The sequence below is a fragment of the Cydia fagiglandana genome, chromosome 7 (assembly GCF_963556715.1).
Source record: "Cydia fagiglandana chromosome 7, ilCydFagi1.1, whole genome shotgun sequence".
In the NCBI taxonomy this organism is placed as follows: domain Eukaryota; kingdom Metazoa; phylum Arthropoda; class Insecta; order Lepidoptera; family Tortricidae; genus Cydia; species Cydia fagiglandana.
The window spans coordinates 16,815,851-16,887,939 of record NC_085938.1 but is presented as its reverse complement, the minus strand read 5'-3'; the positions used below and the strand labels follow the sequence as shown (position 1 = coordinate 16,887,939).

At 36.1% G+C, this 72,089-nt stretch overlaps 5 protein-coding genes across 5 annotated transcripts in view; all 5 read right to left on the bottom strand.

The window, feature by feature from the left end:
• The window catches only part of LOC134666056 (endocuticle structural glycoprotein ABD-4-like), an 18,831-nt gene extending 11,905 nt beyond the window's left edge, over nucleotides 1-6,926 (bottom strand). Inside the window, exon 1 of the mRNA XM_063523168.1 lies at nucleotides 6,882-6,926. Within this exon, the coding sequence (XP_063379238.1) occupies nucleotides 6,882-6,884 (3 nt within the window). The 5' untranslated portion in view covers nucleotides 6,885-6,926. The remainder of the gene's footprint in view (nucleotides 1-6,881) is intronic.
• Nucleotides 6,927-16,791: 9,865 nt separating this feature from the next.
• LOC134666342 (endocuticle structural glycoprotein SgAbd-8-like) lies at nucleotides 16,792-27,350 on the bottom strand. The gene is made up of 4 exons (XM_063523490.1): nucleotides 27,233-27,350; nucleotides 22,481-22,758; nucleotides 20,523-20,775; nucleotides 16,792-17,240 (listed from the first exon to the last, which is right to left on the bottom strand). The coding sequence occupies exons 1-4, from the start codon at nucleotides 27,242-27,244 to the stop codon at nucleotides 17,142-17,144; spliced, it is 642 nt and encodes a 213-aa protein (XP_063379560.1). The 5' UTR covers nucleotides 27,245-27,350; the 3' UTR covers nucleotides 16,792-17,141.
• A 6,246-nt stretch (nucleotides 27,351-33,596) lies between these two features.
• Nucleotides 33,597-36,562, bottom strand: LOC134666341 (nematocyst expressed protein 3-like). The gene is made up of 3 exons (XM_063523489.1): nucleotides 36,221-36,562; nucleotides 35,098-35,280; nucleotides 33,597-34,165 (listed from the first exon to the last, which is right to left on the bottom strand). The coding sequence occupies exons 1-3, from the start codon at nucleotides 36,376-36,378 to the stop codon at nucleotides 33,610-33,612; spliced, it is 897 nt and encodes a 298-aa protein (XP_063379559.1). The 5' UTR covers nucleotides 36,379-36,562; the 3' UTR covers nucleotides 33,597-33,609.
• Nucleotides 36,563-47,432: 10,870 nt separating this feature from the next.
• On the bottom strand, nucleotides 47,433-59,941 carry LOC134666059 (endocuticle structural glycoprotein ABD-4-like). The gene is made up of 4 exons (XM_063523172.1): nucleotides 59,780-59,941; nucleotides 54,380-54,507; nucleotides 49,486-49,660; nucleotides 47,433-47,940 (listed from the first exon to the last, which is right to left on the bottom strand). Exons 1-4 carry the CDS (start codon nucleotides 59,780-59,782, stop codon nucleotides 47,842-47,844), a joined length of 405 nt encoding a protein of 134 aa, XP_063379242.1. The 5' UTR covers nucleotides 59,783-59,941; the 3' UTR covers nucleotides 47,433-47,841.
• Nucleotides 59,942-67,604: 7,663 nt separating this feature from the next.
• On the bottom strand, nucleotides 67,605-69,219 carry LOC134666051 (uncharacterized). Its single transcript, XM_063523164.1, has one exon. It carries the CDS (start codon nucleotides 69,094-69,096, stop codon nucleotides 67,630-67,632), a length of 1,467 nt encoding a protein of 488 aa, XP_063379234.1. The 5' UTR covers nucleotides 69,097-69,219; the 3' UTR covers nucleotides 67,605-67,629.
• Nucleotides 69,220-72,089: the final 2,870 nt, after the last annotated feature.

Below are 72,089 nucleotides of genomic sequence, written 5' to 3'. Positions count from 1 at the left end.
TTTCAGATCTAAACTAAGCCCAATAATTAAGAAATGCGGTTTTACAACAATGTTGAATGGCATGAAATAATTATAAGTCAACTTTCCCGTGCCTACCTGTTATTATAATTGTTATTTCTATTAAAAGGTACATGGATACATTATTATGAAATCAAAAAATGTCGTTCAACATCGTGAAAATATAAATTGTTTTGCTTTATTTAATTTATATTGCTATATTTTTTTACAAAGATAAAATAAAGCCGTATGTTTATAAGATCATTACATAAATTAAAACCACTAACGTGAGGTTCTTGGTTATGATATTTTTATGTCTTAAGTAATCCGTGTTTAATATTGCTTACTAGTAAAATGCTTTTTGGACCCACGTAGTAGGTACCATGTAAATACATACTTTGTAAACATACTTAGATAGGACCTAAGTCGGTAGCTAAGCTATCGAGTATTGAGTTACAAATAGAGACGAAGTTAATACTGTATTTGCTTAGTAAAGATAAATGCCAAGATAAGATGCCTGATAGCTATTTGCGAGCAAAAACCTGTTTGCACGTAGGTGTTGCATTTGCGCAAGGATTTTGTATAGGCCATAATATATAGGCAGACCCTCAGCAACGGAACTATAAATTTTGACGTATGAATCCACATCAGCAAGCCTATTATGGATCGCTTTATCCACATTTATCCACGTGATAAAACAACTGTCACTTTTTAACTCTGCGGGATAGAAAGAGACGGACACCGTTTTATCACGCTGTCACGTAGACAAATACGACCATCATATCCGTACAGAAATAGATAACATGTATAATCATTATCAAAAAGAGGTAATGGGTAATGTGTATAATTCAAGAGTCCAAAAGAGAAAAAAAAGTTTAAAAACTCCATTAACCTACAAGTTTATTAAAAAGAAACTTTGTTGTCACATGATGAAGCGCTACCTATTGGTGTATTATAGGTTATACCTCTGTGTTAAATTACCATTAAAGTTACTATTTTCAGTTTCGATGTTACTTTTAAACGATTTATTATTACTCGTATTCTCATATAAGTATGTGCTGCGTTTATTTGATTAGCCATACATGTACCAATTCAAAAAGGTATTATATAATGTTTCTTATAACTAGTTATAACTATTGAAATTGAGTCATCATTCCTAACGCAGACATCATGAATAGTGCCATAATAAGCACATTTGCTCCGTCACATCTCTTGTACAATGCGGTGACGAAATCCTCCATGCTAGCGATTTCCGTGCCATGCACCAGGAAATGCACAAAATGCACATGCCGGAAGATGAACTTTACCGTTTGCGTTCACGAACAATGCTAGCCAATTTAGAGGAGTGTCGAAACCGCGGTTTACTCGGAAACTTACGGAGAATATTTAGGAAATAACAAGTATGTACAGTCAGCAGCAATAGTTGCTTAGCGGGAGAGGTGTTCAAAATGATCTTGACGCGACTTTATTGTTAAGAGAAGCGCGTTAAGGTAATTTTTTAGGGAAAACTCGATGTGGATGCGAATTTCAGTGCTTATTTACTACGCCAACTCTTTTATTTGTGTGTGTGTGTAGTCATAATGTGTGTGTTGGTTGTAAATAATATTCAATTTAATATTATGGCTATCAGGCATCTTATCTTGGCATTTATCTTTACACTAAGCAATACAATACTAACTTCGTCTCTATTATGTCAATGAAAGAAAATATACTTTAAAACAGTTGTTATGTTTTATATGTTAATTAAAACAATTACTGATATTAAACAATTTAATACATAATCTATTAATCTATTTTTAAAAATATTCGGGCTAGTAATGTTCTTCCACTCACCAGGAAGTTTGTTGTACAGTTGTACACCCTGGTAGTGTGCGCAATGACTCACTACTTTTAAATTCGGCTGCAACTTACAATGTAGGTATTTCCTTCTGGTTTTCTCCCGCATTTGTCTTTCTTCAGAGGTTTCGTATTCTCCTAGGTTTTTAACCAGGTCAGTAAGGAGCAATAGAATGTACAAAAACGGAACGGTTAGTATTCCCATCTTTTTGAAATGTTCCTTGCATGACTCAGGTTGTGAAATTCGCACTATGGTCCTTATCGCTCGCTTCTGAATTACAAAGGCTTTATGCCTATTATAGTCATAGCTATTTCCCCAAAATTTAACACTATAGCGAAGCTTTGACTCAACCAGTGCTTGATAAACCATTTTTAGATGCTTACGATCAACTACGTCCCGTAAGCTACGCAGAACATAGCAAGCCGAGCTGATGGAAGCCTCTATACTTGCAAGTTCATTCTTCCAGGTAAGTAGATCGTCAATATGGATACCAAGAAACTTAACATTGGTAACATTTTCTATATTTTTACCACAAAATGTCAGATCCAGCATGTCATTTTGCCTAACAGTAGACCTAAGGAGTATTGCACTGGTCTTACCTGGATTCACCTTCAATTTGTTGCAACTGAACCAGTTATGAAATAATTCTAGCGCTCGATTTGCCTTATTATTTAGATCTTCCAGCGAAGTAGAGTTTACAATGGCATTAGTGTCGTCCGCAAAAACTACTAAGTTGATATCCGGTATTTCTTTCGTGATAAATTGTATAAGGTCATTTGTATAGATAACGAATATAACTGGTATTAGTAGTAGTAGTATTAGTAATCACTTTATTGTACACAACATAGGTTATTAGGTATTGGTTGTAAAAATATCATACTTTTCACGTTACCATTGAGGTTACTAACCCTGTGACCGGTCAGGGTTAAGGCAAATGGAGATATTCAGAAAGCCACCGGAGTAGCGTTAGTGTAAGGATGACATGGACACAGTAACCGTCCATCTTTGATAAAATGAGTGACGGATTGAATGTTCTAATCGCGACAGTTATGCCACAACGACAGAAATGTAATCCATCAAGAACATATTGATACATCGCCCGCCCGCATCAACACTAGCTGCGTCGGCGAATTCATAGGGCATATGAAGTTTTTGACATTTTATTTTGAAGCATAATTATATGACAAATTTTGGCAATTTTTTATTAACCGCGAAATGCTCAAGTAATCTAGGCCAGAAAAATTAGAAGCAATGCTGCAGGATTTTGACGTAAAAATTTTAATACAGACCCATCTTATTTTAAATCATCACATAATATAGCGTATTTGTAATTTTTGCGAAATACGAAGTGCAACAAAAGTCGGAAACTTATTTGCAAGCTAAATTTATGGCGTTGTCAATTCTGTCATGTAACATGTTTTACGACAGCGTCTCGGTGAGCCGAAGGGTCACGTAAACGCGTCATATCTCTCATGGAACGTGACAGGAGAGAATGTCGGAATGGCACGGAATGAAGAGGTATAGGACAGGCGAGGATTGACAAGGATCTTTCTTATTTTGCATCCGTTTATGTTTAGCAAATGTTTATACAACCACATGTGTTCAGGATTTTTATGCAGATACAATCTTTTTTCAAAAAAATTTGAGAAAGTATGTACTTATATTGATACATACCTATTAGTAGTTGTCTGTAAACAGCCAGTATTTTAAACCCTTAAGAGGATAATAGACGACTACGCGCGACCGCTTCTTAATACCCACGTACTTCCCATTTTCCTCTCTGGATATGTCATAGAAAATATTTTTACTTGCATAAAGGATGACTTACGCTAGACCGGACCGCCGTGCCCGGGCCGAGGCATCCGATATGTCATTTTCTATGACGGCTGATCGGTGATCACGTGGTACTTTCCATAGAAAACGAAGCGCCGGAAAGCTCGGCCCCGGCCTAATTTAGCGTGAGTCATCCTTAATTCGAGGTAGGCATATTAACCGCAGCTATGGAAAGGCCGTTTATTTTTGGGATATCGATTTTTTAAATATTAAGTAGGTACATGGAGTTAATGGCTTTTACAAATTCGTATGGAATATGAATTTTGCTTTTAAATTCAAATCCAATTAAATATTATAATCCGAAAATCGAAAAGAGTCAAGTGAGAGGTGAAGGCGGTGGTAGTAGGAGATACCCCATATAGCCGACCTTCACCAATTTGTCTGACGGATGAAACTATGAAAATATGAAAGAAAATATGTTCCAGAACATAAATAAATAGGGTTGCCTAAAGAAAAATGGTCAAGCCTATTTCTAATAAATTATTGAAAAAAAATTTTTTTCGGCAAATTTCACCGATTTGTCTGACGAACGAAATAAGGTTCAATGGAAAGTATACAACTTGTACAATATAAATCAACTAGGTTGCCTATCTTTTTCCGGTCACTATTATGTGGTTGCCGTGTTTAAAGAGGTGAATTTATATCGATAATTGCACTCATCTGTCTGACGCTTGAATTATACATCAAAATGATGGTAATTTTATTGCAAAATACAATGGTATAGGGTTGCCTGCGAAAATCCGGTCACAAATAAGGGTTGCCAGGCTTTTGATTAAAATTTGAAGGGAAGACTTTTAGCGATAACTCATAAACGGCTTAACTGATCAAGTTTGTTTTAATTTTATTTGATTTAGTTTTATAAGCACTATTTTCATGATTTTTTTCATATTTTTTGGACAGATGGTTCAAAAGTTAGAAGGAAAAACCTTCTTTTTTTTTCTAAACGATTATTTCCGAAATGATTCACTTTATCAAGAAATGTTGTTTAAAGACCCCTATGTATTTAGAAAGGCCTATCCAACGACATCCCACACTATAAGGTTGAATCGATAAAAAAATTGTCACTCGCATTTTGTTTCTTTCAAAGCGATTATTTCCGAAAATATCCACTTTATCAAAAAATGTTCTTTTAGAACCCCTATTCATTTTGAAAGACCTTTCTAACAACATCCCACATCATAGGGTTGCCACGAAAAAAAAAATCCTCACGTACATTTTGTTTCGTTCGAGGCGATTATTTCCTAAAATATTCACTTTATCAAAAAATGTTTTCCAAACATCGTATTTATTTGAAAAGACCTATCTAACGACATATCACACTATAGGGTTGACGCGAAAAAAAGGTCATTTACATTTTTTTCTTTTTTTTTTCGTTTAGGGTTCTTCAACAATTTTTTTTTTGACAAAGCGAATATTTTAGGAAATAATAGCATCGAAAGAAACAAAATGTACGTGAGAATTTTGTTTTCGAGGCAACCCAAAGATGTGGGATGTTGTTGGAAAGGTCTTTCAAAATGAATAGAAGAACATTTTTTGATAAAGTGAATATTTTTGGAAATAATCGCTTTGAAAGAAACAAATTGTGTGTGACAATTTTTTTACCGTTTCAACCTTATAGTGTGGGGTACCGTTGGATAGGCCTTTCAAAATAAATAGGGGTCTCTAAACATCATTTCTTGATAAAGTGAATCATTTCGGAAATAATCGTTCAGAAAGAAAAAAAAAAGGTTTTTCCTTCTAACTTTTGTACCATCTGTCCAAAAAATATGAAAAAATCGTAAAAATAGTGCTTATAAAACTAAATCAAATAAAATTAAAACAAACTTGATCAGTTAAGCCGTTTATGAGTTATCGCTAAAAGTCTTCCCTTCTTATTTTAATTAAACGCCTTACGCAACCCTTATTTGTGACCAGATTTTCGCAGGCAACCCTATACCATTGTATTTGCAATAAAATTACCATCATTTTGATGTATAATTCAAGCGTCAGACAGATGAGTGCAATTATCGATATAAAATCACCTCTTTAAACACGGCAACCACATAATAGTGACTAGAAAAAGATAGGCAACCTAGTTGATTTATATTGTACAAGTTGTATACTTTCCATTGAAACTTATTTCGTTCGTCAGACAAATCGGTGAAATTTGGCGAAACAAATTTTTGACCATATTTCTTTAGGCAACCCTATTTATTTATGTTCTGGAACATATTTTATTTCATATTTTCATAGTTTCATCCGTCAGACAGATTGGTGAAGGTCGTCCATACAAACGGGATCATGGGATCTTAGACCATGGTGTGGGGTCTGAGGTTGGGGGTAGGGGGTTGACGACAATGACGAGTCGAGGTTTGAGGGGTCGGCGACTGAGGAGTTGGAGGGTTGGGAGCTGAGGAATCGGGGATATGAGGGGTTGGGGGTTTAAGTTATTAGGGGTTGATTTAATAGAGGGGTTCAAGGGTTAGCGAAGGGGCACAGGCTAGTGGTTTAGAGGTCGGACGTGCAGGGTTTGAGTAGAGGCTGGGGGTTGAGAAGTCTGCAACTAAGATTGGTTTTTTTAATGTACTTATTCAAGGGATCTTCTCTGATGTTGTATTTCGGCGTTTTATAACGTACCTAGTCTTGTTTCACCGAAAAAATATTGACAAGGTACTTAAAAGATCTTCATGATCAGTCAACATTTTTAGACTCAAAAGTTGCATTTTTTATTTTAAGCAATAACAATGTCTAATGAGGTAGTAAATGGACTCGGAAGAAGTAAAGTGGCTTAATTTAATTAAATAAATCTAAAATGATCTCCCCTGTGTATCCCTCATCATTGCGAACTTTAGAAAGTTTCATATTCCACATAAAAGGTTTATTCTGCTTTTTTTTCGAAAGACGCTATAGTGAAATTAATAGACATGCGTGTAAATACTCTAGTAAATTACTTTTTCATGCATATTAATAGGTAACTATATCTACATCTGTGGCAGCCATACCATTATTTTTTTTTCCTACAGCTGCAAAGTATTTGAAACCCCTAAAGTTAGTCAACTATGATAAATGTTCGTGAAGCAGACATTGGCCAAATGATATATACTATCTAACCAACTTCAGCATAAAATTGGCGAGAGAAATACATTACACTCAACTTATCTACTTTTTCTTTCCATTTTTCCACCCAAACTTCAACAGATGTCAACTAACGTATGTCTAAAATAACGTCACTCACCATTGTAATGCAAGTCTGGATGCACTCACGGGCAGCACGAATATGTGGTGGGTGACACCGCATAGGGTTTATATACCGGCTCCTTTACCTATGAACTTCGAGCGACCCGCGCTGCATCCCGGTGACTTATGCCGCACATTTTAATGCACCGTGCACTGAACAATCGTCGCCGCGTTTGAGCACGCTTGTCCTTATAAATAGAAATTAGTAGTGCGTATACTTTCGAACAGAAATGCATGTATTGTATGTATGCATAATAAAATTATCAATTTTCCATCAAGGCAGGAGATTGGAGATAGGTCTTTTATTTAAAATATAACCATTTGACTGCATGAATTTGCACACACAGATTGATGGTGAACCATATAAAGGCCTTAGGTTGGTATTGAACTGATATGAACAGCGATAAGAATAACAACATATATGATCACAAAATACCTACCCTTGATTAATTTAAAGGCTAAGTATTTATTAAGTAGTAAATAAAATAAATGTAAGCCGTGCTTTTTATTTTAGAGTCGGACCAAAAAAAGTCTGCAGCGGATTTGATAGCCCACGCATTGCATGTGTCATTTATACGTCATAATTTCATAGAAGTGTGACATTTAAAATAACACTTTCATTGCGTGGGCTATTAAATCTGCTGCAGACTATTCTTGGTCTGACTTTACCGGAGTAATAAATCTATTCTACCTAACCTTTTTTCCAGAAGGATAAAACGCCGGTTCTATTACAAGAAGAACGAGCAATGTCACATGTCATACCTGTCAGTTCCGCAAAAGCCATGTGTGAAAAATTTCGTAATAATAAGTAACATTATTACTTACATCGCGCTTATGTATTTGTGTATGTTAAGAATATAATCAGCAAACTTTCAGCAAATAGGCTATAAAGACTATTGGTTAAACTAACAGTGTAGGTACTTATTACCAAAAGCTTGACCATTGGAGAAGAAAAACCGCTATATAACTTCAATCAAGGCAAGAGAGGCAAGATGTTACCTCTACCAGATTCCAAGCCTTTGTTCCTGGATATACTCGTATGTACAGGTAAGTAAGTTTCTTAATGTAAATCGTCACGTGTCCGTCTTACGTCTTACGAATCTTACGGTCACGTGACCTGTCGCGAGTTTAACATTTATTCCCCATCACAAAAAGTGCACAGCGCCGCTAAAGAAGTTTTCACTTCAAAAACATTCTGTCACAAACCATCGGATGTCGTGAGTGTTGTGTGCAGCCAAAGTGAAAATCCTTAGCTGGGTCCACTTGTATCATTTTGCCGTATCGGATCTTCGTTGCGTAGCGTAAACGCATATCATGATATTCATGATCGTTAAAGTGACATTCCATTTCCAACTGCAGCTGCAATACTGTTCATTTTCTATGGAAATTGACAATGACAGCGACGCGTTTCCATAGTAAAAAAACAGTATTGCAGCTGCAGTTGGAAATGGAATGTCACTTAGTGTAGCGACGTGAGAGATTCCGTTATAAGAGTCTCGTTTCGGAATAATACGTCACTTTTTTGTGTTTTTCCTTTCGCAATTACCCGATTACACCCTATATCATTTTTAGAGCTTAAAATGAGCAAACTGGGAATACTGGTACTTAAATAGAATAATCCTTTGCAATTAGTATATTTTTAATTCAATAGGTACTCATGAATATGAAATGCTCAATTCAATACTCATAAACACTACACATTTACTATGTAGTACAGGATTCCTTATAATTTAACTATCCAAGAACACCATTTGTGGGCAGAAACGCGACGTTTCTTTTAAATTATCAGCGTTGGAAATCTCCAAAATTATCTGTCTGTCCGTTTTGATTTTTGCGTTTATTGTTGTCGATTTTGTATGCTACGCAGACGCCTACTGTACAATCGTTTACGGAGCATTTATTTGCCCATTTATAGCGCTCTTTGAACCTAGTTCTTATAAAAGCAAGAATATTAAAAAAAAGGAAAACGTACATACACAGATACTGGTAATATTGAATTCATATAAAAAATTACCCATCTAGGGCCAAAATCCAGAAAGGAAAATATCGAGAACGTTTGTATGGAAAAATTACCTACCTATATAAATTACTACCTCTAATGTATCATCTTAAGTCCGAAATTGTTCGACATGCTTCGTTCCATAAAGAGGGGCTTCATTCAACAGATATTTCTCATTTTGTATTGTTTCAGCTCAGTGTCTGGATATGTTCCACCCCGTATAATGATTATAAGTAGGTAATCATAAATGCTAAATTAATGTGCAAATGCAGTGAGTGTGCACCGATGACGTGCAAATTTAATTTAATATATATGCTATAGTAAATCATGCTTAATTTACTGTTGCATCAACCGGTCCACACTAGGGCAGAGTTGCACAAAACAGTCGGAGACTCTACGGTGTTATTTAGAAAGCTTACTCATCAAAACAGTACAGTCAGACCATTATATGCGTCTGATCTCTGGCTGTTTGCTGTCTTACATCCACGGGTCAAATTATAATAGACACGGGCACACAGCCTAGTATATAATATTGTGTGAATGTATAGGCAGTCAGGGGTTAGGTTGTGAAACACATTAGCGGCCAACGATGACCCCCGCGAATCCTGTTCAGCATGACATTTGATGCAACTAATGCAATGTCCTCGCCAATATTTTGATAAGAAAATTTATTTTAATGTAATGACTGAACATTTAGGTGCATGAATGCACTTATTGGTGATTTAATTGTAAATAGTTGTTTACTTTATTCGTTTGAATGAACTAAGTAGTTAGTTAGTTGCCTAATCCTTATTGGTCTATGTATCAATAGTGCGACATAAAAGGTTTTGCATATTTTTTTAAGTCGCAGTTTTCTTAATATGCTCAAATGTCATATGGCTAAAAAAATAATGGCCTCCAGGAACTATTTTTTTTATAAATCTTCTATAGGTAGGTACTTCTTACTTAGGATACACGGTTGAGCTAAAATTTAGCATACTTACGTGTTTTTCGTGACAATGCAATCTTATGCCGATCAAGTTGACCTGAAGATGGAGACGGAGGTAAGTCTGTAGAAATTGTACAGTCATATCAAGCATAAACTACGTACCTAGTTATAATAGGTATATAGAATTATATACTAGATAAGAGTAGAGTGCAATGCAAGGCACAGTGCCTGGGCCTTAAAAGCGTGTTTCTATGATTAAATTTTTAGGGTTTCGTACCCAAAGGATAAAAACGGGACCCTATTACTAAGACCCTATTATACATAGAGGTACAATAATATAGAGAAGACACGGGGGAGTGGCCAAATGACCGAACGAGATACACTTATAGAACTTTCAGTAGGAGTAGCAGAGAAAGCGGTACTATTGCTTGTCCTTGTCACAGTCTCACTTTTTGTTTGTTCCCCACCTTTTTGTTAGTATGGGCTATGGTGGGCGACAAATAACCCGACCGAATTACGTAGATTGTTTTTGGTATATTGTCAGGAATGTTAAAACGTGTTTTTAATATTGTCGCATTGCGTATGTTTTGTCCCTCACGGAGGCACGCGCACACCACTTCTATAGGATGCTACTTCTATGCTATTATATATGTTGCCGCTATAACAACAAATACTAAAAAGTACAGAACCCTCGGTGGGCGAGTCCGACTCGCACTTGTCCGGTTTTGTGAAATAAAAGCACAAATGATTGTTGATGATATAAACCATTTAAAACAGGTTAACAGGTCAAAGAGACGTAATGGAAGGGAATTAATGTACGTTCGCCAACGAATATATCTGAGCGCCCAATGTGCTTAGTACAATCTGAACACACTTCTATTGTCGACGTGTTACACTTTTTGAACACACTTTTGTTCAGAGATTTTTAAGTACTTTCCTCCACCGCTTTAATATATTACCTATATCAGTGGCGAATATGGCCTTAATCTTTCATGCCATTTTTAGTTTACCTACTCGTACTTTTAAACGCAAACTGTAAAAATATACTTATGTTTGTTTAATACGAAGGCCCAGCCTCCAAGTGTGCCTATAAATTGTATATAATTATACAACTAAATATGTGTATGCAAATTCAAATTATTGTCGTATTTGTCGTTAAGGCGCTCTTATACTGGAGTTTTACGTTTTCAAGGGGGTGAAGCAGACGCAGCGATAGAATAGGCAGGGGGGCACCCCGCGCGCCCCGCCCGCGCCGCACGATTCCCGCGCAACACATCGACTTCCTTATTCTGTCGCCATCCGTATTCTGGTTTGTTAGTTCCGAATTTTTTTCCGGAAATTTATATTGAATAAGGTTTATATATTGACGAAATAAATAAAATTGAAATTGATTATAGGCTAATTCGTATTTTGATTAGTACCTATTTAATAAAATTTACAATGGTGGATAGTATAGATAATTATATGTAGGTACACAATACTAGAGTATTATACATAGTAAAATAAATAATCAATCATTTCTAATCACAGTTATTTCCATGCTGTTTTATCATTCATGTAGTCTTGTGTGATATACTCGTAATAAGCTTTAGAAATCGATACTTTTGGGTTTAATTGGCGTAAAGGACATTTTGGCGAAAATGGGTTATATATACAGTTTTATTCAGAATTCCAAGCGCTTTCGTTCTGTGCTGTGTAGTTAAAATTTTAATATCTCTTTAAATGCTGCCAATTTTTTATTATGATTTTGGAAAAACACCTTAGCTCAGGGGGCGTAAATGACCAGTTACAAATTACATAGTATAGTAAAAGTGATTGTTATAAATTGTTTTGATGTACATAAATTAAGGATTGCAGAACCGGTACGGTTTAAAAGAACCGGAATTTTCGGTACCAGGCAAAAATGGAATCGGGATTTCTCGGTATTTTCGGTACTTTCAGGACTGCCTTCAAAAATCAGTTTTTACCTCAATTTTCGGTAAAACCTAAAACGATCATGAATGTTTCTCTAAACATTAGTAGGTACAGTATATATAATAAGTACCATAGTGAAGGTACAGACACTTCTTTTTACGATATGTGTCTTGAAGCCACACAATCATGCCCTCTGCTTACCATATACTACTAAATAATATAATTTGGTTTAATCCTAAATTACATCTGATATTTCACTATGTTTATTGAAAAACATCGGCAAAAACTGAAGTGTGGCTCAGGTAATATCATCATTTAATTTAAATGTGTAAGCCGTTTCGTGAAATTATATTAATTATTTTCGCATGCGTTCTGTGGCAGGGATATTTTACCTACTAATAATAGAACTATCAATACAAAGAATCAAGAAGTTGTTGCGGCCATAATTAAGAATTTACCAAGGGGAGAGCATGTTACTGTAATATGATAATTCTTTCTAAAATGTCTTTATTAATGAGAGTTTCTTATGCCGTATTCGAACTAAAATGCATATTTTACTAATTACACAATTCTCTCTAGTTTTTGTTCGTATTTAATATAGGTTCAAATAACTAATTATTCGTGTAAAATTATTAATCGTAGAATCACTTATGTCCGTATACTTTCAAAATACACAATACTTAGTTATTGACTATTTTAGTTGACTATTATTGACTATTTAGCATTGATTCTGTTGAAGTAATATAAACAAATAAAAAAAAATGTTTTTTTATATGATGCACCATGTTCATGTATTAGCTTGTCAAAATTCGAAATAACACAGTTTTTACTTAGGGTTCGAATCTCATTTATTATACACGGTGTAACATGAGGAAACCGAATAATTTTAACAGCGTATTTCTGATCATATTTAGAGACAAAAATGTCCTATAAACTTTTTTGAAATTCGCCTAGTTTCAGAGTTAATACCAATTTTAAAAAAAAAACAAGTTTTTAGTGTTTCATAGTGCAAAACGCCTTTTTGATGACGATGCTACTATGGGATTTATTCTAAATATCCTTATTGATAGATGTAAAAAAGTGACAAGTAACACTTTGCAAAAACTAAGTTTTACAAAAAAAAAATCCGGTTTTTTTTTTTAAATTTTTTGAATATTATATATATATTATAATTAAAATCAATTTTTACTTTTTTTTCGTAAAACTTAGTTTGACATCTATCAATAAGGAAATTTAAACTACGTCCCATAGTAGCAACATCGCCATCAAAAAAGGCATTTTGCACTATGTAACAATAAAAGCCTGTTTTTTTTAACTTTTTTTATCTTATTTGCTGTTCTTTTATTTCATCAGCATCATCATCATCTCAGCCATAGGACATCCACTGCTGAACATAGGCCTCCCCCTTGGACCTCCATTCGTACCGGTTGGAAGCGGGCGCATCCAGCGTCTTCCGGCGGCCTTAACAAGGTCGTCCGTCCATCTTGTGGGTGGACGTCCTACGCTGCGCTTGCTAGTCCGTGGTCTCTACTCAAGCACTTTTCCACCCCATCGGCCATCTTCTCTGCGCGCAATGTGGCCTGCCCATTGCCACTTCAGCTTGCTAATCCGGTAGCCTATGTCAGTGACTTTAGTTCGTCTACGGATCTCCTCTTTTCTGATTCGATCACGTAGAGAAACTCCGAGCATAGCCCTTTCCATAGCTCGTTGAGCGACTTTGAATTTTGAGATGAGGCCGAGAGTGAAAGACCACGTTTCGGAGCCGTAAGTCATCACTGCTGGTAACACACATTGATTAAAGACTTTCGTCTTGAGGCACTGAGATATGTCGGACGAATTTATTTCAGACAATGATTTTTTCATATTTTGTATTAACTCTGAAACTAGCCGAATTTCAAAAGTTTATAGGACAAGCTCTGAATAATAATAATAATTTGTCTGTAAATATGATCAGGAATACGCTGTTAAAATTATTCGGTTTCCTCGTGTTACACCGTGTATACTAAATGAGTTTCAAATCCTAAGTAAAAACTAAGTTATTATGAAAATGGTACATTATATAAAAAAAATGAATGTAACGTTACCTTGATTTTATTAAGAATTTATTAAGGATTATTTCTTTTATTGACACTTTTCTCCTAAAATGTATAGGTACTTTGTACACAAGAAGGTAAATGTAAACAGTATGATTTTTTTTCTCAAAACAAATGTGTTGTTTTTGCTCTTCTAAAAATCGCGTTTTGTCCGTTAAACCCTTTAAGCCTACGGTAGTCGATGTGTACCGTAGTTAGGAACGAATACACCCTGAATTTAGAATAAAAAAGTCTGAGTATGTCACTTACGACCCCCTACTAAACAAGACTCACTAAATTATCAAAAATGTCATGGTCGTAAAGGACATGCATAGTGTTTTTGACCAATTTTAAAGGACAGTAACTTCTTTCGTATTGAATTTATAGATATGATCGCTAATTTAAGTTAAAGAGACTAACATTTTGAATACTTTTCCAATACACATCAAAAATATAGCTCGATGAATAAAAAAAATATATCAACATTAAACAAAACATCGTAGTTATTCGCGTCTCCTAAAAAATAGCATTTTGTCCTTTACGCCAATCGAACCCAAAGGTATATTGTCTTGTCTTGACCAGGCGCGTGCAACATTACACTGGACTGCCGAGATAAAAGAGTGTTCAACAACTACTTTGCGTACGATTTCCTATTCCTAAATGATCGATTTAAAAGTAATGTTAAAAATAGGCTCATATTAATTGTTATATTGTATAGTGGACATCATATTGTCTATCATTCGGACATTAGGTATTTTATTGAACTTGTCGAGTTTGTCAGTATGAATGTACTCGTAGCTATCTATAGTCGCACCAATAAAAGTCTGCAGCGGATTTGATAGCCCACGCAGTGTAAGTGTTATGTATACGTATACTTATGAAATTATATGTATACGTATATCTATGAAATTAAGACGTCTTAATTTCATAGAAGTTTGACGTATAAATAGCACTTGCACTGCGTTGGCTATCAAAATGGCTGCAGACTTTTCTTAGTTTAACTCTAGTAATTATTCGGTCGTGTCAATGTTACAATAGTATCTGAACGGTTGCTCCTTCTGTCTTATGACATAATGCTATGGCAGTTATGAAAATATACTGATCGAGTTGTTTTCACATCGCCATCGGTTAGCTAACGAGTTTTGCTCACTGCAAAAGCTGCAAAACTCAGTCTATTCGAAAGAGCAGAAATATGCGGACCCCACTGGAGTTTAGAATCTAGAGTTATACCATGAAAAACTGTAGGTACTATCAACCAATCGTAATATGGAGTGCCTCAAAAATTGGCAAGCGTCCGACCTCCAACGCGTCCCGCTCGGGACTGAGCGGCGGGCTGGTAGCGGGGGCGCGAGTAAATGGTGCCGTGAATTCGTAAATTTTGAGTTTAAAGATATATGTGTTATGAAATTAACTAGATTAAACCCGACGGACACTACATCATTACAGACGTTTATTTTGATGTAATTTTCAATACATCAAGTAGTATAATATTGACGTGAAATGAGTTTTAAGGTAGAGAATAAGGGTATGTTTGGATTTTTTTTCTATCGAGCGAAGTTTGTCCAATTATGTAACGAGTACCCGACGTACTTACATAAAGGTCTCAACAACAACATATATTTTTTTCACGTGTTTAATCTTTGCCGTTTCTTAATAAAATGGCATGAAAATTACGTTTCTAAGAGCTTACCTCGCCTTAATAACCACTATTTATATGTAATATTGTTTATATTGCGTTGCCTTGCTAGTTTTAACGATTATGTGTGAAGCTTTATTGTATTTAATAGGCACCTTTAGTACATGAATTTTAATAACCATACAGCTTTTGCTTTATTTGTGTACACCCAGAAAACAATTAGGACTTTTTATGAAAAAGGTCCCTGAAAAATATAGGTACTTATTTTAAACTGTACAATCAGCACCAAATAGAATGTGATGGTTAAATTGGAAATATAATATGTACCATCAGCCGCAAAATTAATTCAAAATTTCTCCATGCAATTTCGCAGCTCACTTGTACATCGTAAAGTCGTAACAAACTTTTATTGCCATGGGCCCGATTCGGATTTTGAAATAGACATCTATTAGATATCTTTTAGACATCACCAAGATACGATAACGATATGTTAAAGATCTAACCTGTCGAATTGAACGATTTCCACAGGATATGACTTAGAGATCCAATTCACATCTAATAGATATCTTACTGTATCTAACGTAAAAGTGACATTGGTTGCCCGAATTGCGCTGCAAAAGAGAACTAGTTGATATCTGAACTATGACGTATCTAGAATGGATCTAGTACGTGACGTCTCTTGTGAATATCTTGAAGTTTGAATACGGCAGTATGTTTCTGTATGTAAGTAAATAAGGTTATGTCCCCATATATATGGCCACCTCGGCCGTCATTATCTATGGGATGCTGACTGTGCATTACTTTTCTCACAAAGACGTACATACATATAAGACTTATGTACTCCAATGAGTACACTTACGTCTTTCCGTATCAATATGCACATACTTTTTGTAGAATATGATACTATGTATTTCCGAATCAAAAACAAACAAAATTGTTATAACATTTTTATTAAAATATAAAAATAAGAAACGTATTTACAAAAGTAAGAATAATTATAAAATGTTCATCTCATGTTATCACAATGTCATACAGGATATGTATTGACTCGACTGACTACGGAGACACAGAGGTATAACGACATTACAGGGTTTGTGGTAAATATTTATATTTTAAAATCGAATTACCTATTCGAATATTATTTGAATAATTACAAACCCTTGACACTTGCGACATTAGTGTTTTAAATACTTTCATTCTCAGATTAAGAATACGTGTCATTACAGAATTTGACTGTTTTATAGGCCGTAAGTAAAATCATATCAGAAAATCTTTAGCAAGTAGTCTTAAACAATTGCCATAACGACAATTTAACCGATTAACTACTGGTTACATATTTATTAGCCAAATTGTTGTATTGACAAAATATGTAAATTAACGTTCGTACCAACAATACAGGTAAATTAAAGCTTAAACCAAAATTTTATTTGATTAACTTGCTTTTATATGCACTAATATAGTGAACATATTACTTCATTATGGCATGGTCGGATTTGGACTGATTGGAATGGCAGTGGCTTATCAATCAGTCAAAAATTAGACCACTGTTGGATATTTACGACATCATTTTTATCCTACCGTAAAGATCGGTAACTATTTTATTAAAAATAATGAGTATCTATGGTTTTAAGTTGCGTAGTGTCTGACGTCATAGCCCCTCACTTCACAGGTACGGAGTACGGTTAGCCCTTAAGTCCTTACACTAGAGTTTACTGCTGGTAGTATTGGCCCTTATAGTCAAGGGCTGCCCTATCTTGCTGTTGTCTGGCGGCCTCGGGGTTGTTCTTGGCTTCTAACGCGTCACGCTCCTGGAAAACAATGTAAATGCCTAATTAATAAATATTTTCACGGAGTTAGGATGGAGAATGTTTTCTAACGACTTTGAAATGTGATTTTTAATCTGAGAATTTACTTAACCAAAACATGAATTTATTAAGAGCGAAATTACTGTCTATGCGCTCTACAGAGCTTTCGAGCTTATAATCTAGAGGGAGCTTTTTCCAAACCAAAAGCTGAAAAATCATCAAACCAATGTCACTATTGATATAAAAACTAAACAGTCAATTGTTCACTCGTTGAACGCTAAAATTTTGGCGTTAGGGATATAGACACCTTGTTTTAAGTACGGTTTTCTCACAATGTTTTCCTTTGAAACTTACGTATACATACTTATTACGGCCCCGACACTATCATGGATACTGACATTACTTTGACGGAATGACGTTTTTAGTGATAGTGTAGGGAGTGTCATGAAGGAATGACGGCAAGTAATGAAGTTTATTTTAATAATTTCCGTCAGAATTGGAGTTATGTCAAAGTAATGATACTAGAAATGACATTATACTGACAGTGAATTGGTTAGAATGATGGAATCAGAAATGACAGAAAGAATGATGGACGATAATGAAGTTATTAAACATTTTTAATATTTTTGGAGAAATGTCAAAATAATGACATTATACTGATAGTGAGTGGAGCGCATCACTCTAATCCCTCATTCCGTCATTTAAAGTACTTTAGAAGAAGGTTTTATCCTAACAAGAGTCATTACTGGCATTTAAATCAATAAGTGAAGTATACCTACTCTATTATCATTGCTCTAAAGTTTATTTTCACTTGACTCTTAAGAAAAAAGGAAAACATGCAGAATACGATGCACAAGGAAAATCTCTGTCCCTTTCTAAAAGTTTCCATACATGAAATATAAAACCTTTTATTTTATGTTGTTTACAACAATTTAATTATATTTTTACCGGGAAATGCGAAAATCTAAATTTAGTTATCTGCCTCTTTATCGTTCGAATATGCAAAAGTGAGGATGATGATGATGAAAAGTGATAGAGAGGTTAGATAACGAAATTTCGTGTTTCGCGGTAGACCCCCAGATTGTGATGGATTGTGGTAGTGGCGCCCCCTACGCAGAGTTTCGAGTAATATTCCCTATTCAGAGAAATAGAATAATATTACGCAATACTCTGCGTAGGGGGCGCCTCTAGCACATACTGAGGGCTTACCGCGTAATTTCGTTTTCTGCCTCTTTATCACTCTTGCGTATTCGAGCGTTAGAGACTGATAACGAAATTTCGATTTTCGCATTTCGAAGTAGACCCTCTGAATTTGCTAGTGGACTCTACGCCGACTTTTGCGTAATATTCCCTTTTGCGTTTTATTTCCTGCATGGAGTTCAATATATTTTTTAAAATATGGTCAACATCCCTATTTTGTATATTCTGTATATGGCCTTATATAATAACATGTTGTAAGTATGCATCTATCCTATAAGTAAACTCTCTGGTTTATGGCATTATGTATTTATAAACGCGTTACTGGCCTGAATTAGCTATGAATAGTTTTGATCTTCTCGTTTTGGTCTTTATCTCTCATTTTGACTTATGTATTTGTAAGAAGGATAAAACATATTAACTAAATCAGGCCTGTAAAGCTTAAAAAGTTTTATGACTAATTGAGAATGAATAGTTAGTGTTTATGGTTGAATGTTCCATATAAGACTATCCCGTTCAAACTTGCTTTATGACGGACTCTTTTTTTATACCTCCTTACTTCGAACCTCCACAGATATTGTTTTTACTAAACGTCAAGTCAACCGCAGAAACCCCGACTAGTTTTAATCAGCAAAATCCTAACCACTTTTTTAATAATTAATATAATTATGTACAAGTATTAGTATTTCGGATACCCCAAAAACCTGTGTCTTAAAGTGGGCTACAATGGTTTGTACAAAATAAAACGAAAGAACATGTACATTAAATTACAATGAAACAACACAATAAAGTGAATATAAACCAATCCAGTACTTATAATGCACGGAAATATCAACGCTACGACTACACATATTTCGTCGGCTAGAAGACTGGCGTCAACTAACAAACAAGTTGTTGTGTTGCTGTTTGCGAGCGAGAAAATTCGAATATTGGCGAGAACTTTTAAATTTTAGCAGTGTTTTAAGCTGTTATTTTATATTTTAGCGCTTTGATTCACTTTACCGGATCCGGTGAATTTTGCCGGATCCGGTATCTTGAAAAATGTGCCGGATCCGGCCGGATTACCGGATCCGCCGGACCGGATTGCAATCCCTACATATCATAGGTACCTTTTTTCTTAACCAAATACGTATACATTCTTACATAACAGAAGAATCCAGTAGGTATAGTCAGCGTCGTATAGTAGGTGACATCCAAAGTATTCAAATAGTTCGGTACACCATATAATAGGTATGTATGGCGTACCGAACTATTTGAATAGGTACTTTGGATGCTACCTACTATATGATGCTGATTGTACTTTAACAATAGTTTGACTCCCGGTTCGTGGTAAGAATAAAAAAAAATATTTGGATACATTTTTTAACTACCAATCTTTCACACAGTCATGGCGCACACACGCACGAAAAGGTTGAATTAAATAAATATTCTTTTTAATTAACTATTTCTTTTTCTGCATTTTTCTGGCTCATCGGGCATAGAGTTGCCACAGTACATAGTATAATTACGACAGGTTAGAAATATTTGAATCGATGATTGAATAATGTCTTGGTTTTGTGTTCTTCAAAACGTACACTACAACATAACTAAGAACGGTTAGGAAAATAATAACTTAAAATTCCCCGTGAAAGGTAATGATGAAAATACTGATAGAAATACTGATAAGTGTGTGGGGAGATTTAGGAATGTCATGACCTGAATGGACCAAACGCTGGAGCGTCATGAAATTTCATGTCATTGCTAATGATAGTGTCGGGGCCGTATATAAGAATATAGGTATGTGAGTACATATTAAGAAACCAAATGGTGCGAATAAGAGTTCGGTCCCACTGTATTAAAGTCACATACTTTACAACTTAGCTAATTCGCTGCCAAATCATGAAAAAACCAGATCCTAAGTCAGATTTTCAAAGAAAACTCAAATCGGGAAATTGGCAGACCCCGCCGGCGATGGCGGGATGAACTAGACTCCTTTTTGAAGAGTAGCCAGACACAGGATCGGAAAGAGATCTGTGGAGTCATTTGGGGGGGGGGGGCTTTGCCCAGCAGTGGGACATAATAATAATAAGTCAGAGTTTCAATACTAACCGCATTAGCCTTAATTCCGGCGTAGATGAGGTCCAATCCCTTCTGGATCTCAGGGGACACCGGGGGCGGGGTGGGGATGTGGTCTCCCTTGACCCTGAAGCCGAACTCGTCAGCGGTGTACTCGACCGTGATGACCTCCCCATTGGGGGCGGTGTAGCTGTAGGACCCGTGCTGGACCAGCGCGTTCTGGTCCTCTCCGACGGACTTCAGGAAACCGGATTCTTCGGCTTGGATGTGGTTGCCGGTTTCGTACCTGGAATTGAGATACTGAAACGTTAGTAGTGTCTGGAATAATCCTGGGTCGCTTTATTGTTTGGATTAAAAGTGCTGATTCTTAGTGGAAAAAACTCAAAAAAGTAAGTTCGACATCATCGCGAATTTATTTATCGCGGTCGCGAAGATCCTTAGTTCAAACAGCTTTGATAAAATACATAAATTTTTGTAGCTATTGTACTCGTAAAAGGCTGATAAAGGCAATCGTATGGATAATTTTAACTAGTTTATGCCCGCAAATTCTTCTACGTGAAATGATTTCCGTTATATAAAACTAGATATCCTTTGTTCTCCCTGGGACTCATACTATCTCAATTCCAAGTTTAATATTTTATTCAACGGTTAGAAGTGAAGAGGTAACAGATAGGCACACGGATAGAGTTGTTATTTTCGTATTTATAATATCAATACGTATAAGATATATTAAACGTATTAAAAACGGGTCACTCACGTATTTTAAGTCGAAAAACACTCGACCCGTCGTGAGTGACCAGTTTTTAATACATTAAATAAAGTTAACGATTGAATCAACAAGCTGCCTGAGTATGAACTACAAAGATTGTTGTATAACAGTAATGACCTTTGTTACCCCAAATTTCACTCGTAACATCTCTAAATTGACTTTACCCTTGGGACAGAGTAAATATTTGTAAAAGTGATTATGTATTTTTCTACAAAGAGCGTGAGTAAACGTCTATGAATTTACATTATAAAAAGTGTTTGCATAGCATATTTACAGTCTTCACTTTAGAGTGGTATGCTTACATGTGAACCAAAAATCTTTTAACAGTAACTTTTGTTACAGATTATTTATCTAAATTCTAATGCAAATTATTCAAATAAATTATATGTTAAATATTCACAGAAAACGTAAATATTTCGTTGGATTTACATTTTCTACTAAATTCTTGAATATTTGAATAAAAAACTTACATTTTTAATAAAAGCGCGTGGTATGAACCTATCTAGACCGCCATCGCCATTTAGCCTAAATTATAAAATTTCATGGCGAAGCATTCGAGATAAAAGCAACTGTCAAATTAAAAAAAATTAGCTTCGATCAAGCATTTCATCTTAGTTGGTATCCTTTTACATCTTCTGGTATTGTTGTAATATGTTGAGGCATAACAGTCATTCTAATTTCTCGAATTTGATTTCATTAATTATAAAAAAGATGTATTTTACGGTATTTAGCAGACATCTAACAGCCGATCTTTAGGCAAAAACGAATATTTTATATTTATATTAAAACAAATACAGACACTACCTACTGACACATTTCTGCCGCAAGGCAATGTTAGAAATTAACTACGGTGTTAATTTAAATTCACCATCCGAGCGTTATAACCCTGCTTGAGTCTAATAAACCCCCTTATTCATAAACGCGTTACAACCTCAATTAGCTAGTAATCGTTTGTCTTTATCTGTCATTTTGACTTATATATTTGTAAGAAAGGGATAAAACATAATTTAACTAAACCAGCCGGCGTATTATGGATGGCTTTATCCATCTTTATACATGTGATAAAATAACTGTCACTTTTTAACACCGTGGGATAGAAAGTGACGGACACCGTTTTATCACGCTGTCACGTAGACAAAAACGACCATCATATCCGTACAGGCCCGTAAAGTTTTATGAGTACCTACGGGGCTAACTCAACAAAATGCATAAGGTTACTTACGCAGTCTTGTAGCTTCCATCGGTGCCTTGCTCCTTATCAAAACGAATGATGGGAATGAAGGTGGTAGTTTCCAGCTGCACTTTAGGTCTGAAGTCGTCGATCTGCTTGGCCTGTCTGAACTCCTGCGGCTGCTGCTGCTGCCTGTAGTCTTGGGGGTAGTTGTTGTAGTTCTGTTCGGCAGCTTGCTGGTCGTCGAATGACTGCGCCTGCTCCGGCTTCGACGGTGCTCTTCTCTGAGGAAGAGCTACCGCCAGGGACGCCACAGCACAGAAAGTTACCTGGAAATAACAAATGCAGAAATTAGTAAATAGTTTTTTTTTTTCAAAGCAATATATGCGCTCTCCGTACGGAGAGCGTACTCGGGCCGTCCGGATGGTCGACGACCGGTTGGGCGTCCTAGGTATCGCTGATGCGATGAGGTCGTGAAAGATCTGAACGAGCTCGGTGCCGTCGATTGGACAGAAACGGTGCTAGACAGAGAAGCATGGCGTTCCTTAGTGTCAGAGGCCAAGACCCACTTCGGGTCGCTGCGCCACGGCAGTAAGTAAGTAAGTAAAGCAATATATATTTCTTTGCATAAGGGATCCTCTTTCCCTAAGCTTAAGAGAGGGGACATTAATTTTTAAAGTTAAATTATTTGAAGCCAAGGAAATGGCTCTTAGTTAAAAGGTTTAAATGAGATGCGATCGTGTAAAATTAAACTGAAGTCGAGAATAAAACTAAACTTTTCATTCCTACAGATGGCGGGCGGACCCATTATTTTGCAAAACTTACGTTAATGTACCAAACAGGCGCCAGTTGCATAAAATGTTTATATGATTGATTTAAATGTTACCATTTCATTATTTTATTTTCAAATTCTTTATTTTATAAACGAATAAAAAACCGATAACTCCTTCTAACGATAATCGGTGCAATTATGATCGTACCCACTGGTATAATGATCGATATCGATTGCGCGTTGGATTATTTGATAAATGTAAGTATTACACACGAAGGAATTACGTAGAGAGAGTAATCGGGCGGAATAATAAATCGTGGAAATGAATGCATTATATCACCACGTTATTCCGTCATACATTCATAACATAAGAGACGTAATGTGATTTTAGATAAAATTATAATAGCCCATTATGAATAACTAAATAATGAATTAATAAAGGCTATTCATAGTTATAACAATCTATTTAAATTACCTTGTTTTACCTGTTACAAAAGATTTATGAATGTCAAATCAATTCGACCTTCGAACGTATATGGCGACGAAATACAGAACAATGTATAGTTTTATGCATCTGATACGTTGGCGAAGATGCGATGATGTCAGACAAAAGAGCTTAATCATATTCGTTATGTCGTAAGATGAGATGGAACGGATACAATAGGCTTGTGAAACCTCATTCGGCACGCCGTTGGGGCGAAAGCGGACTCAACTTGTTACCACTTTCAGGACTAGCAATACTATTGTTTTCATTGAGATCTACTTAACTTTTGGTTATGGTTTGTTAGCATCATTAACTCATGTTGGTCAATCGCTGTTACGTCATACGAGTAGTTTCGTTGTTTGTTTTGCGTGTGTTGTAAAACTATGTCACCTCAAAAATGTGTGTAAGGTATTAATTAATACGTATGGCTTTAAAATAAATGCCTCGCGCAATAAATTCTATAGTATTATGTTGAAAGTAAAATACAGAGATCTCTAAGTGTAACACCTATGATAATAAGAAACTAAATGAATATTACTTTGAAACTACCAAGTAAACAAATAAGGCTTCATGTATTTGATTCACGATTATTAGTATACTGTAATGCGAATAAATGCTGAATGAGAAACGGTACTTGTATTATGCACCGTAATGTCTACAAACCAATCAAAACCGATTTAAGAGCCGTAACGGTCCTCTGAGACTTAAGCTCTTTGCTAGTACTCAAGTTTTAGTAGTGTTATGTAAGGATCGTGCTTCTAAGTGCACTAAACAGTTCAACTTACAGCGCTAGCTTCAAATCAAACAATTACCTTACAAACCCTGCCAATCGTCTGTCAGTTACGTTACTCTTGTCCATTGCGTTACGCCTTTTCAACATCTTTATATGTATAAATAAACATTAAATGCAATTGTAAGTACTTAATGCAATATACCGGGTGTGGCCTGTAACATGAGCAAATAATGAAAACATAGATTGGACTCCTCAAACGGTGACACACTTTTGTTCAAAAACTTTAAAAAATTATGAAGTATTTAGACTCCCAATTTTTCTTACAAAATAAATATTATTTTCAATGGACGCCATCGCCACGCCATAACATTTTGATTGACGTTGCTTTTCACGCCTTAAACTTAACAAAATTCGCAATACATTGCGTCTTGGAATAAACTTTAAAGTGTATTAAAAATCAAACCACAACTTAGTTATTTTTAAAAGTCGCTGAACAATTGTTGGTCAGTATGAGGAGTACAGCCTACAGTTACATTTTTTGCTCATATTACAGGCCACACCCGCTTACATTACACGCTTTGATTTAAGTTTAATTGATTGTTAAATATCCATTAGATTATGTGCTTCAGTGATTATTTCCAGTCGGCAGGCGTGCTCGCGTAATTGCTTTATTTAACATACTCAATGCTTTAATTCATTTCATTGTTTGTTTATTGCAACTGAATGTTAATCAGTCCGCGATATTGACGATTAGATATTACATGGCCCATTTGATCAAATCAAAATAAGGATGTATAAGTCAAGGTTAAAGATCAAATTGATATTTATTAAGATGCTATTTTGACTGTGTAGCTTCGAGTATTTTTTTTTGTAATTTACCACATAATTTTATAAATTGGATTTCTAATGGTCACTTTGGCATTGATTTAATACGCAAATTTCATTATTAAATTAAGAAACAGTCAATTAGTCGTAATACTCGTAATCTGACCTTACACCTATGCGTCCAAATCATGAGCCACAAGGTTATGTAACCAATGAACTAGAACAAAATGAGGTTGCCCGAATGTGAAAAACATATGCCATTGTCTATCATATTACAAAGAGCTTTTTTGACAATAAGACACTTTCATTGCCAATTTTATTTAATAAGTTAAATGGGTTAATTATAAAATGATTGTTACGAATTAAAATTAAAATGTCGGATTTATAATATGGCCGAAAAATATGTTGATATTTTTTTACTGCGGAATATTGCTTAGTAATTTTAACAAACGTTTGCCTCTTTGTAAAAACTAAATGATCTAAAAGTACTTAATAAGTTTTGTTTCAGTCTAGTACTTAATTGTAGTTTTTTTTTTTTGAAAGAAAAGCATTACCTACCTATTTAACATAATTTGTCAACGTTTCTGGGCTGCCATGTATTAAGTATCAAAAATGTCAGATACGTAATAAATAATGTAAGTACACAGAAACTATACTGGCATAAAACAACAATCCCGGTTAACTCTTCCAATATCTCTTATGAAAACCAATGATATTCCATATTACATAATACAAAAAAATCTAGACATTTCAATTGAAAATGTGTCAAAAATATAGCAACTTTGATTTTATTTACTAACTCTCGAATTGAATCACAACTTCATAAGTGGTTCTAGCTAATCCATAAGCTCCAGTCAAAAACTGTCACAAGGTTTACGGCGATACTTTACAATATAATTATACGTACAAACATTAATCTATGCAAATAACTTATTTGCAAGTGCAACACTAATGTTCTGAGTGACATTGAACCCACGTGGTTATCACACATGGACAGATTATGCCGACATCGGCAATTGTTGCGTTATCAAACTCCTTGGGGTTATACCCAAACAAGATTTTAAGAATAAGCCCGCTTGCTTTTTTACACATTCGTCCTAGATTTATAGGGATATTGATAATGTAAATAAACAACGATGGCGTTGTGAACTATATTTTTAGGAAGATCATATTTTGAATTGTTTTGTTAAGCTCTTTTGTGGTTATAAAGTATAACTTTTTAACAATCCAATGCAACATAGGTAGAGATAAGCAGAGATGTTAATAAGTACCTAAATAAATATTTACATAACATATATGATACCTATACGTATAAAAAACTTGAAATGTTACTTTGCTTTTGATACGTATTACCCCATTTCATAATTTCTCATTACTCCAGCTTTGTGGCGAAGTGGTGAATCAGTGAATGGTAAATAATACGCTTTATCCAAAGCCAAAAGGCCAAAATAGCTTATTAAGTTTACTGTCTAAACAAACATTTGATACCCCATTTAATTCTGATAATTATCTTACGCTAACGATCTTTTGAGCACTTTAAATCCCAATAAGCGATGAAATGTTTACTGCACGAAATTATAACGCAATCCACAAGTTTCTTCCAGCGTCGCATGTTCCATGAAGACTCGTATTAACATTCGGCGTTATTCCACCGAGGGTACGAATCTGCCTGCTTAAAGTGAATGTCAAAGTTCGTGGCACGCCCACCGACCCTATTCGATCTCTTGCAATACTTGATCAAAGAAAATCCTTACGTTTGCTGCGCAACATCCTCTTTCGTCCTTCATCAAATTATGCTACTTTCTTCACATTAATCAATGTTTATTAACAAGATCAGGATATTAAATTTACTTACATAAGCAATATTATGATTTACATGTTTTAAAGAAATCACTTTTTGAGACTAATGGATTTATCGTGTCAAAAGGTAACTAGGATACCTAACTGGGGATTCGGAAGGACGATTTCTTAATCTAGCTTTCTACTTACCAGAAGCTTCATTGTTTTTGCGAGTGATGCGGCCGCCAGACACGTGGTTCGTGAACTATGCCAGAGTGGTGGTCCACCGCTCACTTTTATACCTCACCCCTGCCACGCGCTCTGCTTCGAGCCATCTCACTTTCATGCCACTGCAGTATTGCAGCCACCGACGCTGCTATCAATTTTTGATTTCAATGTCAGTAGGTACCGCAAATGCCCTTTTTGTAGGGTTGGAAACCATTAGATCATTTCTGTATAAGAGAAGTTCTAGTCTATGAAAACTAGGTACGTTTCTCGCAAAGAAATCCTGCACGTATGTATTATTAAGAGACTCGCATGAAGAAAATTTATAGTGGTTTTTTTTATTTAATGAATGTTTTCATATATCGATATGTATTAGCAGACTAATATTTTTTTAATGTTCTTAAGTTGGTGAAATTGTACCTATTTAGTGATTTCATTAACTCTACTTTAAAAGTAGTAAGGCAGGTAATAGATGTTTCGAAACTAATAAGTAAATAATAAGCGCGGAGAAATGTATATTTGCTATTTATACATTTGTATTATTAATATTTTGCGTAAAAACTTTTTCTAAGTCGTACGAGTATCTTACCATGGGATTTTGCAAATACCAATAAATTGTACCTAGCAATTATTTTTTTCATCACTACACAATTGAAATTTAGTTTTTAGGTCATCATCATCATCATCATCATCTCAGCCATAAGACGTCCACTTCTGAACATAGGCCTCCCCCTTGGACCTCCATACGTGCCGGTTGGAAGCGACCCGCATCCAGCGTCTTCCGGCGACCTTAACAAGATCGTCTGTCCATCTTGTGGGTGGACGTCCTACGCTGCGCTTGCTAGTCCGTGGTCTCCACTCGAGCACTTTTCGACCCCATCGGCCATCTTCTCTGCGTGCAATGTGGCCTGCCCATTGCCACTTCAGCTTGCTAATCCGGTGGGCTATGTCGGTGACTTTAGTTCGTCTACGGATCTCCTCATTTCTGATTCGATCACGTAGAGAAACTCCGAGCATAGCCCTCTCCATAGCTCGTTGAGCGACTTTGAGTTTTGAGATGAGGCCGATAGTGAAAGACCACGTTTCGGAGCCGTAAGTCATCACTGGTAACACACATTGATTAAAGACGATTGATTAAGCTGTTTTCAAGGGTCATCACGAACCGTCTCGAACACAGACTTGATGACTTCCAGCCTCCCGAACAAGCCGGTTTCCGAAAAGGCTATAGTACCATAGACCACATCCATACGCTGCGGCAAGTTATACAGAAGACCGAAGAGTATAACTTGCCATTATGCTTAGCGTTTGTGGACTATGAGAAAGCCTTCGATTCGGTGGAAACATGGGCGGTGCTTGAGTCTCTTCAGCGATGCCATATTGACTATCGGTACATCGAAGTGTTGAAGTGTTTGTATAGTAACGCCACCATGTCGGTCCGAGTACAGGAGCAGAGCACGAGGGCGATTCCATTGCGAAGAGGCGTAAGGCAGGGAGACGTTATCTCTCCGAAACTGTTTACTGCCGTAATGGAAGACGCCTTCAAGCTCCTGGAATGGGAAGGACGTGGCATCAACATCAACGGCGAATACATCACTCACCTTCGGTTTGCCGACGATATCGTAGTCATGGCAAAGTCGATGGAGGAACTCAGCATGATGCTCGATGACCTCAACCGAGTTTCACAACGGGTGGGCTTGAAAATGAACATGGACAAGACGAAACTTATGTCAAATGCCAATGTTGTGCCCATCCCAGTCTCTGTTGGGAACTCGGTACTCGAAGTTGTTGACTCGTACATCTACCTAGGACAAGTAGTCCAATTAGGTAGGTCCAACTTCGAGAAAGAGGTCAACCGCCGAATCCAACTCGGTTGGGCAGCGTTCGGGAAACTACGTAATGTCTTTTCGTCCGACATACCTCAGTGCCTCAAGACGAAAGTTTTTAGGTACACCAGAAATTTTATTTCAAGAGTTAGCTTGCTTAATTTGGCTTTGTGTCGTAGGGTAAGAAATATTTACTTGCTTACATTTCATAGGTAAATTAGTTTCTTAAAGAGTAGTATTCTTGTTATCATCCATTCAAACGTACTTTTTACTATGTTGCGTACATACGTTATAATATGGTTTGTCTATAACTGTTACACCTTTATTCGCTACATTACCCATTTTTTATCTCCGATGTTATCAAACTATCGGTCAGCTGGTCATCGTCTGCATACGGTCTGGTTATGTAAAGAGTAGGCGTTGTTTCGCCCATCGGTGTGGCAACAAAAACCCAACGTTTATCAACATTACATAATAAGTTCCAAAGGGTGCTTGTAGTCACACCTCAAACGTACACTAATCGTCTTTAAATTGTCAGCTATAAGCATAAAGCCGGGTGAATTGAGAGCATCTTTTTGCGGTCCTATAAAAGGCAGTTCAAGTTTACACAGGAAAACTCGTCTGCTTAATAACTTAAAGTAGCTCAAGTGATTCATAAACCTCGTTTAGTTGATCACCATGCCAACAACATTGAATTCTGTAACTCACGTAGTATCTTGTTCGTCACGTGTCATTTATTAAAATGAGCCTGATTCTTGAAATTATTTTGCAAGATTTTTGAAATGTGTTGTATTACGCGCAATAACTACAACGTTTGAGAGCAAAGAAATATAATTTAAAACCAATTTGAATATGGTTATCTCTGAATCTGTATTGACAGATATCTTTTCGATGCGTAGACTAATGCTGATGACACCCTTTCCCTTATACCCCTGGAGTACCCGATCTAGATTATTGACCTTTTGTCCGATTGGGTTAAATCCATTATTTGTTTAACTTCTGTTTTGTTTCTTAATGTTTCCACTTGTTCATAATCTCTGTTTATATTTTTGTAAGTGGGTCAAATAGTGTTACACCAAATCTGACCTCCTTACGATAACATACGGCATCACTGTCAAACGTTTCTTTATTTGGAACAATACCTTCATTTTCTGATTGGAACAGGCTGAACAAATTGACGAGCCGGTTATTTCTACCACATTTGACTGAGTTGGACCACTGTAAGGGGATCTTTGACTGAGCATAGTTGTCACAGATTTTGAAGCTCCCGTTTCACTGGTTTGTCTGGGTTACTGCTAGTCCGCGGTCATGAGAACACACGGCCTGCATCGGAGATGGCCGGTTACGTAACGAGGTTACTGACACCACGCGTGCCGTAGGGAGATTCAGATGCCCACGCGCTAGCGTTTCAATTTAATTTGTCTTAAATTGGGCTTCACTCATAGTGCAATGTTTTGAGGCCAATATTGAGTAGATATTTTGACATTTGTGCAGAAATAGACAAAATTTAACAGAGGTTTTCTAAGTTTTATGAACAAGTGATGATATTTTGTATGTGCAGGATTTGAGCTTTTTTTTTAATTTTATAACGATTTATTTATCTTGATATAATAGATATGTATTTATTCGTAACATATAACAAATGTTTCTTTACTATCAACAACAGCATTTTTATTTATGTTTATTCAAGTTAGTATTTACTTAATATATGTACCTACACCCATTCTGTATATGTATATATATATACATATATAGAGGTATAGTCAGATTAGTCAGTATATAAATCAGTCAGTAGTATTTCATTAAATATGGGAAGCATTCTCGAATACATAACTTAACATATTATATATGTTTACATTAACTTTCAGTGTCACCTATAACTGACCTATACGATGTAATGATTAATTTGTATTCTGTGACCGAATAATTTGCTCTTTAAAACAATTATTGGTAGCTTTCATGGCATGTTATATAAAAAATGGTATGCAAATTGACCACAGATTATATTGATTAGGATTAGGTTAGGACCTTTTGATATCGTGTTTTTAATTACTCTTGTTAGTTTAGTTAGTTAGGCTAAAATTAAATCTTTAACTGTAGAACCTCAAAACTGATTAACTTTAATAGCATTTTGTCTTATGTGTTCCAAATCACAATATACTATGTATGAATATTTAAATAACAGGATCTTCAGAAACCATCAAACGTAACCTTTAACATTTACTTGTAGATAATTTAATTGTTTTTGCTGTAGGAGCTTATGAGCTTATCGACACATTAAATAAACTATTTTCAACGGGTTCTGAATTAAAATTCTTGTTAAAAGTACAATTATAGTAGACAGTAGTAATTTTGTTACTTTATACCAGGATGCTGAATCTAAATGACCTTCGGCATATTTAAAAGATGTAACGCCTTATTAATGTTCCGTACAAAACTTTGTTCACGGAACACTTATGGGATCACTTCGGTCTTGTTTTAATTTTAACCTTAACGACATACAGCAAACAACTTCATACTTACCTGTCTTGTACTAGCCAAAAAGCAGAAAGCGGATAGCAAATATAACAATGAGAACTTAGATAGGTACCTATGTTTTGTGTGACTATTTTCCGCAATTAAAGTCAACGTTTAAATTATTGCTATGAAGAAAATGATTAAACTATGCATTGATGAATTGGATCCGGCTGATTTTTAATAACTCAGTATAATAAATTATATATAATATATCTCAATATTATTGCCCCAATACAATATTAAATTGCAATATTATTAAGCGCCCGGCGCTTATATAAGGATTTGGCCTCGCGTTTGGTTGACGCCTCGGGTGACCAAAGGGCTGGCCAGTATTTTGCCCAGAGAATTAGCATCGCTATTCAACGGGGAAATGCGGCCAGCTTGTTGGGTACACTGCCTGCTGGCGGTGAGTTGGAGGGTGTATTTTATTTGTAGGTTTTTTGTTTTTTTTTTTTCTTATTAATGTGTATTTTTAGAGTAAGTGAGTTGACGAAGCCTGTTGCGGATTTTATCGCTGTAGTTTTTTGTGACGATGCCTGTAGCTGATTGTAAATTTGTGTTTACCTGAAGAAGCCTGCGTTGCAGATATAAAAGTTTGGTCTCTGAATAAAGATATTATTGTCGACATTTATCGCAAGAAATGCCGATTGGCCATTGGTCTATCTATACAGTCATCGCAGTCGATGTAGGCTGTAGACTACCTCCTCAAAATACCTTCTTTAGTCAGTGCAAATATCATCTGCAAAGATGCTGTGGCTCATGATGATGTTACTATATGAAGTGTCTTTGTAATTATAGTAAAAATTATACTTAATATAAATAAAGGTAAGGTGGGGTAAGACTATCACCGGGAAAAGACTATCACTTGTATGGAATCCTCATATGTACTACTGTTTGTCTTGCCCCGAGTAAAATTATCCCACCTTACCTTATATGTAAATAAATCTAAATTATACTAGGTACTTAAACGAGAATGCGGCAAGGGATCGCTCGTGTCATTGGTTTGAAACGAAAGTGAGAGGAGGATCATTTAAACTGTCGGCTGTACATAGACGTGAATTGCACTTGACATTTGTATCGACGTAAATTTGAAGTCACGTTACACGAGGGAATGCTCCCATAAAACTAACCTTTGACGTCTTCTGCTTCACCACGTAAAACAGTCGTAACAGCCACTTGAAAACACATTCAATTTTTAACCTTATTCTAGCGCAAAAGTATCAAAAATCAAGCTGGCTCCCATACGGTTAGTATGGCTGTTAAAAAAGCGTGTTAGGGCAGTTTTACCTTCAGTATGAAAATGAAATACAATAGTTATGAGTCCTTTTTATTTCAAAGAAACTATCTATGTATAACATATTGAATATAAAATAACTTATTAAAATAAACTACAAAGAAATTAAAATTAATACTAAAATAAAAGAAACTATAGTTATGTAAGTTCCGGTAAGTTGTTACAATTGATTTATTTACTCTGTGGTCCAGGTATTTTCGGTAGAAAAAAAATACCTAAAGTGCTAAAGTTACGACGAAGTTAATATGTAAAATTCAACAAGGTTTATATTTAAAATAAAAAAACGAACTACAATAGAACTATTTATTTACAAATTAAATATAAATAATTTTACCTTAAATATAAATAATGGTTTGTTTTATAGAAAGTTACCAATAAGAAAGCTTGTTTACTTGCTTAAACATAAGTAACTAACAAAAACAAATGTTTTACTGGGTATATATACCCAGTAAAACATTTCTTGGTAATCCTTTGAAACATTTTAGACATCATAAGATCGTCTTACAATATTCTACTAGTACAACTAAATGATGGCAGCGTTTCCTATGTCATGATGACAGATGGTAGTAGGTTTAACATTTTTACAGTTCAAAAAAATTATCATATGTTATTCAACCCGTCCATTTATACACTTACACTAGCATTTTTTTAAATCCACACCTAAAATATACATGTCGACATTCATTAGAAGCGTGCCATTCGGTATAATAAAATATGTTTGGATAGGCTTAGGCAGCAGTGGTAGAGGCAGCTTCAGTGGTAGACGCATCAGCGCTAGTAGAAGAGGGCTCTTCTGAAGTAGCTGGGGTGGTAGCATCAGCAGACTTAGTTGTCGGTTCAGCAGGCGTGCTTGCTTCACTAGCATCTGTGGCTTTGCTACTAGCACTGGTAGTGCTTGCTTCACTAGCATCTGTGGCTTCGCTACTAGTACTGGTAGTGCTTGCTTCAGTTGTGCTAGGCGAGGCTTCGCTGGCATTTTCAGCAGATGCTTCACTCTCTGTTGTCTTGGCAGTTTCAGTGGTTGAAGCTTCAACTGGAGCAGACGCAGCTGCTTCTGGTTTCTCGCTCTTTTGTTCAGGAGCGGATGCGGCAGCAGCTTTAGGTGCAGGGGCTGCAGCAGCCTTAGGTGCGGGTGCCGCTGCAGGCTTAGGCGCGGAAGCGGAGTTTGCACTGTCAGCCGCATTTAATTTTTCAGCTGAAGAACCGGCTGCTGCGGCCGCGGCTACAATTGATGGGGCAATGTGATCGCCAATTGGCCTGAAGCCATTTTCATCGGCAATGTACCTGTTTTACAAGAAAAAAATATTATATTGACGTCTCATATCTCATTCCCCCTTGATTACTATCAAGAATACGTCATAATATTAATATTTGATTAAAATAGCTTCCTATTAAGGCGGCCCGTGTTCAATTTTGACTCTTCGATTTGATAGATTGAGAGTTTCAAATTACATAATTTAAATTGTTGTTTTTTTACACACTTTTTTGCACAAAATTAAAAACTTAGTACACTAACTTAGTGATTCAACTTAACAAGAATTTTAGCACCTAGGTAGCACGACTAGCATCTTAAATACACTAAATAGCACTCTTTTCTATTCCAAGCCATTACCATCTAGAGTCCGTTCAAACTAACGTGTAAGCGCTACCATAAACTTGAAATGTATACATTTGACATTTATAGTCATAGTTTCATAGAAATTCCGTTCTGTTTGCGCAGACTTAGCTTCGTCGGAATCTAGTTGAGTATTTCAGTCTAAGCTTTCATGGTTATGATGACCGATTGGTCATCATAACCATTAAAGCTTAGACTGAAATACTGCAAATGTCTTACCTGACACTGATGACGGTGCCATCAGGCGCGGTGTAGGAGTAGGATCCCTGCTGCACGTGTACCTCATTGCTCTTCTCACTCTCTCCACCCTCATTGCTGTCTCCCGCCGCTGACCGCCCTTGTACTTAGCTTCGTCGGGATCTAGTTGAGTATTTTAGTCTAAACTTCACTGGCTATTGTAAATGTCTTACCTGACACTGATGACGGTGCCATCAGGGGCGGTGTAGGAGTAGGATCCCTGCTGCACGTGCACCTGGTTGCTATCCTCGCTCTCTCCACCCTCATTTCTGTCTCCCGCCGCTGACCGCCCCTCTACTTAGCTTCGTCGGAATCTCATTGAGTATTTTAGTCTAAACTTTAATGGTTATTGTAAATGTCTTACCTGACACTAATGACAGTGCCATCAGGCGCGGTGTAGGAGTAGGATCCCTGCTGCACATGCACCTCGTTGCTCTCCTCGCTCTCTCCACCCTCATTGCTATCTCCCGCCGACCGCCCCTGCGCTTTCGGGAGAACTTTGTCGTACGAAGTTTCTTCACGCTTGATCCCGTTGCCAGTTTCGTAACTGTAGAAAAATAGTTTTTTATTATTGTCATTTGGGCAATTTTGTATACCTAGTTCAATCCAGTATTAGGTTTACAGACTGATACATGTAACATGACTCCACACAATCTCCTCTGCTAATCGGTTAAGAATATTAAAGAACTTCGATTTTTGTAACGCTAAATATAATTTAAATAGTCTAAAATATATCTCGCATTTAAACTTAACTAACTACTAAGTAATGTACAAGGATAAGTTTAATTAAACAAAAACAAGAAAAAATACATACGAGTGTATGAAGAGGGTTGGTTAATCGTGGAGTTCAGATTCTGGGCTAGGGCTGCGGTAAGGCCCCCCCGTCTTCAAAGCCTAGGATTCTTTTTGTAGATTTAAAATATTTAAATCCATTCTTTTAAATCTAACCACTAATTAATAACCAACCCTACATCGATTTAATAAAAACAATTACCACAGAAAAATGTAGAAGCAAGAATGTATTACTGGCATTTAGAAAACCCATTTGAATTAATGACTAACAATTTGTATGATGAGACAAACACCTACTAAGGTATTGTTTCAATTTAGATGAGGCAATGCACAACAAATTTCGCATACGGTATTATTATTCACAGGTAGATTTTATAGATACATTATCGAATATATTATTTATAGTAAGTATGTCAAAGCCACAATGCTTGACTTGCTTGGTAGATAACTACTACTTAATGTTTTAAAGTCACACAAAAGTGACGTTTTATACGTCACTTTTGTGTGATTATTATTTTTTCTTTAAAAGGAAGTTTATGGAATATATATAGGAAGTTATTTATTTGTTGTTTAAATCAGACTTTATTTAATAACATTTTTTATAACATAATAAAAACACTAAAAACTTATAAATAATAAAATTAAATCCAGGCTTATATCATTTTAAATCACTGAAGAATGTAATGATTACTTACCTGAATTTGTACGTTCCATTATTTTCTAACTCTTCCGACTGTGAAACAATAGGAATAACTGTAGGCTGCTGCTTCTCTAGCGGCACGACATCGGTCGCCGCAGGCGCAGCCCTGACGCTGCCCACCGCCAAACACACAAAAACCAATTTACAATACATTTTTACCTCACTCACTAACTCACTGATGAATGATACTCCAGACTCCTTCGCCACCTATATGTAAGGCTCATCTATTTGCACTACCCTCCCCCCGCCTTCCGGTGGTTCCTAAACGTACGCTAAATACTTCAGCCTTAGCACTTGACTGATGTGTTCTTCGAAAAATTGCACAATCGTCGAGGTGTCAACAAAGGTGACGATCCTGCGTGATTAACAAGGTTTATTGGCTCGCTGAAAACATACCGTTATTAGAAATTCCTAGAAATAATGAGATACTAAGGTAATCATGGATTCTTTAATTACGACTCAAAACACAACTGTTTTAAAATTGTAAGCACCGTATGTGTGTACTTTAAAAAACAAACTGTTTAACCCTTTTAGGCCTCAATGGAGAACATAATTACAACGTCATTTTAATTGCTTCTGTGGCCATTATTTATCCCACACACATGCTTGATTTTGCAGCGTACTATCATACATGCCCACGTAATGCTGATTGTTTGAACACAGCCAAGAATGGCATATAGTGACTTTCCATACCGAAGGGTTTTTATGCTTCAAGTGCAATAAGGACTTTTTCATCTGAAATTCTAACAGATTCTGTTAGGAAAGGTCCGTATTGCAGTTGAAGCTCAAGGATTCTTCTCTATAATGGAAAGACACGTATACGGACTACAGTTACTAACCTATCAAATTAATTGTTGTAGTAAACACAACAGACGAACAAAAAGAAGAAAAGCAGCATAAATCTTTACACGTATTATTTTAAATATTTTAAGAACCCTAGGCTCCGCCTCAGATTTGTCATACTTCCGACACTAATACACAATGCAAAACGCTTTTGTCCTGCACAAAATCTGTAACTATACATACTTTATTACTGCATTTAAACTTGAGTCGATAGAACAGCTATGTCACTAAGTGGGCCACACGCAACGTTCATAATAATTAGCATGTATTGTGCGGCGTGACTTGTTTGGATGTCAAAAAATACTTATTTTTAAGTATATTTGAGTGGAAATATTCTTAATATAGGTAAGCTTTTAACTTTATAAACAGTTGTTAGGGCTCGCCTCATCTCTTGAGGCCTAAAAGGCTAAAAGCCTTTTCTATTTAATTAGTATAATAGGCTTTTAGCCTTTTAGGCGTCAAGAGATGAGGCGAGCCCTAAAAAAAGAGCTAACAGCGCTCGAGTCTTTTGGATCACTAGTTATACCTCTAGCTAAAGGATTGATTATGTATTCTCAATAAATAAAATAAAATGTATTCTATGTCACCCATCAGTTCAATAGTACATGATCCAATATATTATTAATATTTTTTGTTCAAATCAGTGTCTCGCTAACCCATTTTTTGTTATTCCTCCGAATTTTTGTTACCTATGACTTATGACTCATTTTCATTCCAATTTTGTCAGTCAAGAAATCAAGGCAAGATATAAATGTCTTAAGGAAAATGAGTGAGCGCAGCGAATTTGCCGCATAATGTGATTAACACTCTATGCCCAGGATCCTTTTTTATGAATGCTTTTAATACAAACGCAAGCCTTCTTTAACTTCATATATAATATCTTCATAAATAAAATCAATACTTATTCTCTGGTTAATAATATAGTCATATTTCTTGACTCAATCAACAATGACAGTTAATTGAATAATAAATCTTTATTCTTGTAATAAAATGATTCTATTGAATGTCCGCTTCCGCGTTTAAAATCTATGCAAATACTGATGTCATTCCGAATATATATACCACAAAGAAATATCTTCTATATTTAAATATAAAATTAACCCGACTCTGGTTGGACTAGTGCGTAGGCAAAAATCGCCGAAACATTCCAGCTTAGCTGCGTATTATTGACTCATCTTCATTAATTTACTAAGCGCGGGCGTGGTGTGTTGTTTGTGTATTATAAATTTTAGTTTATTAGTTTGTTTACATTATGATAGCCTTTAAGTTAATTGTGTTTGCACTAGTAATATCGAATGGTGTATTAGGCCGTGACACTCGCAGAGGAAATACAAACCCCAAGCAAGCTGTAGATGAATACAAGTATAATCACCCACCGACTCCGGAAGTAGCGATAGCGATACCAGTAGCTGTGGTGTATGAAGATCAAAGCAACCGTGAAGACAAATCAATAAAAGGTGATGTTACATCAGAACACAGACTTGACGAAGTGAGTAAAGAGCCACTTAAATCTGAATCTGGTGTAAAACAAGAATCCAGTACTCCTGTGACAAACAATAGCGATAAATCTGAGGTTAATAAACTAACGAACTCCGAGGAAAAAGAACCTAAAGTAACTACTTATAGACCTCAGAAAGAATATCAAATACCTGTGGCTGTTGTTTATGAACCAGAACCGACATATCAAAAACCAAGACCGAACAGGAATAGAGCTACAAATAAAAGAAGAAGGGTTCAAGCGCCTGCCTTAGAAGAAAAACATACAGATGAAGAAGATAACATTACCTTTAGTCCGCAGGTGAACGGACATACTGGCCCTTTAATGCCATCTTCAAACAAAACTGAAGAGTTAGGAAAGGGGCGGAAAAACCGGCCTGGTCCAGAGCAGCAAACTGTTGTCAGAGATAATACACCCTCTAGTATCCGGGGGAAAGCGTTCACACTGTCAAAACAATTGTCTGTCAAAACAGAAGAGCCAAATAAAATACACATACCTACTGATGAAGAAGCTAAGGTTTCTCTTGGAAATAAAACCTCCCCCAATGCAACAGTAAACGAACGAGAACAATTGAGTACAAAAGAAAACATCCAACCTGTTAAAGCAGAAATAAAGATAAATAAAGATGACAAAAAACCTCCTAGTTCACTAGAAAATGAAAACATTTCAGTCCTTAAAGCTGATAAATCAAGACACTCGAATACTGATAATGTTCAACAACTTAAGCGTGACAACTCAACTCGAGTTCGCGAAGTAGTTCCCATTGTTCAGTCAGAGAATGTTGTATTTTCACATTCCGGCAACTTCAAATACAGGTAAATTATTGTGCTCATCATTTTTCATAGAGTATAATTTAGTTTACCGTTGTTAAATATATTATGTATATTTAAATTCCAGTTATGAAGGAGCCGATGGAACAAAAGCCTTCGAAGCAGGAGAACTCAAAACCTTTGATGATGAGAGCGCCGGAGAAGCTGTCAGCGGTGGTTTTTCTTTTACGGTAAACATATTACGTTATATTTTTCAGGTTGACCTCCTTGCACCATTCCACTAACCCGGAGTTGAGCGGTTAAACCGTTAACCCAGTGTCATTTGTACTGGTAACCATGGTAACTCCAGGTTTAACCGGCTATCCCCAGGTTAGTAAATGGTGCAAGTCGCCCTGCACATCAAGAGTGGGATGCATTTAAGCTTAGAATTTACTTATTCGTTTCTTAAAAACTAAATAAGTCCCTCAGTAAGCTCAAAAAGGTTTGTATTGTAAAAAAAAACACATCAACAACAATATATCTATTTTTCAATAGGCACGTATACATATTTGTTGATCTTTCGTTGTAGAGCCCTCTCTATCTGCGTCAATAATTACATAATGAATAAATATGTGTAACTTTACTACTGGAAGCTTGCAGTAAGAATACTGCAGTCAGAGACAACCGCGGAAAACGGGCCATAAAGTATGGAGAGGTTTCTAAAATGCTGTATTTTATTCCAGGCTAAAGACGGTAACGAGTACAGCCTGTCATACACAGCAGATGAGAATGGGTACCGCCCGGTGGGCGCGCACCTGCCCACACCGCCACCCATCCCGCCGGCCATAGCACGCGCACTTGCCTATTTAGCTACTAAAACAACTCCTCAACCGGTCACGGAAGCTTTGGCAGAACACGACCAGTAACATATTCGTCTATCGTTTTATTCATATCCTGAAGGGGGAGTGAGTTTTTTTTAATAAGAGCACAAAGCTCTCATAAATCTTCTCTTTCATTATGCCAGACAGTAATTTTTTTATTTATATGGCGTTATTCATAAACGCACAATAAAGCTTCAATTAGACTCATCCTATTGTCTTAATCCGTCATTTTGACTTATATATTTGTTAGAAAGGGATAAAACATAAATAAACGATTGAGGCTCGTAAGGTTTTATGAATAGACCATAACGTAATATGGTCACAAATGTATTTTTAATATTTAAGGGGTTCATAAACATCTATGTCCTAGAAATTCTCTGCATTTTCAATTGTCATTGCTTGCAACCCGGATTTTACTTAAGCACGGGTTTGTCACCCATGTCAACAATAATCTAAAACCATCCAAGGACAGATTTCAGTGGTATTACATTTCAGTGAGTCAAAGTACATACGTGATTCATATTTAGCGTAAATTGAAATCCGATATAATCTGATGTCATTCCTAAATTCTCAACTTATCTTTGACATCGACTATTGATAAGATCTATTTATGTGACGACAAAGTGCTTTGAGACCAATTCAAACTTGTATTTTGATATGAAAACGATTCATTTTGTTATACTTCACCCGTACGTCTTGCAAAGGATAATTACTCGTACGAGCGAAATGAACTTGCGAATTATTACTAAATGACATCATTTAGATCAAAGTGTATGTCCGAATTAGGATTGTTCATTTTTTTTAGACCCCCATTTTTATATTATTTTCTGAAAATATAGGTTAATTTAAGATACCAATTTGAATGATTTAGTAATTCGTGGCTCGGTTGAATATTTATAATTTATTGAAAATATGAGATACGACTTCTCGTAAATTACATGTCGTCGGCTGATTAGGATAATGCACAAGCAACAACAAGCATTAAAAAAATAGTTGTCATTGTCAATTGATTATAATGTCACCTGTCGACAATGTCAGTGTCACATGTTTCTATAAATAACAATCGTCTGGAATGGAAAACTCGTTTATTTTGAATCATTAATTTCAAAATACCTACGCTATAAATTTAAGAAAGCTGATTCCAGAAATCTGCCTAAGTTATATAATATAACTTAGTTTTATTGGAGTATGTATCCATATAGCATCCAACTCCAACCATAACTTGGCTGAAATCAAGGGAGCAAAAATACAAATGTAAGTTACCTACATCATATATATTTTAACTGATTCGATTTGTAAGAAGATTGGATTCATAAAATCGTTACAAGCGTCCATTGCTAAAGGTAGCTTAGCACCCAGTGGGTGCTTTCTACCGGCTTGTCACCATTGTTTGGATATTGTACTACATACTTATACTACTATATTAGGAACATGCCAATTTTGCTAATTATATCCTATTATTTCAGGTCATCGTGATTCCTATTTAGATACAGCTGTGAGATATGTATGTAACTGCACTTGGGCCCAGAACAAAGTTGAGCATTTTGTATTGAAACGAACGTCATATTAATTATTAATCGTCGTAATACTTTACGACCGTAAATAATGCCTGGGAACCTCTGGGAACAGAGTAAATAACAAACCATACACTTCTCTTCTGGATGGTCAACAAGAAGCCATCATTGTCAGATGCTCGTGCAGAACATGATAAACATACATTTAATGTAAAGTTACTATTTTTTTAGGAAACATATATAACATATTTCCCAAATTAATAAAAAAGTAGGTAAACAAAAACATGTTTTATTATTCACAACTCTTTATTAAGTCTTGTCCACCATGATATCAGCAGCTTGAACTGCAACATGTACCTGGAAATTAGAAATTATATCTTTTTAAAGCAGTTTCAGGCTGAATTTTGAGTATGGCTATGTATTCTTGTATATTCCTTCTTTCTAGTAGGCACCATCTCTGTTTAACGGTTTGCCTTTAGATACTCTGGCTACATTACAACAGAAAATAAATAGAAACCACGACCCTACCAATAAAGTGAGCTTTTAAATACTTAAATGTAGTAAATTAATATTAATTTTATACTTACATAGACGTGATTCTTACAGCAATACTGTGTGTAACACGTGAAGTAGGTAGGTATTCCAAGTTTAATTCACGGCACCATCTTTCACGTCGTAGGTCTTCGTGGATTCGAACTATTATTTTTGTGAATCATTCCCACACATAGGAACAAGGTTTTTGATATATTATTAAGCAATGAAATCTACTGTTTAGGTATTAATTATAAATCAAATTGTAACAAACAAGCGCAGCGGTTTACCTGAAAAATTTTGTTATGACAATCGATGACAATGATAACTTTGACAATACGTGAGTGACGGATTTATTTACTATGGTTCGATAACTTTTATTATGCAATGACTTTACATTCAGCCCAGGAGAAGGTCAAACTAAGGTCATAAGGATATTTGTTGAAATATCTTCAATCCTCAATTATTATATCGCAGCAAATGTCGGAAACTGTTTAAAAACCTTATATCTCGAAATGGTTTTCGAAATAGAACATTTGAAAAAAAATGAACAATCCTAATTGGTCTCCTTTGCTTCCTTATCAAATTAGATCTTACATCTTATATCAGGACTATCTGTTCATCTTTTTGACCCTAGAAAGACCTAAGTACCCTGCAATTTCCGGCAGAAGATCTTCATTCATTCAAATGTGATGCAACTCCTATAATTACTAAGTGCTAAATAACTATTACTTTAAGTTCTCATAAATTACCCAAGTGTGTTAATACATTTCTAAGAATATCATTTATGGTGTTCACATCAGTGACCTTGTGAAGACGCTCACTCCACCGAACGGGTTTGACGAGGAATGTTCGTTCGCTAAACCTGTTCACTTTTGCTTTCTACGTCATTTTAGGGATCCGTCTGCAATGAAATGAAAATTAGACAAAAGTTGGTTTGGCTTGAATCAAAAATAAATACCTAGGTGCCTTGAATAATTCATGTTAAGGACAATACCTCCACCAGGATAATTAATTAACTACGCTTCACCACGTTACACGCAAATGGATATAAATTTGACAATGGGTAGGTAACTACCCAGTTTCCATGTCTCCATAAGTAAAAGAGGTTTCGTTACATTATACTCCATAAAGTGAGACAGTTGCTGATAATTTTATAAATATTGGCTGAGCCTGTGCCTTTATGGTTGCATATTATCGTTTGTCGTCTCATGCGTCACTGTCACACTTACTTGTTGCACTCAAGTGACAGCCACAATAAAAGCTCGAGCTTTGTCTCGGTAATTGTTGTGATGCAGATAATATTAGCGAGGCATATAAGGACGATTCTTCGAAGGTCTTTCGGATTCATACCGATACGCTTTACTTTCCCACGCTGCCGTTTAATTTAATTGAGCTAGTCGTAATGGAGTCACACGATCGATGTAATTATAGGTCTGATGGTGGTGACCAGTTTTGCAGTGGGCAAATTACCCTTTCGTATCGTTGTGAACAGTATAATGCGACCATCTCATACGTGCCCACCCCGAGTACCTTTAATGATTATCCTAGTTCATCTCGTAAAATTATCGATATCGATCCAGTCTCCGCCACTGCTCGGTCACTTTTTCTTTAATACCGTAAAACGGGGTGAATAGGTTTCACGGGGAGAGTTGTATTATGAATGGGGAGAGAAGGTTTGAAAGGGCGATGAGAAGGGATTTTAAGGCTACTGCTACAAAAATAATGTATTCCAGTTTAAAATGGGGCTATAGTAATACGTATAATTAAAAAAAATCGATCCAACAATCTTCCAAAATCACCTTTGTATGAAAAACCCTCTCACCCCAAATACGAGACACTACGGGGTGAGGTGGGTTTTCCTCTTTATCGTCAAAGTTATGAAATGGAACTACCCAAAATAAAATACAAACTAAAATACAAACGTCCGAACCACTTATTATATACACCATTCAGTTTTCACATGTAAAAGTAAAATTTTATCGAGGTTTGAAAGTCAAATTTCACCCAACTCACCCCGCTTTACGGTATATTGTCATATACCTATTTCAGTTTATAAATTATTATCGATGTCGGTTTGAAGCCCTACTGCCGCTAGATCGATTAGATTCATCATGTTTACTGTCTTTTGAGGGGCCACTTATGTCATTGTTTTAGCGATAGGTACAGGAAGTGACGTTTAATTTTACACCTAAACATGAACTTGGTTGTTGATTACTACATGCTAATGAATCACGTACGCACGTGACAAATGTCATATCCCATTTTAGATGATCTTGCACGTTATTTTTGGCATCTTCATGTCATGATATAGCAGCTACTATGAAAAATGTGGCTTTTCTACATATTTTTTACAATTTGTTTTCATTTGGAATTTTGTAAAATATTTTCTGTAACGATGTATTTATATTATTTCACACAATTTGTAGAAGAAATTATAACGTACACAAACATTATTGAAATTGTTATCTTTTAAACACTAGGGTAGGTATCACCTAAATTACATTAGGTAAGGTAGAAGTACTAGTGCTCGACGCTGCACTAGTATTCGACATGGGCACTTTCACAGTGACAAGGATTAAATGTGAATACTGAAAAATCTTCGCCGTTCAAATTTAACCTATATTACTTTGACATTTTTATTTTTATTATGAATGGGCTTACTCATGGCCACAGACTAGCCAAGGCGTAGACGTGGCCTACGATGGAGCGAGCCACAAAGTGCCCATGTCGAATACTAGTGCAGCGTCGAGCACTAGTACTTCTACCTTACACGGAATAATAAAAGCACATACTAATGTGACGTAAAAAAGTTTCCTAAATTGCGAAACTCACATGAATCAATTTCGGATTCTTGTCATACTTTTGTATCGGAAACGACATATTTTTGTTGCTACACATTCAGCATCAAATAGATAGTGACGGCCAAAGTGACCAAATATATTATACCATACAGTTCGTCGGGTGACAAGCAAAAGTCACTAACTAACATCATTTAAATTATTGGACAATAAACCGTGTTACAAGTGTAATAAAGTGCATTGTTACTTTAATTTTTTGATAGTACCTACTTAGTGAGATTTGCTTGTCACCCGACGAGTTGTTAGGCCTGAGTTACACTTCGTCGCTTTGCCTACGAAAGTCGCTATGTGATTTTTGACGATTTTTAGGTTTTAATGCCATTTTGAACCTTATTTCCATACGCATATGCTCCAAAAACAGCGTTGAGCTTATTTCACTATTTAAGGATTTAACAAATGTAGGTATGTGATGCCCATACAATGAATGCTCTTCCTATAATCGCTAACTGGAATAAATCACATAACTACATTAGCTTACTTCAACAGCAATTACAGACGTGCGCTCGCTATGTCATTCTTGACACATAGCGATATTTTCTACAAGTTTATTGAAAAATGTTTAAATGCGCTTGCGCCCGATATGTAGTTCCTCGCACATAGCGATAATTTTTGTTCAAGTTGGAGTCGATGCTATGTTCCCAGACCGTGCCTGTTACGACACATGGCGGAATTTTCTTATAACAATCCAGTATCCAGTCTACCGTATGTTATTACGTGTGTGTACAAATAATTGAGTTTTGTGAGTTTTCGTTAAAAGTTGTTGGCAGTTTTAAAGGTAACAAGTGAATGAAAAATTACATAAAAAATAGAAATATGTTTTGCCTATTGTATATTTACTTATTTAAGTACTGCGGAATGGAGTATCAAGACAAACCATTCTGGTTTACCGATGCTATTGGATCAAAAAATTATGTAATTTTGATTTATCTCTGATAATTTTTTTTTTATAAAGTTAGCGCAATGTACTTTATAACATGAACATGTAGTGCATTTATGCATTACTAAAAGAAAAAAAAAACATGTTATTTTATAGGACATTCTTACACAGATTGACTAAGTCCAACAGTAAGCTCAAGAAGGCTTGTGTTGTGAGTACTCAGACAACGATATATATAATATATAAATATTTGTGTCATCACACAAATAAATGCCCTTACTGGGATTCGAACGGGGTCCTAACCTAAGGTCTCATCGAATAATAATTGATTGTCATAATTGTAATGTTACGCATAAATCTCTTTTCGCATATTTTTTCTCCAACTGAAACAGAAAGTAATTTCGAAAATATTTTGATTGCAAATGGTTTGTGTTATAATTTTTCAGAAATGTTAATATTTTCAGCATATGAGTTTTATGCGTAACATTACATTAGGACAATCAATTATTATGCGACCCAATATGGACCCGATTCGAACCCAGGCCCATCGCCTTCACAGGCAGGGTCAATATCTTAAATACAAATGGTTTATTTTCAACTCAGCTAGGCAATATCGTGTCGTGTTTAATATTGTAACACAAACTTAGATAATAAAAAGCAGTAAACATCAGACAAATACATTATTAATTATTCATGTCTTTTCAAAGGAAAATAATAAGTACCAGAATATATGTAAAAGAGTCGTTTGAATTATTTTTTCGTATGCTGTGTTGGGAGAAAGAAGTTTAAAGAAATATTAGAAGACAGCAAAATTTCAATTTACAAGCCACGCAAATACCCCAGTGACCCTTGTGTTGCCTACAAACAAGGAAATATTAACATGTAGTAATATCTAGTTATAATAAAAAAGTACGTAGACTATTCAATCATAATTAAATTTCCATTATCTCGACTTAAAAGTTTTTTTTTCTGTTTTATTGAACACCCCCATCATTTTATTTAAATCTACCTATGAACAGGTTAAGACACTTAGCGGTTTTTACGACTAAAACAAAAATCGCTATGTAACATATTTATAAAAAAATATTTTTTTCACACTATTGAAACTAAAATATCATTTCAGGTAATTCCGTAATATATGTTAAAGTGCAAATACTTTTATCATAAAAATTATGATTTGAATATGTTCAATAGTTATCGAAATAAACAGTTTTTTGTGTCTCCTGTAAAGTAGGTTAAAAACACATGGCGACTTTTGCACGCACAGCGACGACTTGTAAGTTTTACTTACGTAAGTAGGGACACGGCTATACTACAGAATGAGAGATGAATATCGTTATCTCATTCTAACAAATAGCTTTGTCCCTACTTACGTAAGTAAAACTTACAAGTGTAACTGAGGCCTTATAGCGAATATAGGAATGTAAATATTGTAAATGATTAAACAATTCAATTGTTTTGCAATGCATCTTTGGCACTGACTTTGCTTTAATTTAATAAATAAAAAAACATTTACATTGTATAAAAACTCTCGAGCTATCTTCGCTTATCACAGATCAGTCGCATTTTTTTGTTTTATTTATTGCTGCTTGAATATACATTATTTCTACGACCGTTTTGTCAAGCCTTCGTCTACAATTAGGAACTAAAATATCTCTATTGGCCTCTACAAACGTCACCGATAATCGCAAGCGTTTGCGGTACATTGCGGCATTTGGTTGATCGATTCAATTCGTTGCTCCTTCATAGCCAGCAATGATCTAAAATCGGTTCAAAGAAGCCTTATTTTTTGTTTGGCTGTTTACAAAACGGTCTAGCGGGTCGTTGAGGACGAGTTGCAGTCGTTGGAGTGTTCCGAAGTGTTAGTTTCGGCCTGGGGGCGGTGGAGGCAGTGTGGCCAGATAGTCTAGGGCCTTCTGGATCGCCGGCGGTATCGGTGGGGGTGTCGGCAGGTGAGCGCCCTGGAACACATTTGAAGAACATTTAAAACACCAATTTATAAACTATTTGATTCCTAAACGGATTTCATTATAAATATTATTTAAATATTAAATATTATAGGGACATTCCTACACAAATCGACTAAGTCCCACGGTAAGCTCAAGAAGTCTTGTGTTGTGATACAAATTTATACTTAAATACCTATGTTTTCTATAAAACATCCATGACTCAGGAACAAATATCTGTGCTCATCATACAAATAAATGTCCTAACCGGGATTCGGGATTCGGGATTCGGGATTCGGGACCATCGGCTTCGCAGGCAGGGTCACTACCCGCTAGACCAAAACGGTCGTCGATTGGTAAACAAACACATATATTCCAGTTTATAAGAAATGTCCTAGATATCCTATGTTTTTATTATTACCACAAGTGGATAGAACTATTACCAATTATATAAGCGTATAATTATCTTTTTATACAGATACGCCATGTCATTGACAATGTATACAATAAAACGCTAACCCAACAGATCAGATGGTGTCACAATTTTAAATGTATTATTTTACATATTTGCTCCCGGCTGGTTTCGGCCACGCCGACTGTTTGAACTCCGTTATTGAATAATATAAGATATATATTTATATTAAAGACGCCTTTGACAGAGGATTAAAGTTCAATGATTACATTATAATATGACATAATCAATAACATATAAGGTTATATGACATCCGCGGCGGCAATCGAATTAGGCAGGTAACTATACGAGTATATCTCATTAGCTGCAAACTTCTTGTACAATGTTCAGCCATGTGTAATGTGGGACATTATGTTTGTAGAACTTGGCTCAATGCACATACGAGTAGAATATTACATGGTGACGCCATATCTGACGTTACGTATCAACAAGCGAATCAAAAAATATACTATACGGGCACATTTTTAACACAGCTGTCATACGATTGATAGTTGCAACATTTGATATGCGTATGCGCAGCCGTTTGTGGAAGTAGCGTGATAGTAATTTGACAAGTTTGTATAATATTTTTATAAGCTTCAGGCCTATTTAATTTACCTACGTATGTAAAAATACCAATAATAATCTTTAATAGAAAAAAACCGACTTCTCAAAACAGTTTGAAATGCCTTATAAATTATTGGCTTGTCTTTAACTGATCACCAGATACAGTAATCCACTTTTCTGGTAGCATTTGGTTTCTGTAAGGGTCGCAGTTCTAACCTAACCTAACCTAAACCACAAAATCGAAATCGCCAAACGTGTACTATGCGTCGTTGAAAAGTTCTGTTCTGATCATCATCATCAAATGAGACAGTTTTTATGAAAATGCTTGATTTTCTGATGAAAATCTCATCATTAGAACTCGAGCTTGACATACACGTGGCCTAACTTGCTTCACAAACATAACAAAGAGGACAAATCGCCAAATGTGAACTATGCGTCGGTCGTTGAAGAGTTCAGAGTGTCAGATATTTTTGTGGCGTTCGATGTGTAACATATTATAACATAACATAACCTTAATCATAGCTCACGAAAGAATTAGGTACCTCAGGCTTGAATCCGTTCTCGTCATCAGCGATGTAATTGAGGTTGATGACGGTGCCATCTGGCGCCGTGTAGCTGAAGCCACCCTGCGCGATGATGACGTCATTACTGTCCGGCCCTGATGCCTTCTTCAGCGTGCCCGTCTCCTCTGCTTTTATGCCGTTCTCTGTTTCGAAGCTGGAATGGTAAGATGTTTTTTTGATAACTGATGTGTGTAGCATTCTCTTTTTAAATTTCTTAATAGGACGTTGATGATTTGTTCCCTATATAGTTAAATATATTAAAAACGGGTCACTCATATATTTTAAGTCGAAAAAATACGACTTAAAATTCGTGAGTGACCCGTTTTTAATATATTTAATATGTCTGTGTCTCACGGAAGTTTTGTTCCCTAGTTATTCGCGACTATATTTCGAACTTTACAGTAATATGCAATTGCTGGTTTAACAGTAATCGGCTAACAAGTGCGTTGATGTCTTTTGGTTGGCGTGAACCATTACTTGCTATATATCGCGAAGTCTTATGCGATCAATAGCGAATAAGTAAAATAGTACTGAGTATACCTTGCTGTAATTTTCTTTCGATTTTCATCACATGATTTAAACGCTGGTCCTTTGGGCCAATTTATTTTGAGAGATAATCTCGTCATAAGTGACATTTCTTCAACTAAAAACATCACTTTTGACACTGACAGATCCGTATCGTATCGGAATCAGCTGGCGTATTATGGATAGCTTTATCCATCTTTATCCACGTGATAAAATAACTGTCACTTTTTAACACCGTAGGATAGAAAGTGACGGACACCGTTATCACGCTGTCATGTAGACAAGAACGACCATCATATCCGTAAAGATCGCATAGGTAATTAAAACTCAAATTGGCCCGTTATTGTAGTTCTATTTGTTGATATTTTTATTTAAGTTAAGTCTCATAACGTCACGTAAGAGTGCCAATATTATAACTCGAAACCAAAAGTTTAAAGCCACTAGCAATTATACCCTAGCTTGCTAAATACATCCTAATAATCAATTACAGTCATGTCACGGTCACGATCAAATTTTAAAACTTTGGCGACTGAACTTGACCTTAAGCATCAAAATAAATCAATATTATCATCAAATGCTACATTAACATTAACTGAGTATAGATAATTGGGTCAAGGAAGTTGCCACCCACAGTACAATTTGCTTTGACTATGGGCCCGATTCGGATTTTGAAATAGACATCTATTAGACATTACCAAGATACGATAACGATATGTTCAAGATCTAACCTGTCAAATTTGACATTTGCGCGATTCTGGAGATACTCTTGAACGATTTCCACAGGATATGACTTAGAGATCCAATTCACATCTAATAGAGTATCTTACTCTTTCTAACGTAAAAGTAATATTGGTTGCCCGAATTGCGCTGCAAAAGAGAACTAGTTGATCTAAACTATAACGTATCTGGTGGCCTAGTGGTAAGAGCGTGCGACTTGCAATCCGGAGGTCGCGGGTTCAAACCCCGGCTCGTACCAATGAGTTTTTCGGAACTTATGTACGAAATATCATTTGATATTTACCAGTCGCTTTTCGGTGAAGGAAAACATCGTGAGGAAACCTGCATACATCTGCGAAGAAATTCAAAGGTGTATGTGAAGTCCCCAATCCGCATTGGGCTAGCGTGGGGACTATAGCCCAAGCCCTCTCGCGCTCGAGAGGAGGCCTGTGCCACACCCCGGACACTGGCGATCAAATGTATGAAACAAACGCGTCCCTACGCGCACAGCTAAGCTCGTGTAGGTGAACGCGTACTATGCTTGTGTGAGTGAGATAAGACGCGCGAGGGTTCTCGCCATTTTGTTGTCAAGTTCGATGACCTCAGTGACTCAAAACTCATTGCACGAATTAGGAATAAATAAGAATCGTATTATGCTGTAAGGTGAGTATCTAAGCTCGATTTATACAATAGTTTCCTATTTTGAATCAGTATAAACGAATTAACAAAATTTTTGTAAGGAAATCAGGCCACCAAAATATTACGTAAGTTGAAAACATGATTTTTTGTTCATATAGATATTGTGTTGTTTTCAGTGTGAACTGATAGGTTTTTTAAATATTTGAATATTTTACCTGGCCTCCGCTCTGCGCACCGCGTCGTCGCATCCTTGCCAGCCGGTAACTGTGAGGTAACCGAGAGCGGTTGGGCGGCACTTTCAACGGGAGGCAGGGAGTGTCCATACTGTACGTTAGTACTCTTTATTATACTGTGCCTGTGCCCAGCAGTGGGACGTATATAGGCTGAGATGATGATGATGATGATGATAACGTATCTAGAATGGATCTAGTACGTGTTGTTTCTTGTGAATATCTTGAAGTTCGAATACGGCAGTATATTTCTCCGAATATGAATAATTCAGATGTGTGTTCAGATTGGTTGAGATCTGCAAACGCGCGGTTTCTCAATTATCCTTCTCACTTATGCGTGCGTCATTGCGAGAATGCTGGAGTCTTTTCAATATCCGACACGACACGACCCACTGGCTGGTTTTACAGTACCGATTATTATGAATACCTTTTTTAAGATGGGAAATGCTTTACGCATATAGTTAGACCGTAAAAAATCTGCAGCGATTTTGGTAGCCCACGCAGTGCAAGTGTCATTTTAAACGTCAAACTTCTATGAAATTATAACGTATACCGTATACATAACACTTACACTGCGTGGGCTATCAAATCCGCTGCAGACTTTGTTTGGTGCGACTATACCACTAAAGAGACAGACACTGTCATTTAGACATGTGTAAGTAATGCTAGTAATATCACAAATGAGATATCTCTCGAACACGTAATATGCCATTACGTATCTCTCCGCGAAATCAACCAGTACTTCAAACATCACGCATCACGCGAGCCGCACCTAGCGCGCGAGCGCCAACGACCGGACGAAGCGCGCGAAATGGATTCAATTCCAAATACATTGACTCGCCGATATGAACGGTCAGTTCAAGTCTACGCACGGAGCGCGTAATGTGTAATGTCATTTGTGATAGTGTCATGTTTGTTCGCCATGCCATGCCATCATTGCTTTGTTATCTCGCTCGCACTCGCACTCAGTGCTCGCTCGCTCTCGCTCTGCGATGCTTTCGGCTATCTTCGGAACCATTCGGATAGGTCCGCTCGGCCGATAGCCGCGGTTTAAGTTGTCACTCACTAATATTTTTACGAATATGATTTTCTGCAATAGATTTAAAACTCTAATGCGTCCGCGTAGAGCTTAAAATGTTTTCTTATAATACAAGAAGGACGCGGTCAAATGGAGTAATTTATTTGCGATTTTGAATTTGACGAAAAGAAAACCGTTTATTATTATTGTTGTGAAATGTTTGATAGTTTGCTTGACTTTCGCGGTTCGCGGCAAACTAAGTACTTGTTTATCCTTTAATTTAATTGTGAATTAGTGCATATCGCAGGGCTCGGAACCGGTATTTTTAAAAAACCCCGAAATAGACCAATATTTTGAATTATTTTATGCTCTTTACGTAAGACTGGATCATGTATTTAGGTAACGAATTTGTGTTATCCGATTGTCCAATTAAAAAAGAAATAATAAACCAAAGAACGAAAAAGAACGTAATAATACCGGTATTTTTGTATGGAGCAAATACCGGTTTCCGAGCCCTGGCATATCGAGACTGACTGTAGAAATTCGAGTTGTTTATAAAGACTGATTGAACTAAATTGCAAATACGAGTATAGTTAAATTAAATTGTGAAAAGTGTAAATAATAGTTTCGTTATGACAATATTCTGATAATGTATTAGTGCTGGTGAGTACCTAATCGCTTTTTTACGGACTATTGGTGACTTTAACTTGATTGACCTATTTAAAAAAAATGGTTACAAACGAACTACTTTACGGAGAGAACCAAAGCGAGCAAAATGTACGCATTGTTATAGAATACTCGCCATATCGGGAAGCTCCATAGGCAATTATCTACCTCCGAAACTTACATTACGTTACGTTACATACATACATATTACATAATTACATTATTTTATAATTTAATAAGAACTAACAAAAAATCTTTCACATAAAGGTGACAAAACGCAACGCGTAATAAATAGATCGATCGCCGATACGGATCCGAGACGCCCTAGAATCACTAGAGTGCTGTATGCGCTGTAAGAGATAGCTGTAATGTGGCCATCTCGCGCGCGCCCGTGCGCTGTTTCACGGTCGGGTCATGTTTCGAGTGATGAGTGATGTGATATCTCAGTGTACCATTACGTGTTCGGAAAAGTGATGTGATATAGCATCACTTTTCGAAGCACTGTTTCGCGCATGTCTACTGTCATTATCAGGCTGTCACGCTGTCATAAATACAACCATCGTATCTGAAAAAATCGCAAATACGGTTATGATGGTCGTTCTTGTCTACGTGACAGCGTGATAAAACGGTACCTTTCCGTCACTTTCTATCGCGAGCTGTTATAGACGGATATTTTGTCACGTTGATAAAACCATCCATAATAGGCCTGCAGTTTTAAGTATGGATTATGCTACTAACTTTTTAAAATATCCGTCTGAAGTTGACGAGGCTCGGTGTAGATTCGGATTCATTTTCCTCGTGTCGGTCTGTCGGTTAATGTGAAAGGGCTCGAAGACACTTGACATTTCGTTGGCTAACGGAAATACCTGTAGGTAAGTATTTGCAATTCCAGCTATATGCTCGGTGTTATGTGCATCCTTCCAGTTCCACAATTTGAATGTATTTTATTATAAAACTTATTTTGTTGGCGGCTCTTCTAAGTATGTAGGTAGTTGGTTGTGGGCCGATGATTAACTGATCTATATTGTTCTGAATATTTTATTTGCTAAAATAACATATAATATTCATAAAAAGCTACCTGTAACGGTAGGAGCCATCGACCTGCTGATCGAAGTCCTGTTTGATGATCGCGGCGGCCTGGTCCGAAGCCTTCTGCTGCGGCGCGCCGGCTCCCAGCGCCACGAAGCACATCAATAATATTACTCTCTGAAATTATACATCGTTAAATTAATACCTATATGAAACATGTATGTCCTAAAAGCGTTTTAAAAATTAACAGGTTTCATAAGTCTCAGTATTCAATTTACTAACATACAAACTGGACAGGGACACCTGGTTAAATTATAAAAAGCTTGCTATTGTGTTACGGTTTAATGAATTCTACATCCCTACGGAACGATAACGTAACTATAATTATATTTTTTTTAAATATTTAAAATTTTTCAATATATCATATTATAATATTAAATATAACTTTTTGGTTAGATACATAGTCCTATAGTTACTACCCTAAGGTAGCAAACCACATGTTGATCGAATGCTGTATAGAAACGCCTGACGAAAACGTTACGGCAAATAATTTTAGTGAACAAAGTGTTCAATGATAATAAATAGGCTCTAAACTAGTCAATTTTAGCACTTAAACTGATCTGAAGATACCTATTTTGTCTTAAAATTGTCCTTGAATGACTAGGTCAAGCTAGCCAAAGCCTAATCGAACAGGTAGCTTGTTTGTAGGCCAGCTGTACGAACATAATACTTAAACAAACACGTAATGTCCACTTGCTAATTGTACCCACAAAACAAATACAGTTTGTTTTAGTACAGAACAGAACAATAACGCCATAACTACATACAAATTCTATACAATTTTAGCGTTTTTGCATGACGACAATAAAAGTTGTGGCATGCGGCCTTCGCGTGACGAACGCGCGAATGTTTCGTCCAATAAGGGCTATTATTATCGCTATTCGATTGTTTTACCGTAGGCAAATAAATATGTCGTGTTCACATAGCGTTGCAGGCCGTATACGAATTTCCGGCAAAAAGCAATTGTGTTCAATACTTCTTACGGCGCGATTCGGGATATGAATTAGAGATTCACTAGATATGAAATAGTGAAGATATGTGACGTTCCACGGCAAAATGTGCCTTATGGCGTCGCAATAATATTATTTCCCGAATTGCGCCGTTATGCGTTAGATTTATTAGGCTTATTTTTCGCGGCGCACAGACTTTTCGTTTCAGGTTTGTATTATTCATAAAAGATAATATTTCTCCAGGGGTTACCATGTAGGTATAAGTAGGCTCATAAATACCCCTGGAGTTAAAGGAGTGCATAGACTACGCTGGCTGCTTATCACCAGGCGGGCCGTTTGCTTATTTGCCACAGACGTGATATTAAAATAATTACGTTTTGATAAAAAAAAATTAAACTAAAATCAAATCAATTTCTTTCAAAATATGAATTTAATATGATTTTACCTACATACTAAAATTATAATATTTCTTAGTTTTAGTCTAATAAGGCGATTGTGTTCTCATATATTTTTATTAATTATCCGTCAATTCAAATTGATTAAAATTATTACTTCGATCATATTACCTAGTTACCTACTACCCTACGGTAATAATAATCGTCAGGTGACAAGGAAAGGTCACTAACTAACATCACCATTGAAATTATTGGACAATAAACCGTGTGACAAGTGTAATAAAGTTCATTGTTACTTTAATTTTTTGATAGTACTTAGTGACTTTTGCTTGTCACCCGACGATATTACAAAGTAATATGTGTAGAGCTGGATCCTCACATATCAAACGACAGTTAACCTTTTAGTATACCTAAGCTAGATAGAATTACGAAGGTTACAACGCTTCATGGCCTAATGGCATTAGATATAGAATTACATAACATAATGTCACAGTGGCCTTCCAATACTACGCTATATAGGTCAGTAATATCAGTACTAACAAGAGCCTAGTAGTAATTTACTTATCCTATTTTCACATACATAGCTTGGGTACGGTGGCAGTTGCTATCTCAATTATACAATTACACGTTTTAAGTTTCTAAAATGTATGGAGATAACAACTGTCAGACGAGTGTGTACTGTCTCTTCCGAAAATCGTTTTTTCCATATTGATATTTTTGCCATTCGCAATTTTTACTATTTTACTTTTTCTCGATAGCATCCTTTTCCGGAAGCATTTCTAACCATTCGCATATTTTCCCATTAATTTTATTTTCCAGTAGCTTATTTTCCTAATATGTTTTCTAACCATTCGCATAATTGGGATATATATGTATATTCTTATTATAATATACGAGAGACTAACTAAAAAATAACTTCTTTTTGTAAATCAATATCGTACAATATAATTAGTCGGTTTTGGCGCTCGCCGGCCGCTGCCGCGGCGCGCTCGCTTCGCTCGCTCGGCTTCGCGCACTGTTTTGCTCGCAGTTCACCTAACACACTCCTCCTCGCTTCGCTCGTCGTCGCACCTATCTATTCCGTGATTGTAAACAAATAAAATAAAGTGAGAAATTATGCGAATGGTTAGAAAACCTATTAGAAAATTAAGCTATTGGAAAATTAAAATAATGGGAAAATATGCGAATGGTTAAATATGATTTCGGAAAAGGATGCGATCGAGAAAAAGTAAAATGGTAAAAATTGCGAATGGCAAAAATATCAATATGGAAAAAACGATTTTCGGAAGAGACAGTACACACTCCCTGATTTTTGTTTGCGATATCAGGGTTGCCCCTCATAACAAAATTTTCTCACAATAATGAGTAGTCACCTACATAGTTAATATATTTTGAATCCTAATCTTTTTACCTATATGTAGTTGTGAACAGAAATGTAAGCAAATATGTGTCCTTTATTACTGAAAAAAGATATTTGTATTTGTATCAGCTTAACAAATGCACCCCGTATACAATTAACAATACTAACATGCCAGCACGATTTGCTAAGATTTCGCTTGCCAGACTAATACAACTAGCCGTGGTCAAACAATCGGTTAAACTAAATACATCTGTGCACATGCAGATGTATGATAACGAGGTGTTTTGCAAGCGTGGTGGGAAACGCAGAAGAATTCGAATAAGCACTGAAAACAATGCGTAAAGACAAAGACGTGAAATTACAGCACTTTTTATATTTACACGCTGTAAGACCTTCGGCGCGATTCTGGAAATGAATTAGAGATTAATTAGATACGATATAGTAAAGATATGTGACGTCCCACGTATAAAGGTACTATATGGCGGTTGGCGCTTACGCTATTATTAACGTCGCTCCAATATTATTGCGGCGCTATGCGACGTAGGCGCCAGCCGCCATAAGGTACCTTTTTTCGTAAACGTCACATAACTTTACTATTTCATATCTAGTGCATCTCTTATTCATTTCCCGATTCGAGCCGTTTGTCGTTTTATTCCGTTAATGAACCAGCCGGCGTATTCTGAATAGTTTTATCCACGTGATAAAATAACTGTCACTTTTTAACAACGCGGGATAGAAAGTGACTGACACCGTTTTATCACGTTGTCACGTATGTAGATAAGAACGACCATCGTATTATCACTACAGGGTCCGAAATTGGCAGAAAGTCGAAGCGAGAATATGATAAACTATGCAGATTCATTAAGTAACGAACTACCCGTATATCTATCTAGTATTTACTTATGGGATAATTATTAGAGTAGCATTCAATCCTCACATTTATAACACCGAATCTACTTATCAAAAATATTACTAAAACCACCTTACAAAAAACGACAGTCGCACGACTCGCACGGAAGGGACAATAAGGGAAATGAGACTTTTACTATACGCATTCCATCATTTATTTTTAGTACCAAAACTAAACCAATCAGCGAGATGATTAAAATACTCGTAACATGGTTAACTTCATCATGAGGCTATTTACTCCATTCTATTTATATACACACCATATTAGGTAAAATACATAAAAAAAGTTGCAAACATAGGTACCTACGCAACAATCCATCACTCAAATATGTAGGCACAGTCATGTGTTTAGTCCTCAGAATGAAAACACTAGCAATAAAATTTAATTTGATGACACGCTTGTCGCGGCCGCGCAAATGTCTTCGGAAAGGTATTGTGCCGTAGGACAAAGTGACGTATAGGTCTTAGAGTCTCGTGTGAAAAGCAGTAGGGTGATATGGATGTATGACATTTTGGTTCGGCAGGGTATTGTATAGGCAGGGCTGGTTGCGTAACGACGGACGCCCTATGAACCGGCTATGGGCACATCCTCGCCACTAGATGTTTCAATATTGATTCCTCAAATGTCAACTTAAAGTTCCGCTGAGCATTTAACTAGCCGCAGTTAAGTTTTTATGGCTTAATAAATGTGTCAAGTGGGACAAAAGCTGTACGATTTATTTAACTTAGTTACCTATAATACCTATCTTTATTATTTCTTTTGATTTCGGTCTTCGGTCTCCAAGACAAGCCAAAAAAAAATGTGATGGTGATGTCACATTATTTGCGGCTTTTTTCACGTTTTTTTCATTACATTATGGAAAAATACACAATATGTTTTAATTTACAAATTTAGGTACTCTTCAACTGTTTTTATGGCGCTAACATTATCTTTATTTATTCTTCGTGCCAAGGGTCATGATCCTTCTAAGTAACCGTGTCATCATAACCAGTCACCTATCTTTATTGAAAAGGTCTTCAGGCCGTGAAGTTACTAAAGGTAAAGAGACTTAATTTTTTCTTTTTTTTGTATTGTGGACTCAAAATACCCGAAGGAAATGTACCTAGGGAAGTTATATGCACACATACATATTTACACACACTCACATATAATAATAATGAAGCAGTGTTTTTTTAGTTTTTTTAACTAAAATTTTAGTTAACTAAAATTGCAACTCACGTTCGGAGCTATATTTTCCGGATATTACCCGAGTTGTAACTACGTAAAACTACTCTGCCTAAAACTGTTATAGGTAAAATTGTATTTAAAATGTTATCATCAACTTTAAATTTTTATCAGATAATTTAAAGTTTTTTACCGCTTTGTTACCTCAAGGAACACTATAGGTACGGCTGTAACACTTGCACACCGCTAACCCGAGTTTAAGCGATTTAACCGATAAGTCAGTGTCAGATTGTACCTACTGGTAAACATGGTAACTCCAGGTTTAATCCGTTAACCCCGGGTTAGTGGAATGGTGCAAGTGGGCCTAGGAGATAACTAAAAAAAGGTGAGTTAAATAGGCCCCAGCAATTATACATTATCACTAACACGTTCAATTTTTTTTTACAAATCTAATACATCCTCGTTCCATCTTCACACTGTTATGGTAACATTCCATTTTTGACCGCAGCTGCACTACTGGTACCAAACGCGTCGGTGTTATCGTCAATTTCCATAGTAAAATGAACGGTACTGCAGCTGTCGTTGGAAATGGACTGTCACCTTTACTCACCATGATTGCAGTTGTTTCAGGAGTCTCAGGGTCCCATATGGTGGCGTCGGCGTCGTCGGCGCCGGATTGTATTTGCGCGTAATCACGCCTCCCTTTTATAGAGACGCGGGTTTGTCTAGCCGCTGCAGGGGAGCTGCACCGAGTGCATTGCACTGGGACGGACTCGGGGAGTTGATTTTGTTACAATTACGATAATAGTAGACTCGCTATTTATTTCCGACACTACAAATGCACAAAATATGTAGCCGTAAAGGTTGATCAATGATCACCCATAGAAGTTTTCGATTTACACCTATTTTAGTGGCAAAATCGTATGATTTGTAAAATTATGTTTTATTCTTTTTTACAAGCATATATATTTCACCCACTTTGCGGTTTTCGATGAAGCTGAATATTAGCATAAGTACATAATGTAAGTCGGGTGACAATGCAATACTATAGTTGAGTACCTTCGAGCTGAACTGATAATGGAGACAGGAGGTTGTGTTTGGGGTTGTTAGGATTGTCTCGATGAGTATAAGTAGCCTGTGGAAAGAAATACTTTCAAAAATTCAAATTCGCCAACAACTAATTTTCAAATAGCTCCAAAAAATTGGAATCATGCACGAAAAACATATTTTTTTTTATAAAAACTAAAGCGTTTATTTCATAATATATTTTTTTTCCCTTTAACTTATACAAAAACGATACCAAACTTGACCTGACACAGACATGTTAAAATAGAGCGGTATAAAAAATAACTGGACCGAGGAAACCGAATTTTCCCCTCTCCCTTTTTAGGGGTAGCTTAGATTTAGGATCTCATGACTAGATAATTTTATCGACTTAGTACGAGCCACAAAACAATCGTCCCAAGCGGCGACGCCGGAGACAAACTGCCGTAGGAGCATTCCACGGGCTGTCCCGTACAAACGCATTTTATTTCTTGTGTTGCGACTTTTTTCTCGGCATTTAAAGCAGACGATTATTTTTCTGTGCATATTTTTGACCATTTGTCATAGAAAAGGAAACTCTTATACCTTTAAATCTTCAGAAACTCCGCGTTTGTACGGGACAACAGTAGACAATTTCATGGAATGCTCCCGTATTCGAACTTCAAGATATTCACAAGAGACGACACACGTACTAGATCCATTCTAGATACGATATAGTTTAGATATCAACCAGTTCTCTTTTGGATCGCAATTCGGGCAACCAATGTCACTTTTACGTTAGATAGCGTAAGATATGTATTAGATGTGAATTGGATCTCTAAGTCATCCTGAGGAAATCGTTCAAGAGTATCTCCAGAACCGCGCAAATGTCAAATTTGACAGATTAGATCTTAAACATATCGTTATCGTATCTTGGTGATGTCTAAAAGATATCTAATAGATGTCTATTTCAAAATCCGAATCGTTTCATTCATTTCAGGTGCAGTTACATTCTAGTAAAATTAGCCAGAAGTTACGTCCAGTGATGCCCTGGGCGTACCACTAACTTGTTCTCTATATTTTACCTATTCTATATTTTAAAAACTGTTTAATAGTTTAACACCTCGTGTAATGTGTTATTAAAATTAAAATAAATTAAGAAATTTTAAACATCATTTTTATTCCTGAGTCCGTTCGTTTAGTAACACAAAAAATCATATTCGTAACTTATAATCCAAAACACAACTGGCCAATTTTGCCACTCGTGCGAAAACAAAAGAATGACGTTTGTAAATCATAAAGAATGTCCGCAACAAGCGCGATGCATTCTGCAAATAGTCTGCCGAGTGCGGCCCGCGGTCCAACATTATCTCGAGATACAATGGAATAACTAACGAGGATCGTCAAACACAGTATGGTCACAGTGTAACGGGTCACCTCATTATAATTCTTACCTATTGATTGGGACAAAACAGTTTAAGATCATCTTTGTTGGTATGGCGGCAAAATGCCTATGGGCCCGATTCGGATTTTAAAATAGACATAGATTAGATATCTTTTAGACATCACCAAGATACGATAACGATATGTTTAAGATCTAACCTGTCAAATTTTACATTTGCGCGATTCTGGAGATACTCTTGAACGATTTCCACAGGATATGACTTAGAGATCCAATTCACATCTAATAGATATCTTACTCTGTCTAACGTAAAAGTGACATTGGTGGTCCGAATTGCGCTGCAAAAGAGAACTAGTTGATATCTAAACTATAACGTATCTAGAATGGATTTAGTACGTGTCGTCTCTTGTGAATATCTTGAAGTTCGAATATGGCAGCACCTATGTATTGCTATTTTGCGGGGATCACTTCGTTTAGGTGGGTCCACACGCCGCATGTTATAAAACGTATTTGAAATAGATTTTATTTACAATACATTATAGTTTTGGCAGAAAGGTAACATTTGTAGTGAAAGATGCTATAAATACGTGTTAAATAATTTGAGAGATTAATGATTAAGATTAGATAAGTAAATAAATAAAGGATATCCACTAAAATAAAGATCAAGTAAATAAAAATGTTTTTTTTTATTTAAATTTAAAATTTGAACATAGTATTTAAAGATAAAGATAAAAGATAAAAGATTTTTATTCGTGACGATCACAAAACATCACTATTTATTCTATTCTATTTATGTTAAACACATTTAATTGACATATGAACAGGTTTCGCCTTCATTTTACCTTAAGTTTAATCCAATTAAATTTTAAATGCCTGTTTTAGGTTCACGAGGTATCAAGTTAAAACAATAAAACGATTTAGGCATTGTTTTCGAGCACAAAAGGCTATTTCACGAGGCGCCGCCATTGCCCACGGGTTAATCTTTTTAATGATTAGAATAGAACTTTTGTATGGAACAGTCTCATACAATAGTTTAGTAACTTTGTTTCGGGGTACATACCTACGGCCAAATTCGAACTTTAAGATACGTCAGTTAATAGATCTAGAAAAGATATGGATTAGATATATGTCAGTGTCAAACAAGTGTCAAAAGCGACGTTTCTTCAAACAAGAACGTCACTTTTGACACTTGTTTGACACTGACATATCTAATCTATATCGTTTCCATATCTATTATTTGATGTATCTTAAAGTTGGAATATAGTTGCTATAGTCACATATCGTATAGCTTGTTCAGCGCGAATATTATGATAGTATTTGTCTACGTGACAGCGAGATAAAACGGTGTCAGTCACTTTCTATTTCGCGGTGTTAAAAAGTGACAAATATTTTATCACGTGGATAAAGCCATCCATAATAGCTTGCAGGAGGTCGGTATCGATTTAAAAAATTGTCAAAGTTTTGATTTTGTTATGATATATGATTTTGATACGACGTGCAATGCTTATGATGCGGACTAATAAATGCGAGCGAGATTCCCCATTGGGTGTCATCACACGATTCCCCAGTTTCGCTCGCACCAATCAGCCTGACCGATCGTCAAGGTACTGTTGTAAAAAGATCAAAATCTTAACAAACTTAAATCAGAATCGGCCTCCGTATTTTGAGCCTTGTTTATTATCAAACGTTTGTTAAAGTGGGTTTATTTATTTAATCGTATGGCTTATGCAAAAATAAGCAGTTATATAAATGTCACGGAATAGAAATTACATTACAATTAAAAATTAAATTAAATGTCAATGTTCAGTGCGTTTAGCCACGCAATTGTGTCGGGTGTTAGGCGCAACAGGTCTTCTGGTGGTCCCGAGAATGAGTGCAGAGGGCATTGCTGAATTATATGCTCCATAGTCTGGACTTCTTCGCCACACTCGCACATTGCAGAGTCTTAATTTCCACCCCCATTTATGCAAAAGGTAATTGCAGCGACCGTGACCCGTTCTCAGTCTATTTAAGCGCCACCACAATCTCCGGGGAAGGTTGAAACCTAATGGTTTATAAGTCGGGTCTATGGTTTCCACGTGAGAGCCAGCAGAAGCAGTGGTCCATTCAGTTTTCCAGGATTCAGTCACATTGAAACCATTTAATTTGAGCAGCAGCATACGCAGGACTTCGGGACTTTAGGCGTTGAGGTGGTGGGTAGAAAAACTCATTGTGGATAGGCAATGCTGGTTTGGCACTGATCTTCTCAGCTTCTCTCCTGAGTGCATGTTTTCTCCTCAAGTGTGGAGGTGCTATGTGGCATAGTGTTGGTAGCCAATGGGAAGGAGTGGACTTAACCGTTAAAGTGGGTGTCATGTTAAAACTTGATATTTAGGTAAATGACCCAGTGCCTTATACAATCCCATTAGTCAGCATCTTCAGTTTTTACGGTTCCGTACCCAAAGGGTAAAAACGGAACCCTATTACTAAGACTCCGCTGTCCGTCTGTCCGTCCCGCCCGTCTGTCTGTCACCAGGCTATATCTCATGAACTGCGATAGCTAGGCAGTTGAAATTTTCACAGATGATGTATTTCTGTTGCCGCTATACAAATACTAAAAACAGAACATAATACATATTTAAGTGGGGCTCCCATACAACAATCGTGATTTTTTTGCCGATTTTTGCGTAATGGTACGAAACCCTTCGTGCGCGTGATCGACTCGCACTTGGCCAGTTTTTATTTATAACAAAGAGGAAAACAACCATGGCGTCGTTTATGTGAAGTATGGTAACGCACAACCACAATCTTACATAAAGAAAAGCAACTGCTAATTTACCACTAACAATGTTAAATTTATCTCACAATTTTGATTCATTTTATATCCATCGTTATAAATTACACTGCACTTGCTTGGTTACAAATTAATTACCATATATGTACTAGTAATTTCTTAATACTTATAATTATAACCGACTAACTAGCAGACATTACTGTAACACATTGTGATGATTTTCTTTACACTTACTTACATGTTAAACGGGCGTGAACAATCAAGCAAAAAACATTTTGAAGCACTAGTATGCAACCACTTAATGTGATCCACACCACTTTTTATGACAACTACATTTACACAATCCAATTCTACCCACCCACTTCTTTTGGCGTGTAATTGAAACGATTACTCTGAAAAATTGGTATCTAACTCGTATAATGAAAAAACATTGCGATGAACCAGTATTACTGGAATCGTACTTACCTACACATTAGTACGTATATTATAGTAGAAGAGCCGGCCGCAAGTTTTCTAACCGACTTGATACCACGATGAAATGCACAATGGGAAACCATAAAAGTGATGCTAAGTCCGAATTCGATAGTCTGCCACGGCGGAACTTGCCGAAAGTACGAAAAAGAAGGCCACTTCCGGTGCCAAAAAAGGGGGTTGATTTAACCCATCTGATACCGAAATAATAGTTATGGCAGCAGTTAGAAATTTACATGTAGACACATAAAAGCGAAGTCTGCCAGTATTTTTTTTGCCGGAAGTGCTTGGCAGACGCTCTCAAAGGTGGCCACCGGGACCCCTAATTTAACCCATCTGATACCACCATGAAACCAATTCCAGTCGGTAGGTATGAACCCTCATATCACGAATATATAAGTCTGCCAAGGCTTTTCCTGCCGAAACACCTTGGCAGACGAGATTATGTAAGCAAGGTCGGCATCGGTTACCCTACACTAACCCATCTGATACCACCATGAAACCAATTCCAGTCGGTAGGTACGAACCCCCATTTTAGGAATATATAAGTCTGCCAAGGTTTTTCCTGCCGAAACACCTTGGCAGACGAGATTATAAGCAATATGACCATCGGTTACCGTACACTAACCCATCTGATACCGCCATGAAACCAATTCCAGTCGGTAGGTATGAACCCTCATTTCAGGAATATATAAGTCTGCCAAGGCTTTTCCTGCCGAAACACCTTGGCAGACGAGATTATGTAAGCAAGGTCGGCATCGGTTACTCTACACTAACCCATCTGATACCACCATGAAACCAATTCCAGTGGGTAGGTATGAACCCCCATTTCAGGAATATATAAGTCTGCCAAGGCTTTTCCTGCCGAAACACCTTGGCAGACGAGATTATGTAAGCAACATCCACATACGGATGCGGATGTTGCTTACATAATCTCGGGACCCGTATACGTAATTACTGTAGACTTATTTATTACTTTATGCTTATAATATATTTGTATATTATTATATTATGTTGTAATAAAATATATTTATAAATCATTAATATACAAAATATACATAAGGCATTCATTACCTGCTTACGGCAGTAGTAGGGATTAGTGGGTGAGTTCTGGCTCACTGCTCCCCCTTTTTTCCCCTTGTTGGAGCGTTGCAACCTTGCCTTGGACCCTACTTAATGTCATCGTAGTTCGAATCTAACCTAATCTATTTTATTATTAATTTTAGAAAATTTCAAGTACATATCTACTTTTGCAAAGCTAAATGTTGAAATCTCTATTTCGCACAATGGAATTTTAATGTGACTTTAATGTATGTGAAATCTACTTAGAAACTGGGTTTAGAAATATAAAAACACACATTTTATGTTCGATAATAAGTTTATACAAATAATATTCTGAACATATGAGATATAGTAACATCATTATTTATTCTGTGTACAGTGGAGAAAACATGAATGAAATCATGCAATTTGACATTTTTCTTTTTAAAATAAAGATAAACTATTGACAATTGTCACGAGAAACATGACAATTGTCACGAAATTCCCGCATAGAACTCATTTGCTGTCAAGAATTACTCACAATTATCGTGTTTCTTGTGACAATTATTGTCATTTAGCTTCGCAAAATAAGTACTTATTATTTGGCGATATAATGGATTTTTATTTTATTAACATGTTGGTGGCAAACAAGCACACGGCCCGTCTGATGGTAAGCGGTTACCGTAGCCTATGGAGGCCTGTGATGTCAGTAACTGTGATGTCGACAAGTGTCGCAACTGTCACCGTGGTGAAATAGGGGCCAGGAGTTAAGTCTAAAGCTAGTAATAATTCGGTCAAATTGTGTTTTTTTAAAAAACTAATTATAGCCAGCCTTTTATGAATGTAGTATGATACCTTAGGGTATGGAGCTTTATACACACTAGCGTCCCTTCCCCTCATCCTGACGCAACCCCCCCTTTTTGCATGAAATATGTTCCGGTGCACAGCTTTTTAAATTTTTTGAGGAAAGTATACATTTCCTCCTCCTCCCCCACCTCAAAAAATGTAAAAAACTGTGAACCGGGACAATAATACGTCGTACGTATAGTACGTTGATTCCTCACTCTGCGGCCCTGACCACCGGCAGCTTGGGCCCTGCCCCGCTGCCGGCGGCACAACCTAGGTTTTTTATAATGTGTTTATAATTTTTTTTTTATTGTTTGTAAGTGTTTTTATATTTGACTTTTATATCCATATTATAATTAACCTAACTTAAGAAGAAAAATAAATAAAGAAAATAATTAATAATATAATAATAGTATGGATTTCTTTAACGCTAAGGGGTCATCCATTAATTACGTCACACGAATTTCTAGATTTTTCGACCCCTCCCCCCCTCCTTGTCACACTTGGTCACATTTGGCAAACCCCTCCCCCCTAGTGTGACGTCACATTTTTTCTACGAAATCGCCAAATCGCATTAAGTAAGTACCTAAGTATTATTAATATTTTATCAAAATATTTTTGACGATATAAATATTAGTAATTTTATAACCCAAAACTGCTTAGGAAAGAAAATTAAACGAATAAAAACGATTATCGTTTTAAAAACATGTTATTGAAATGTACAGCGAATAAAATAATTTAAATAAATTTTCGGTTACTGATGAAGTTAAAGTGACGTCACAAAGTTTGTGTCTCCCCCCTCCCCCATGTCACAATATGTCACATTTTCTTGACCCCCTCCCTCCCCCTAAACGTGTGATGTAATTAATGGATGGCCCCTAATGCACATTACACAATAATTATTTTAAGAGCTTAAATAATCATTTTCATCATCGTCAGAGGTAAAATTATCACTGCCTTCGTCTTCACTATTAATAACTATATCATCAACGTGCAAAGGAGTAGGCTCTCCGTCGAACCACAAGGGTTCGTATTGCCCATTATTTAACGTCCAACCATACTCTGTAGCACTAAGTTTCACACAATGTTTTTGAGTGGCATTAAGCCACATGGATGCAATATATGTTGTTCTCAGAATTTTCTGTTTAATTGTCTTCCAACACGGTGGTATTGTATTCGAATTATAAGTTTTTACTTTATTTAAAAAATGTTTTGTATTGTGGGAGGTTGCAAAACTTTTTTGAAAAAGTAGCAGTCGCGCTGAATTAACACTTTGGCAATGTTTAATACCATACATAGAAACTGTAAACTCTTCAATTGCATTTGTGGTTTGTTTATCAGATAAATTGAATTGTTCATTTAAATTTTCGAATGCATTTTGAAAATGTTTGTCTTTTTTTAACAAATTAAATGGTTTCACTTTTCCCTGGCGATAAAAACTGGCGGTGTAATCACACCCAGTAAAAGCATGAAATGCTGGTAAAGCGCGACACAATGTTTGTCCCAAAATATTAGATAATTTTGTGCAATTGATGCAGTTCATATCATATCTTTGTCCAGGCGCACCTCTTGAAACCAAGTAAATATTTTTCTCTTCTAATTTGTGTATATTTGCTAAAGCAATTATCAAAATATCTGTATCGGACGCATAAATTACAATTTCGCGCTGATTTTGGAGTTGTGCAGCATGAAAGATAACCCTGGTATCCGCTTCCTCGTGATAACACTCGAAATTTAGCTCTTCTTTTTTTTCTACCTTTTGGTCATTTCGAACGAATGAATAGCATTTCTCGTTAAGGGTTAAGTAAATTTTTTTACCACCAATAATAGCACCGAATTCGTCGTTGTTCCAGTTTATGGCGAGATAAGACACAATTGCTTCCTTGAACTTGCGATTTTTTAATTTTTTGGTAAAATCACTGGGCGGTCTTTGTAACGGTCCAGTAATTTCGAACGGTATTTCTTCCTCTTGTCTTTTTTCACGTTCTTTGTCTTTAATTGATGGAGATAGGTATCTATCAAATACAAGATGTATTTCCTGTACTGAAATATTACAAATTTTTTGTAATATTATTTCAGAGAGTTTGTGGAACGTATCTGGAATCGTCTGGTTTACTAAAGAATGTAAAAAATAGAATCCATCAATTATCCAGACGTCGGGACTAGAAGGTGGTGAGGAATTGTCCAGTGATCTTAACTTTTTGGCCAAAGCAGATTTCTCAGTTTTCATCATCTCTCCAGTATTATGGCATAAAGCTGGAGGCAAAGGAGAAAGGGGATAGGAAAAGCATTCCTCTAAGTCAATTTTGTTATTTAAGGCAATTGCCAATAGTTTCCCAAATATGTCCCTTTCAAATTTTAAAGGAACCATTTTTGTTCCGTCTTTGCTAGTCTGATTTTTCTTGACTGATTCAGATGAAAAATTATGAATTTTGTTTCTAGTAATGGGTTTTTCAAATCTGCCTACTTCTTTGCATTCATCTATAAATTTAAGTTTTTGGGTTTCCCCGTTTTTATTCACGTTTAATAGAAATTGTTCGGTTTGATTGGTTGCAGCTCGACCAGTAGAAACATTTAACAAGTTATGTTTTATTTTTTTATCAAAAGGGTTTAAAGTTTTCTGTATGGTTTCTAAAATATTGTTCAGATATTTTCGGTCATTTTCTATTCTTTTTGGCTCTAACTCTTTTGAGACATCGTCTTTTTTTACCAAATTTATTTCAGTTAACAATTCTGTTATAATTTTTGTTCGGACACTGTGACTGATTGCCCAACGCTGTCTGGCAGCAATCGTATTTGTGAGATATTTTATACCAGTCATTGAACTTGCAGCATCGGCATTGATGGTCTGTTCCAGAGTTAGATCAACCGGCAATCTTGCTAACTCATTTGAAGTTCGTTTGACTGAAAAAGAACCTCTTTCAAACTCGTGAATAATTTCAGGCTTTGATCTTTTTAGTTTCAGCAGATTGTCGAGATATCTCAGCAGCCATCTCGCATAGTTCGGATGGTTAAAAACGAAAAAAAGATTGCTTATATCAAAACATGCTTGTATGTATAGGTAGAAATCCCCAGTTCTTACAGCTCTGTTAAGTTGGAGATAAACGTCAAGTAGCTCTATATATTGCATAACAAATTGGGCAGTCTTTCCGTGATTTCCGTCTTGAGTTGATTGTTTGTATTTCTCATATTCGTCTAGATAATGCTTCAATTGTCCCTGTACCTCTAACTCTCCACGCAGTTGTGTTTTGTTATCTTGAATATTCTTGAGCTCCTTATCGATTTCTTCAACTTTTAATTGTGTTTCTTCAAGAAATGCTTCTAAATGTAATACTTGAAACGCTGCTGACAAAATGACATGTAATCTTTTGCATCTGTTATAGTGCTTGCCATCTAGGAAGGCATTCAAAGATCCTGCAGCAATTGCATTAGATTGTACTAATACTTGCTCAATGCCTGAACCATCTATATATTTACCTATTGCTTTGAAGAAAGCCATGTAAATATGGAAGGTGCCTAAATTGATAAATAAATTGTCAAATTTAGGAGTTTCCTCAATCTGTATTTGCATCGCCATTTTGGCGATAGCCAAGTCGTACGTGACAATCGCATGTTCTTGGCCCATTTGTTTGCGAACCTTGTCAGCGTATACCATTGTTTCGTGAACGACTGTATATGATGTAGGAGAAGCATTGATTGGAGGCAAATAGTCTACCGTTTGTATTTCGCTGTCGTCTATTAAATATTTGCAATTAAATGCAGTCCACATCGGTGTGTTTTCAATTCGTGATAAACAAAAGACCCATAACCGATCTCTTATTATCGCATTGCTTTTTGTTTTTTTGCATTCTTCTGCCAATGTATGAATATCATCTAACGAGGATAGTTTTGTCAGTGCTTTTGGCTTTTTATAATAAGGCTGTATATCTCTTGCAAGTTCATGAAATTTTCTCCTTCGTTTTGACAAAGATGTTGAAGTTGATGGCAACTCAATTTCTTCTATTTCTCCCACTTCAGTAGGAACATGTGCATTTTCCTTTGGTCTGAATTGGTAAATTATACCAACAGTATCATGAAGTGTATCCTTCCCGCTCGAAGTCTCAACATATAGATCAAAATTATCAAAGGCCATATTTGTTTTAAGCTGCGGATCACGTATTATACTGCTCGGAACAAGATAGTTTTCTTCTACTGCGGTATATGTGAGTTCGGTTTCTAAGGCTTCGGCAGTACTATAACTTATTGAATGGCCATATCTGTTCATAATTTCCAAAAGCTTTCGACTGTTAGTCAGCGATTTAATTGATAATCCTAACATCAATTGTTTAGAAGGTTTTATTCTTCCTTTAGTCACTGTGTAAATTATGTCCTGGCAGAGTGATTTGATCTTGACTCTATCTTCATTAGATGACTGTCTTCTCACGTCAGGTCCTTTTATGAGACAATTTATAAAGTCATATAAATCTTCAGGTACATCGCATTCTCCTTCAATAATTGCATCGGGTTTTAATTTTTCTGGAAGTGTTCTCTTTTTTAATGCCTTAATCTGCTCCCTGATATGATAAGCTACGTCGCGAGACTTAGTTTTTTGTTCATTTTTATTAATTATGTTTTCACATATCAGCTTTTCGCAATTCAAATCTTTTTTATGGACAAATTTTTTTCCACTTTCATCGCATGTTATGACAATATTATCGCCATAAAAGTTAACCATTTTATCTGACATTTTTTGCAAAGTATAACTTTGAAACTTTTCGTCGCTTAAAGCGCCTTCATTAATTTCAACCAATATTGCCTGATAAACTTTAAATAGATCCTTAAGATAATATATACTCTGGTTTTCAAAAATATGTTTGTCAATAAATATTTTAAGACCTTGAAAAGCATCATCGTGTAATTGCCTGACATTGTGCCAATCAGTATTATCTGCACCAGTTCTCAAGGGATTTTGGTAAGTGCTTCTACAGATTGGATGGTAGTACAAAACGTGTTGTGTTTCTAATTTTTGCAATAACATGACGTCATTTAGAGATGAAGACAATTTTATGAGTGTATCTTTGACAATATCAGTGCATTGTCTTAAATACTGTCTTTTGACACCACTTCGTTTTTCAAATTTAGAACAAAACAAACAGTGCGCCTTTGTGCTCTTATCTATGGACAAATTTGGTAGTTCCAGGTCAGCCTCAATATCTTCGGGATCTTTGGAACCAATCTGGAAAAGAACAGTACACGGTTACAAACACACCTGTAAATAAATAATTTGGTCAAGTGCGAGTAAACTAATTATTTATGAACCATACTTGTTGTTCTCGTCCAATATTCATTAATGCAGAAGGTCCAGCTACTTGTACCTCCACATAT

Excerpts from the sequence above, each read along its gene's own strand:
- LOC134666059 (XM_063523172.1), bottom strand. Across the intron at positions 49,661-54,379 it reads GATGGCTCCTACCGTTACAG|CTTCGAAACAGAGAACGGCA; the intron begins GTAGCTTTTTAT and ends TTACCATTCCAG. Across the intron at positions 47,941-49,485 it reads AGAACGGATTCAAGCCTGAG|GGCGCTCACCTGCCGACACC; the intron begins GTACCTAATTCT and ends AATGTGTTCCAG.
- LOC134666341 (XM_063523489.1), bottom strand. The coding sequence starts at position 36,378 with ATGTATTGTAAATTGGTTTTTGTGTGTTTGGCGGTGGGCAGCGTCAGG. Across the intron at positions 35,281-36,220 it reads AATGGAACGTACAAATTCAG|TTACGAAACTGGCAACGGGA; the intron begins GTAAGTAATCAT and ends ATTTTTCTACAG. Across the intron at positions 34,166-35,097 it reads GGCACTGTCATTAGTGTCAG|GTACATTGCCGATGAAAATG; the intron begins GTAAGACATTTA and ends CTTGTAAAACAG.
- LOC134666051 (XM_063523164.1), bottom strand. The coding sequence starts at position 69,096 with ATGGTTCCTTTAAAATTTGAAAGGGACATATTTGGGAAACTATTGGCA.
- LOC134666342 (XM_063523490.1), bottom strand. Across the intron at positions 20,776-22,480 it reads GATGGAAGCTACAAGACTGC|GTACGAAACCGGCAACCACA; the intron begins GTAAGTAACCTT and ends TCTCAATTCCAG. Across the intron at positions 17,241-20,522 it reads CCGGAATTAAGGCTAATGCG|GAGCGTGACGCGTTAGAAGC; the intron begins GTTAGTATTGAA and ends ATTGTTTTCCAG.